Raw genomic sequence first — 59319 nt, 5'->3', positions numbered from 1 at the left:
TTCTTACTGTAAGAAGTGAAAATCAATCCATGTGTTAAACTGATAAAAAGAAAACAACCCAGAAGGTTTAAACATCTGGGTGTGTGTCTGCTTTTATTTATTTATGCATTTAAAGTTGAATTTGGAGTAATCACACTGGAAAAAGAAAAATGGAGGATCAGGACAATAATGTGGCAAAATTTACTGTTTCCTTAATCAGAACAATAATTTTGATCTGAACTGAAAATGTTGAAATGGGTTATTTTCTTTTTTCTCTACAAATCACGCTGTTAAATCTTTAGTTACTTGTCGATCTCTGTTAATGCTAATGGAACTTTTAAAAAATGCAGTTTATTTGTAATTTTGTAGAAAAGGCTCTGCACCTGTGAAAATAAAAAATAGGTATCCAGACGCCCGAGGTCACTGCAGATCAAAGTACCTAAGCCGTGGTTAACTACAATTATATTACAGATGTGCAGGCCCAGCTGTTGTTATACAAATGTGCCAATTTGTTTTAATTACATTAATAAGAAAAAATGGGATGTTTAAAAAGTGAACATTGCAAATTTAATTTTAAATTAGTTGGAAAGACGCTGATGTCTTTGGAAAAAGGTTTGGTAACTAAAACGTTGAGATTTAATATGATGTGATTTGAATATGATATGATTTAAATGTGTTTACTTATGCATGGGCCCATTTTTAGTATCAATCACTCCTGTATGGACAGATCGCATGGTTATTGTGATATTATTGTGATATTATTATGATATTATGTTATTTGTGATCAGTATGAGTTTTAAACATTGATATTTCTTTGTATTTCAGACTAATTTACAAAATATAAAAAACACTTTTAGTATTTTAGAAAAGTAAGATGTTTCTAATTGACTTCAAACTTTTGAGCTGTAGTGTAGCTGTCGTGGAAGTATGAGGACAGGGAAACACAGTTAAAAAGTTATGAGCTGTCTTGCTGCAGAGAAAGTGGAGTGTGTCATCCTTGAAATGCTCCCTAGATCGGCAGCTGGCAGGATCGAATGATGCTCTGCCTCTGTGGTCAAGTACAGACATAGGCCTTAAGCAACCATGAGCCACTGATAAGCGTGATACACTAGGACGTATGCATAAAGTGGACTAGTTAGACACCTATGAGCCACTAATAGGACAAAATGAGCACGCAGCCATAAAGTGGACTTGTTAGGGAGAGTTTCCCATCAGACCTTAAACACTTCAACTCAGTTTTTGATGATAGACACAACTAAAATAATCCGGATCAGATAAAGTCAGACACATGTACACAATACACAGTACTGCTCAAAAGTTTGTGGTCAGATTGAAACATTCTTGTCTCAGTTATGACTTTACATTTGCTTTAACGTAATATTACATAAAGTTTATCAGTAATGTTTTCACAGATGTCTTTTTAATGAATCATTTATGGAAAATCACTCATGATGTGTTAGGAAATGTCTACACAGTTACACATGGGCACTTTTTTAGTATCAATTACTCCTGTATGAACACATCACATGGATATAAACCAGATGCAAATTTGATTTAATGTGATTATAAAGGAAAAATGGGATGATCCATCACAAACCTCGCAAATTTACCGTTGTTAATCTGCAAAATGATTTTGGTTTGTGCTGATGTCTTTGGAAAAAGATTTCTTGATTGACAAGTTTGGATTTAACATGAGAAAACTGACAGCGGGTAACACAATGTACCACTGAAACAACAGGTATAAATGCTGAAAATGGGCCTCTGTAGATATCATGGTCCCCGAGCCCTCTTTTCTCTGCCTGCTTTTTTCTCTCTCTCCTCTGTCCGTGTTGTTGTCCATGTGCTTATCTTTTTCAGGTGATGCCCCTCTGCCTTCCAATCTTCTGTGACAGTGCCTGAGTGTGCCTTCAGACAACCTGCGGCACCTCTGCCCCGTCTCCTGGAGCCCACATCGTTTATCCTGTATTCATAACTATCTGCAAATAAACCTGTTAAACTTTACCACAGTGTCTCATGATCATTCTGTTGTTAACAGTACACCTTTGTAGATATTCCACTAAATCTCATTCGTGATTTATGATAAATGTTACAATTAATTGTTTATAATCGTTCTTTATACTTCTGATTAGTAAAACATAAAAAAGAATTTCACTATTGTCAGGAAATAAGACCTTTCTAATTCTCTATGAACTTTTAAGCTGTGGTCTAGATTGCAATAATAGTGTACCGTTATTGTTTATAGTAAATGATATAAGAGTATCAGGACGGGGAGTGAATAACAGTTATGAGCTGTGTGGCAGCAGAGAGTTGTTTACTTTGATTCTTTGAGCTTCCAAAAGTCTAATGGGAGGCTGAGCCTTCAGCTTTCCTGTCCCTCTCCTGTGTAACCAGACATGTTCTCTTTAACATTAAACTTATGACTTTGCTTTTGATCAATCTTATGGCTACAGCTGGATCAGCCAACCCTGATCCATCCTTTAGTTATGCTTTTATAGGACACAACTGCTAATTAACTTCCCATCATGCACTGAGCACTTCTGCTCCACTTCTGTCTTTTACTCTCAGTGTGTTAATTTATCACTACTGCATGTCAGTAACGTTGGTCCTCTTCCTCCCACCATGTGGTTTGTCCTGTCCTCGTATGCCCTTGATTATTTTTTCTTTTTTTGCCTTTTCTTTCATCCCCAACCATTTGCACCGTCCTTGAGCCTCATGCTGCCGAAGGTTTCTTAAAAAGGGAGTGTTTCCATCCCACCATCCCCATTTGATTGTTGGGGTTTGATGAGCACATTTGAATAATTTTCCATCACTGCATATTTTCAGCGAGTTCACATTATTATCGTGACTGTGCTCGGCTGTCATTGTGATGAAGGTGTGGTAAAAATCCAGCTTGTCGTATTCTGCACGCTTACTTTGAGATATAAAAAATGAAAGTGCATAGATAGATACATACATACAGCAGGATAAAACACAGCACAGGCCACAACGGTGTGATTAAATATACGCAGCATCTCATCACACACCAAAGGACCTCTGCCTCTGCAGGAAGAAGAGGCGGCTCTGCCCCTACTTGCAGAGAATATCGGTGTTCAGGGAGCCTGTGATCCAATAGGACTGCGAGATATTTATAAGAGTGCACATGAATGGAATTAAAATTTTAATGAATGTAATGTATTGCCATTTATATAATTCACCTAATCCCAAAAAGTTGATATAATGACTGAATAAATGACTTGAATAAGTAATGAAATGCTTTTCCCACTTCATGTTTTGCCAGAACTACTGAATCAACTATCTGGGATTTTCTCAACTACATTAATAGAGCATTAATCAAGTCAGTTCACCTAGCATGCATATTTTGGACCGTGGGAGGACGCTGGAGTTAGTAAAGATAAATTCAATGGGAATACATAGAAACTTGACAGCATAACAAACAGTTTCACAGACATTTTCTTGAAAGTGCAGTTATTGTGTGTCTACCAAAAGTCATCGGTGCAACATCACTTTTCGAAGGTGCAATTTCAGTCCAGAGGGAAGAGAAAAACACACACTGTTTACCTGGATTAATGGAGAACAGTTTATTGTTCAGTGACACATTTGAACACCATCATCCTGACTTGTAACTTTAATTCCAACATAATCTCGTGACAAAAGAAAATCTTTCGGTGACAGAAGTACTGGGTGCATTCAACTGCTCAACATTTACCACATGTTATATCCATCACAGCCACAAGGGATGACTAGCACTGTCTTACCAGGTATGTCAGCAAAATAAACCTTTAATTTTACAATGTGATGTGATGAAAAACACAGAGTCAGTGTGGAAAGCCTTTTTAAATGACTATATGATACCCTTCATTTGCTTGTATTGCTCGGATAACAAAAGCCTCGGAGTGCTTGTTCATAAAAGGCAGTTCTCTGCACAGAAGTTTTCATATGTACAGTGTTAAACTGGTTAAAAAGGTTGTCAAAACCACTCTCACCAATGTTCTTTGTCCAATACAAGATCATACTGAGTCAATTCAGCTGCTAACGCCAGCCATCACAGCAGTCAAACTAAAAACAGCATAAATACTGCTTGTAAAAAGTGCACCTCCTCTTATGTAATATATAAACTTGCCACTATTAAGAACTAATTCAAAAGCTTCAATCACTAAAACACTAACAAAAGAAGTCACTAGTAATATATGTTTATTACGCTGACATTTAGCAGCACCTTTCAAGAGGTAACATGACAGCACAGAAGGTACTGTATTATAATACCGTCATATATATATATGCAGGACTGGACACACAGGTACATTTGACTTCAGTACAGTCTTAAAGCCACTGTTACCCTGCCATGCCATGCATAGTGCACAGGAGCCACGCCCAGTGTCTTCACATAGCAACACCATGAGGGCATTGTGAAGTGTGGTCGTCTCATTTGTTAAAGTTCCAGCTACTTGAGCCGCTGTAAGATTAGGTGACCAGTGACGTTATTTAACTATTCCCATGTTAGTTTGCTAGTTTATTTCCACTGTGAATAGTAATGAAACTGTGTGACACGGTATGACTTGTTTCAGTGTCCGTTTTGTTCAAAGTCCACAGGCAGATTACTAAAATTTAGTCACCAAAAGCACGATTTTAACACTGAAGTGACAGTTGAAACATTAGCAAGCTATTTAATAATTTACAGACAGGTGACAAATTAAAGGAAAAGCCAATATTAGTAATTAATGAGGCCATACGATGGGATTCGCATGATATTTGTACTTATCGATCAACTCTGTGACCCTCATGTCTTATAGATGGAGGCACTGTCACCCTGGAATCGCCTTTAAGGATTAAACTGTTCCATTATAGGATAAAGCCGTACTGAAATGCAAAAATCTAGGGTTTATTTGAGCAGTTTTTTGAAGTAGTTGCAGTGATTCATATCTCTAAGAGAACAAGTGAATCAAAACCAAGACATCAAAATAACCTTCCACAGCATAACAGATCTCTTGGATCCCCTCAGGGCCCACTTGCGAGGAACATAGCCGCAGAGAGGCCGTTGCTGATGTCATAGTGCTGAACCGTCGGTTACTAAAATTCAGCTTTGTTGCTTTTTTATTCAAAACTGCTGATTTTTTTAAAAAAAATTCCGAAAGGTGACACGATAGAAACACCACTGCTCTCTTTCCATTAATTTGTCATCTGTCTGTATAAGAATGTATTAAATATATCAAATATTAAATTTTACTCACTCCTGTTCACAATATGTTATGTGGTAAAAAAAAACAAACAACTGAATTTAATTTAGCATTTTCTTTTTTATAGTTGGAGTGAGATGGCACAAATGTAAAAGCAATATTAACTGTATCTTATCCGTTTTAAAACTATTATTGAGGGAATTCCACTCTCATTAAGAGGTTGTGTGCTGAGTAAACTGCTCACTGAAGGGAGAGGCTTCATTAAAGTCATCCAAATACACAAGTTAATGAGGTACACTGTTACAAGCTAGCTTACACATATGCATGAGAAAAACACTTAAAGGAACAGTTAAAGATTGGAGGAAATGAGTTTGTTTGTTATTTTTCCCCAGGGATAAGGACTCATTTAGTTTCATCTACGTGGATCATATCCAGAAACAGGACATGGATGCCTTGGAGGTGAAAACAGCTATCGTAGCTGGATGTAAACTAAAAGAAACACATTCGTAAAGCTCCCAGAATTTCTTATTTAGATTTTAGCTTGATGTATATGAGTCACCTCATCATACAATGAAAATAATCTGCCCTAAAGTTTTTAATATTTCTTGCACCATGCAGCAACAACATAGGTTTTGGTGGCTAACTTGCTGGCTAACAATATACATCTATAAAAGTATAACTTTGAAAACTTTAGGCATAGTTTTAAGCCTGCTAGTAATAGCCACACTAGCTATTTTTATGATGACACTTGGTTGTCAGTCTGACTGGGTGGGGTAACAAACATGTATTTCCCCAAATCCTTCACTAATACATCAAACAGTTACTCTGAACGGCTTATAAATTCAGCCATTGATGCTCATAGTTGTCTGGAGTCACACAGGCACTACTTCCTTCAAAGAGGCCAGGGCTGAATGGATGCGAACATGAAGCCGGTTCTCAAAGTCGTAGCCTGTAAAATCCTCCTAAAACATAATATAGACATGTATTAAAATGGGTTTTTTTTGGAGAAAACTGCAAATGAGTTCATTCTAATTCAAATAACTTATAATTTGTTATTTTACCTTTGCTTGAAGTAGCAGTGATCTACCTTTTCCCACCGTCTGAATAGCAGCACAAAAACCATGGGGTTATAATTAGGCACAATATCCAACATCTCAGACAAATAAAAAAAAATCTAAAAGCTGTGACCAGCAAGCTGACCTCTGGCTTTGCAAGGAGTACACATCCCAGCTCATAGACGGCATACGGCTGAACGTATGAGTTGATCTGTCGTCCGTACTCATCTCTAGCAGCCAGCTGGAATGACTGGAAGGCCACAAAAAAGAGCAAAATGAGTAAATCTGCCAGTGTGGATCCACTGCAAAGCCTCTCAGTGTGTCGCTGCGGATTGATACCTGAACAGCGTCTCTCATATTTCCATGACATTTATGAATGGCACCGAGAAGGAGGTGTTTCAGGCCTCTGCACGAAGTGTCATCTATAGTCTGCAATACTGAACCCCCCCCCCCAAAACAGGAAATGATTACACAGGATAGATGATGACAAAGATAATGCTGATCTGAATTGTATGGGCTACACTCACCCTGATTCATTATCTGCAGTTTAGATGAGGAGCAGTTCTGCAGTGCTTTCCACAGATAAACAACTTCGATTACGCCAAGAATGCATAGCTCTCTGGAGGGCGACATCTTTCTCAGTCTCTCAGCCTGCAGGCAGGAGACAGAAAACATAGAAAAACATTAGAGAGGCTGTCGTACGGTGGAAGAGTCAGATATTTCACCAGAGGTCACCACTTACCACCACAAACACTTACTTGGCACAGAAACTGATTTCTTTTGGTTTTAATAGAAAGTCCTATTGGACACTCCCAGTCATTATTGTACGTAGAACTACACAGGATTGCTACATAAAAAGGCTTTTTTAATGTAACTCTCAAATGATTAAAACAAACTTCAAAGGCTAATGTTACTGCTTTTAATTACAATTTTAATGGTTGATTGTGCTGTTAAAATGTGTCTGTGGGGGAATAGCTGCCAGAAAGAAGAGGAAACAGTTCCATTTCTAAACTGAAGAAAGCTTCAACCCAATGTGAAACCCAAACCTTTAAACTCTGATCAACAAACTAGAGTAAGATTAAATATTTCCTTCTTTTCGTTTAAAAGGATTCATTTTTGTCCTCTGTTGAGTTGATTGTTGAGGCTAACTCTCTCTTGACAGCTTATGTTTTTCCACCTGAGAGCTTCCATGATCCATCCATCCATCCATCCATCCATCCATCCATCCATCCATCCATCTTCATCCGCTTTATCCGGGGCCGGGTCGCGGGGGCAGCAGCCTAAGCAGAGAGGCCCAGACCTCCCTCTCCCCAGCCACCTCCTCCAGCTTATCCGGGGGAACACCAAGGCGTTCCCAGGCCAGCCGAGAGATATAATCTCTCCAGCGTGTCCTGGGTCTGCCCCGGGTCCTCCTCCTGGTGGGACATGCCCGGAACACCAACCCCAGGAGGCGCCCAGGGGGCATCCTTGTCAGGTGCCCAAACCACCTCAGCTGGCTCCTTTCGATGTGGAGGAGCAGCGGCTCTACTCTGAGCCCCTCCCGGATGGCCGAACTTCTCACCCTATCTCTAAGGGAGAGGACCACCACCCTTCGGAGGAAGCTCATTTCCGCCGCTTGTATCCGCGATCTCGCTTCCATGATTTAAACTCAAAATAAAAAACAAAATATTTTTGGAGGTCTAAGACCAGAGAAGTGATTATTTAACTTATATACACTAGGTTTATTTTATGAGCATTAAGTTATTAGTTTATTATAAATAATGCCTTTCTGTCCACATGCAGTACCTTCACAAGCCACCAGGGTGCTGAAAAAATCCATAGAAACGAAATTTTATAAACATGGTTTTAACCCCTGAGTCTGAAAAGTGAAAGCAAGTCGCCTTAGTCTTGCATTCTTTCTACTGTCCAGCAGGTGGTGCTCAGGGTGGCAGAAACACTGTTCCTGCACTGTTTTAAATGAATGAATGCTGAATGACAGTAAAGTAGTCCTTCTATTCTATTGTATTCTATTCTAAGTTGTATTTAAGACTATAGGAAAATGGGTGTTGGCTCTTTTCTCCTTTGACCTCAATAAACACCGTCCTCACAGGCTCACAGTCATTTTGAATAAAACATTTTGAATACACGTCCAGCTTGTAAAATATGATCATTATAGAAATGAGGCTTATCCAGGGCATGCTCGCTGGCTAAGAATAATGTGGCTACTCATTAGTCGTGATGGCTATGTTCATGTTTTGTACCATCCATGAATTAAATCAGGTACTAGATGTAACTTCTGTCCTGTGAAAATGTCACAGTTGACTTCAGCTGTGCAGTGAAGCGTCACTAGCTCTACTCTGTTTAAAAGAAAGAAAAGATAAAAAGGTGTCATCAGAGTGCCCACCCTTTTCACAGCAAACTGCTCAATCTGGTTGTTTTTTCTCTTGAAGAGCTTCTGCACGTCTTTGAAAACTCCACTTGCTCCATCCAGGTCTCCTGAAGCACCCTGACACACTGAAAAAACACACAAAGAGGACCATTTAGGAGCTAAACCAAAAGGAACAGCATCCTAACAGTGTCGCTTGTTAGTGTATGCCAGACCTACCTCCGGTCAAATACGCATAGTAGCACTGTGACCAGCGAGACTCATTCTTCAGTCTTTCGAATGCCCTGTATGCATCCTCAAAGTTCAGCTCTATCATGCTACACCAGCCTGTTTCAAGGAAAAGCAGGCAGAGTGCAATTAATCTATCACTGCAGTCTGCGCCAACAGCCAGTATGTCACGACTAACCTGATGAGGAAACACGTACCAATCTCATAGAGACACACATGCTGGATCTCTCTTTGGTCTGATGCAAGTTCTAATGCATCATGGAAACAGGCCAAAGCACTGTTGATATGGCACTGGGGACAGAGGAGAGAGCACACACACCAACAGGTAACGGTAATCATGTTAGACAGACTACATGCATGCGCTGGGTGATGGATCAGTAGGTGGTTGATTAGATGCTGGTGAGTTAATGAACCGTCTGACATGCATATTAAGTGCATGTGCTGAAAACACAGAGAGGTGAATGATATTTTTCATACTCTACTACAGTGAAGAATGTTTTGTCTACTGTGTATTTCTCATGGAGCGCAACACAAATAAACTATCTGCAGCTAATATGGACTTGCTGACTGATCTGTCGCTGACCATTACCGAAAGGTTACATACCTCTAGCCTTTGGACTCGTCCTTTAAAGAACATGAAAAGAGAGGAGTTGGGGTAAACCACCGACTTTCTCTGCAGAATAGCTTTCGCTTCCAGCAGCCCTGCATGCGTATCCGAGCCCTCCAGAGCAAAGAAAGGCAGCACTACGGTGTGGTACCACAAGAGGGCCAACCTGAGCAACAAAACAGGAGATTGAGCCCAGGGTGGTCAGATAACAGTTCTCACTACTTCAGTCTAAATCTCTGAAATGGAATTAAGCTTATAAACGTCTTGTCAATGTGGCTTAAAATTTGAGATTAAAAATTAATTCCCAAAGCTGACACGCAGCTCTCAAATAAACCTATTAGTGAGACTCTATTATCAGCTGCTTTTTCCAGGGTGAAGATAGGACCCTGATTGGCTAACAAGCTCTATGTTATGTAATCAAAAACCACAAAATAGCTGTTAAATGACCGTTGGTGAGACTGTTTTAAATTTAGAAGAGGGGGAAAAGAAGAACTCGTATGTGACGATCTTTTACTATATGCTATAATTAACAAGTAATTAAGCTTAAACAGAACCATTAAGAACCACTCAGCAATTCCTAATTTGTTTATTATTATTATTATTAATAATAATATTATTATCCTAAAGGTCATTTTCTACCGCAGGAACTTGTGGGCCATTTTAGGGATGCAGGCATCTTTGCATGCTGTTTGAGTAACAGTAACTGCCTCCACTGGACCTCTTCAGGATTGTTTTTTTTAAAAAGGGAAAGGGTACATGCTTAGATGAAGGTACTTCTGAGTGCCGATGAAAAACTGCACTGTTTGCTTGTTGCACAAAACATTTCTAAAAGATGATGAAGAACAGCAGCTGCATTGCTCAAATAGCAGTATTTTTACACTGAAATGTCACCATCAGATATCAACCATCAACCATCTCTGTTCCCTTTATTGTTTTTAATATTTATGTTGTTTAAACTAACAAAATATGTCACCTCAGTTTAGTTTTATGGATCGTCCTTTTCTGCAATGGAATTAGAGGGTCTGAAACAGCAGATTAGGGAGCTGCTCACATATAAAACTTCTGCTCTGAGTTCCTGCTGTAGAAATGAGCCTGATGTAATAAACGGTAAGACCTCCGCTCACTCACGTAGCTAGAGGGGCCTTCATGTCCTTGCTCTCGCTTGCATACATAAGGGAGGAGAGGCCCTGGAGTCGGTCCCCAGGGAAACCCAGCAGGTTGATAATCTTGAGCAGGTGTGGCGGTACCATGGAGATGCACAGGTGGAAGAGGCCGTAACCGAAGCTGACTGAGCCCTTGAGGCGGTCCAGGGCTTCGGCTGTGACACCATTCTCCACGGGTGTATTGTGGTTGGCGTTGTCTGCTGAGAGGGAGTCCTGGTTCCCAGAGGACCTCCGCTGATAGGCGTCCTGCAGCTGGCTGATGTCGCTGTGGCACTTATTGTACATTTTCCAAGCCTTACGGAGAATCCAGCCTCCTTTGATATACGCTGTCAGTGGAAACAGGAAATAAGATATTTTGGAGGACGCTCTGCACCGACATGCTGAGGTGGAAGAACAAACCCAGAAACCCAGAAGACAACTATAAAAAACTCTAAATCTTCTGTTATGGTTTTGAATTTATTGCTAATTTATCTAACTGATTGCAACAACCCATCCATGAAAGTAAGTCTTAGGCCTGACTATAAATTCTTACCATTTACTCAATATTTAACTTTATTAAGTGCCAAATTGTGTCAATTTCAGACCAGAAACAACTATACTTCATTTAGTTTGCTGTAGCAAGATTCTCACTGCTGGAAATACTGGAAATACACTGCTGGTGTATGATCTGTAACAAAAATGCTGAGAATCAGAAGAAGCTGGTAGAGTGTGCAGGAGAACAGGACAAAAGATGACAATTTAATCACTGTGAACTCTCCAGTTACTTGCACTATCTCACACAGTCTCACATGGATATTACACAGACTCCGTGCTACAGATCTTTGAACGTCTAATCTTGACAGAATCAGACATTTGCACTCTCACATCTTTCAGGCGGCAAATTACATAAGAAATGAGGATCACCTGAGAACCATTGAGCTGAATTTCTGTGTTATTATTTCATTAATCGCTTAACACTTTTTAAAACAAAACTCATATGCGTAAGTGGGTGTTTGGTGACAAATCTCCATCACTCTGATCTATGCTATTATACAGATTCGCCAAGGCAGGTGAGTCTGCTGCCTGACCTCCGGTGTAAGACACTTACACTGAAGGTCGTGGACAAGCATGGACCATCTACTGCACTTGCAGGACAGGCTTTACTAACCAAAACAACAAGATTCTTCCTCTGAGGGCACTAACATCCAACCCTGTGTCTGTCACCACTTGCACCTCTCTTAGCTTTTCACTTGAGTTAAATTTAAAGTTCAAGAACATCCCACAGGTTCGTTAAGTTAATGAATCATGCAAAATAATCAGAATTATAATGTCAAGTACAAGTTCAACAATCAAGCAAACCTAGTCATGATAGACCAACAGCAATCTAACCCCCCACTTTCCCACACACTGGTTTACTTCATGAATGATGCAGATTCAGATCATACCGGCTTGTGATGGTTCTTTGTTTATTACCTGAGAGTTCCTGTTTGACAAAAGAGAGCACAGCAAGGTATACTTGGCAGTCGGCGACGATTATCTGTCTCTGCAGGCGGTCCACAACAACAACGCCGGACCGTTGAGAGTCCATCTGTAACACGCACACACAGGCACACGTCTTTAGTTGCCAGCATGCATCTCGTTTCCCCAGCGGTTGGCAGGCATGAGGGACGGGAAGTTTCCTGAATGACCCTCCACTCCTCACCCAGTTTGTTGATTAAATTTCCCAGGAGTACTAATTGAATCTGCGAGTGAGTTTGGCATGATCTCATTGCTGCCTGCATCATTACGCCTAAAGCTGAGGATCCTAACATAGTTATCTGGATTGCAGCCTGTACCGGCCGTGATACAAGAAGATGCCAGCAACAGTGGAATCCATCTAAATCTGTACTAACAGTATCTCTGGATTTCAGTTCAGCCCCAAATGTAATGGAAGCTCTCTTATCAGTTTTGTCTACAGTTTTTTTCAGCGCCCTCCAGAAAGTCCTATAATATACACTTTGAATTCTTCCTTTTTTTTAATAGCGTTGCACTTACACTCTTTTTAATCTTGTTCCTGATTGTCTCTATGACTCCAGCGCTGTCGCTCTCACACAGTTTCTCAGTGGTCCTCAGATCATCACAGGCAGTCTGCATCTTCTCCTCCTCAAATGTCATCATGGCATTCTGCAGTGAAAGGCAGGAAAAAAGTCCTTGTCTGGTGATATTTCATTGCTTCACATTAGTACTATCTTGATATGAATTTGTATTGTTTTGTAAGGCATTTTTATGCATTAGCTAGCTTACAATCTAAGAGTGAAGGAGCATTATGTAATAGCTTTAAAAGCAGGAAAGGACAAAGGGCTCTTTCTACAAAATAATGAATGGAGGAACACGGTGACATCTGTGCAGCTGTGTTTGGGATGGCTGAAAAGATGCAGCCCAGCAGAATACACACACAGGGTGAAATGCTAAATATAAAACAAGAATAATTTCTTACATTGACATAAGAAATTAATTTTGTGGTTTTATACTAGCTTGTAATAATATTATGCATGATGCATTAAATGCCACTGGGCATGTGTGAGTGCCTGCAATGATTGGTCAGATGTCAGCACCCCCAACAGCCTTCAGGGCCATTTAGCATCTGGGGACAGAGGATGACATCATGCTGTGCGAGTGTCGACACGAGTGGGAGTGACACAGCAGTGTCTGTGAGTGTGTGTGTGTGTGACAACCATGCTGTGAAAAATCTCCTTCTGCCATTATTGAAGCATTTCAGTAATGTGCTTCACTGCAAGAGTGATGCTGATCTTGAGAGGAGGAAGCATCCATTATGTTAATGGATTTAAAAGCAAATCAAAGGAGAGGATGTAGTGGTGACAATGAGGTCCTAATACCTGGGTGAACTGCGATGGGATGGCCATTATTTTAACTCTACTCTTGCATCTTTCACACCTCTTTCAGTGCATTGCTATTTTTTCTACCAACTTTTTTGGACTACTGGCTAAGAAAACTCACCAGAAAGCTGACAAAACTGGCCCCAAAGCTCATCAATGGGCTCTGGCCCCTGTGAAGAAACAAAAAACAGAGAACAAGAAAAAAAATCTTTATTATGCTTTTTGTGTATTTTTGGGGTGTCCTGCAAAACCAAGATGAACATTTTTAAAAGGAGCTGCAGACAGTAACTTTTTCTGTTGGCACAAACAGAGCAGAAACAAGTCTCATCTTAAGCTGTCATGACCGCTGCCAAGGACTATCTGTCTGACATGCAAGGAGAAAAATGCAAGTGTCTCAGTGCATACATTTAGCGAGGCCACGTAGGGCTGCAACAAACAAGTATCATTAATCTGTTGTGCCAGAAAAAATATCCTTTATCCTTCACGACTCTTCAGAGCTAAAGCTGAAATCCCAAAATGTTTTATCTCGACCAATAAGTTAAAATACATTTAAACTGATTTACATTTATTACAATGTACTACAAAATCACCAAATACTTTCATGATAGAAAATACAGTAATAAAGTAACTGACATCGTTTAACATTTTCTTTGATTTCTTAACTTGTTATATCTGTCACCTGGTTTCTTAATTTCAACTCTAGTGCTATGACTTCCATTTTAAAGGTGGTGACATAAATCAGACAGATCCTCAAAGATAGTAAAGTTCTTTAAAAAATATTCTTCCGTTTGAGGTATATGTGGATCCATAGGGACATACTGTACTGTGTATATAGTGTTTCAGACTTAAAAAATGTCACTAAATTGTAGACTTCAGCAAGATTGCAGCGATTAATGCGCAAAATAATTACCTGTATCTCCTGAACAGCTCGTCGCTTTCCTTGAAGCCGTTGTTGAGCAGCATGTTAATGCCTTGCAGAGCCATCTCAGCATCATCTATGTGCTCTGCCTTCTCCTCTACCTGCTGCTGCTGCTGGGACTGCTCGGGACCCGCCATTGTTTATACCACAGCTCAGCGGCTGTTGGCTCAAACCAACGCAATAAAGAACAAAAGACGATGTTGTTTCTTCCCTCAGCCAAACCCGCATTGGTTTATTTCCACTGAGATAAGAGAACACGTTGAACAGAGACGCGCCAGCGGCCGGCTAAAGAAAAAAAAAAAAAGATGTGCAGCTTCCGCAGGCTCCAGACGTCTGTGCACCTCAGGGATGGGCACCGATGTCCCAGTCAGGCTCTATCACACTGCACTCCTACAGTTTACAGTTAGCATTGTAGTTGTAAGCTCAGTCAAACGCCGGCACGCGGTTATTTGTTACCAAATCAGCCATCCGTCAGTTTTCCTCCAGATCTTGAGATCCGTGCAGCAACACCCGATGCATTACATAACGCGGCTGCTGTGCTGCTCTGACAGCCCCACGTAATGCGCTCGTCAAACGGCCTGGCGTCATAACGCACAGCGCATCGCCGGGAGGATGAAGGGATGAGGGGAGGCGAGGCTTGCTCAAGCTGAATCCTGTCAGCCTCCATCCCTCACACTCACCCCACGCCCACAGACAGCCAAAGCCAGCAGCAGGCTGCAGTGATGACAGGTGAGGAGGATCACATCTGTCGGATTTGCGCACGAGATTTTTATTTTTTTTAAATACTTGTCAGAATCGGCGCAGATGTGTGCTCAAAACTGATTCGGTTTAAAAAAAAAAGTGTAAATCTACATTTTTAAGTTAAATCCGTTTCATTGTAAAATACGATCAAACAAATAATAGATTATTGTAGCCCTTTTACCTTACAGTATAAAGTGCCTTGAGATGACTCCTGTTGTGGTTTTCGTTATATAAATAAAGTTTAATTGAATTAATTTTAAAAGTGATATTGGTCATCATATCTATTACTATACTATATTCAGACATTCAAATAAGCCCCCTGAAATATGTTAAATGAAATATTTAAATGGAGCTGAAAAAAATCTGTCTCAAACATGAAGTATGAAAATGCCTTTAAAAGAAAAAGTATCAGTATTAGTACATGCAGTATCAGACACCACTCAACATGCTCACAATTTGTCATATGTCCTCTAGAATCAGTATATTTTATGGTCCTACTTGTGAAATTTCATACAAACCGTGCATGACTGGCCCTGCATGTCACGTGGCCAAACAAAGGTCAATAAGCCCGTTCAGTAGAGGGTTGTGCCTCCACATAGGGCAACTGAGCTGCTCAGATTTTATCTAGAGTTCAGAGGAATATTAGTGAGAGTCTAGGGTACTCAACTCAATAACAGTCAATAAAAAAGAAACATGGAACTCGGATCAACAGTCAGTGCTGTGAGGAGTACGAGGGTGCTGGATGGTGACAAAGTACGTCCTGCAGTTGTAGTTATAAAGGATGGGAAGATACATGAAATAGTCTCGAGCTGCAGCTTTTCTGAGGATGTGGCCTGTCAGGTAAGCTGGGTCTCACTTCTCAGAACACTGCTCAGGATAATTCGCCTGTCTGTAAAATTGTAATTCACTGATTTAACACTCCTGAAGATCTTATTTCTCTCAGATGCTTGATTCATTGCATTGTTTAAAAAACTTTTCTGTGGTTGGAAGGTGCTGGATGTGGGTGACAGCGTGGTGATGCCAGGCATTGTAGACTGCCACGTTCACGTGAATGAACCAGGCCGTACCTCCTGGGAGGGTTTCTGGACCGCCACCAGAGCTGCAGCAGCCGGAGGGGTGACGACGATTGTGGACATGCCGCTGTAAGTTGGAGACTTCACCAATTCAGAAATCAGTCCCTGCAGTCTGATCAGACAAGGTCACTGGCAGAGCGTGCAGGGTAAACAGACTGCAAAATAAATGTTGTTTTCCTCAGGCAAACATCAAAATGAATCTGAGAAGCACTGTACGTCAATGGCTTGGTTTAAAATGTCAAGGCTGAAATTTTTATTTGTGAGCAACACTTTATTCTAAGAATTATACTTACAGTGAATGAGTTTAGGGTAACTGGAAAAAGTTTAAAGCTAGAAAACAAAACATAACGATGCAGTCTTGCCTGACGGGTTAAATATAGCACAAATAATGAAAAAAGTAATAGTAACGTAACATGTCTTCTTTATCAGTTTTATGTTTTATTCTATGGCTGAAAAGATTTTTGGCTTTGGCCTGGGACCATTTTAGAAAGATTATTTTTAAACAGTAGACATGAAGCTCTCATCAGGCCTTTGTTATTCACACAGAAACAGCATCCCTCCCACCACAACTCTTGGAAATTTTCACGAGAAGCTGCGGGAGGCAACAGGGAAGTGTTTTGTGGATGTAGCCTTCTGGGGAGGCGTGGTCCCTGGCAATCAGGTAATGTGTGCACAGCTTTAGCATGATGAACTCTACAAACAGGCCAGGTTGTAAAAAAGCAAACACAAAAAATCAAGACTAAAGAAAACGCTCCATGAATGTCTCCTTGCAGCTCCATCTACGTCCAATGATCCAGGCTGGAGTGGCTGGCTTCAAGTGTTTTCTCATCCATAGCGGGGTGGATGAGTTCCCCCATGTAAATGACAGCGATCTACATACAGCCATGAAGCAGCTGCAAGGCACAGGAAGCGTCCTGCTGGTAATTTACAAACCAAAACATCTTACGTAACATTAAGTTCTCTTACTCTGTGTGTGATTTGCCTTTAGTTTGCACACAGAACATTGCCAGATGAAATAAAAAAATAAGCCTTTTTCTCCTGTCTCCTCCAGTTTCATGCAGAGAGGGACGTTTGGGAAGGAAAAGGAGAGACTGGTGGTAACAATCATTACAGTGTTTTATGAAAATACTTAAAAATATAATGTAGTCAGTGTCCAAAATTCATTCATCCTTTATCCTTTTTATTTGTTTTTACACTAATAAACACTGATATTTTCTTACCCAACCCCATGTTAGACCCTTGCCAGTACTCCACCTTCTTGCGGTCCAGGCCAGACGTCATGGAAACCGAAGCTATTCGTGTTGTCACAGAGCTTTGCCTGCAGTACAGGTGAGAAAATCATCATGTTAACGAATAACCATAATATCATAGTTCATATATTTGTATAGGTTCTGTTTGTAGCAGGAAAAAATAGAGTCATTCCATAAGAAAATTAACCAAAGGGAGACACTGATGTTTCTTATAATATCCCTGCTCCAGGGTTCGCTGCCACATAGTTCACTTGTCTTCTGCAAAGCCACTGAAACTGATTGAGGAAGCACGGCAGGCTGGAGCTCCTCTGACTGTGGAGACCACCCACCACTATCTCAGCCTGTGTGCAGAAGACATACCTGCAGGGGCCACGCAATTTAAGTGCTGCCCACCCATCAGAGGATCTGTTAACCGAGTAAACAATCATATGTACAGAAGACACAAAGTTGACTATTTTCAGCAAACAACAACAAAAAGCTACTCTCTGACTGAATTTTTTTTTTCCCCACCAGGAGCAGCTATGGTCTGCGCTGAAAGCTGGACAGATTGACATGGTGGTCTCAGACCACTCCCCCTGCACCACCGACTTGAAGAAACTGGACAGTGGAGACTTCACACAGGCTTGGGGAGGGATTTCTTCTTTACAGTTTGGTACTGACTCGTCCAAACACAAATGCAGAATATTTAATATTCAGTAGCAACTATCAAAAAGGCAGGCAGACCTTAATGTCTGCCACAGTCCCGGGACCTCAGCAGCCTACATCAACCCCTTCTGCATATCATACCGGCAAAGTTGATGCCACCTGCCTGCAGTTACTGCTGCCTCAGCAAGCCTCTCTCCTCCATAATTAATGTCATGTCAGATGCGTGATCTGTTCCGTATCCTGAGGAGGTCTTGCTGCAGCTTTCCAAGTATTTGTTTGGTGCAATGGAAAGACCAAATGCCAAAACTGTATTTGGATGACAGTAATGTGAATTGTTAACAGGCATTCGCATCAATAGTAACTGCAGATGGAGAAACTATTCTACTCAACTACTGCAACATAACGTAGTGTTTCAGACAATACAATTATAATCACAGCACTTTCAGCACTTTTATAGTACCTCGTATAATAGTGAACGCTCTAGTGAGAATCAACCACTTGATATGAATAGAAGAGATGATGTCTCTGTGTGTTAGCCCTCTGACAGACTGGTGACCTGTCCAGGGTGTAATCTGCCTCTCACTGTATGACAGCTGGGTTAGGCTCCAACCCCCCGACCCTGAATGAGATAAGCAGAAGAAAATGGATGGATGGATTACAAATGAATTCTAATCCGTGGAATATTACAGGGATATGCTTCTTTTCTTTTGGGTTGGATTAGCTGCCCCCTGCCCCCACATATCCCCATAATGCTTTTGACAATCACTGACAGTCAGTCAAAGTTCACAGGAAGGTAAACATGAACGAGTTCCAGTTTAAAGCAATCATTTACTGTTCTGCCTCAGTGAGAGAGCGGTCAAAGTGTGACACCAACACGTCTCGTGACAGTGATACGCAGTGTTTCGCCTCATACAATCTTATTATTAAAGGACAAATAGAATTAAGGAGTGGAAAAACTCTGATTTGATTAGTCTCAGTTCAGTTCTCAGTGATCTTCTTTATTACTCTCATCGTTTTCAGGCTTGTCTCTGTTCTGGAGTTCAGCCAGTAAACGAGGTTTTCAGCTCCCTGATGTTGTGAGGCTCCTGAGCCAAAAAACAGCTCAGCTGTGTTGCCTCGACAGCCGGAAGGGCTGCCTTGCCCCCAGTTATGATGCCGACTTGGTCGTGTGGGACCCAGAGAGAGAGTTTGAGGTAAGAAACCATAAACAGTCATCATATCCTGAGGCAGATGTCTTTCATCCTTTGCTGTGTTTCACAGATTCAAGAAGAAAACATACATCATAAAAACAAGGTAAATACAATCACTGAGAAAATTTTAACATAAACACTGTATGATGAGTTGACGAGTGTTGTTTGTATAACAGTTTGCTGTTTGTGACTGTGCAATCAGCTGACTCCTTACCTTGGCCTCAAACTGCAAGGGGCCGTGCGCGCCACCATCCTGAGGGGACGGCTCGTGTACGAAGATGGCAGCTTCTGCGCCGAACCTCTGGGGAAGCATCTCCTCATCCCTCAGAAGACAAATCAGGCCCAACTGTGAAGCACAATGACAAGCTGTCATAATAAACCTCAAATATTCAATTCACCACTGATTCTCACTGAGTGATGGTTAAAAAGTTATTGACCTCATAATAATGGAAAACAAAAACTGGCCTAAGGGTCATTTAAAAAACTAAAACTTCTGCTGAACTTTAGCATTTTAACTGCACAGAAAAATGTAATTACGATGCCGCATATTTACTTCAAAAGAATACTCAAGCAAAAGCTTTCATCTGTGCACTATCTCTAAAATTAGAAACATCCTTTCTCAGAGTGACGCTGAAAAACTAGCTCATGCATTTATTAATTCTATGCTGGACTGCTGTAATTCATTATTATCAGGTTGTCCTAAAAGCTCCCTGAAAAGCCTTCAGATGATCCAAAATGTTGCAGTGAAAGGACTGACAGGGAGTAAAGTGAGAGCATATTTCTCCCATATGGGCTTCCTTTCATTGGCTCCCTGTTAAATCCAGAATCTAATTTAAAATCCTTCTCCTCACATACAAGGTCTTGAATAATGACAAATCTTAAAGGGCCATACTCTCCCAATAGAGCACTTTACTCACAGACTGCTGATTTGATTGTGGTTCCTAGGATATTTAAAAGTAGAAGGCTGTCCACTGTGAGTCTTGTTTTAACAGGAGATTTCATCCTGTTAAAAATGAGTTTCTCCTCATCAACTATTTCCTTATGAGAGAATTGTTGGGTTCTTAATGACCCGAGATGTAATAGATTTAATTAAGGTTCATTAATGCATTTAAAATATCATCTTACAAAGTGAATTTTTTTTAGCAAACAAACTCTGTTAATGTTTTAGGAACACTGCAGTTTAATAGTTAAACCTGAGACTCAGTTGGTGGTCAATGATTAACATCTCGGGACATGCAGGATCACTTGCTTATCTTGAAAAATGAGAACAAATCAAACTACACGAGCTCATTACACAGAGAGACCAACAAGTGTTGACATAAGAAGAGAAAGATAAAAGCAGAACATGTTATGATGGTCTTCTGACCTGTGGTGCTCACTGGTCAGAAAGAGAGGTGTGTTAAGCTGAGGTGTGGTTTCTCTGGTTCCACGGCTCTTTGCGGTTTTGTTTTGCTTGTTACACTGCTGGGAAGATGTCGTCCATCTCTGTACCGCCACCAAAATGCCTGCAGAAACCTCTGACTGTTCCCTATCGTCACATGTTTGGACCGGGACCTTCAAACGTCCCTTCACGGATCTTGGAGGCTGGTGCTAACCCTGTCATTGGACACATGCATCCAGAGATATTCGAGGTAACTTCAGAGGTTTAACACCAATGACTAGGATCTATATTTGGGTTGCATGCTGTCTGTGCTAGACAAAGATTGGGAATGGTTCTAACATCAGATAGATCGCTACTCGTTACACCAAACTTTTTCAATTACAGATAATGAACGACATCAAGAGTGGGATCCAGTATATGTTCCAGACTCAAAACAAAATGACTCTAGCTGTGAGTGGCACCGGCCACAGTGCTATGGAGTGCGCCATCTTCAATGCAGTGGAGCCCGGGGAAAGCGTGCTTGTAGCTGTGAATGGAATCTGGGGGGAGAGAGCAGCTGAGATGGCAGAGAGGATAGGTAAGGCTCATTGTATCATTTGTACCTAACAAATCCTGGAAGATAACCAAATTCAAAAATATAATTTCCTACAACAGATGGGCACTGTTCAAAAAGAGCTTTTGCTGTGGAATACTTTCGCCTTACGCCTTTTCCAAATGTACAGCAAAGTTGATGTGTGCCATCTGCTAATCTCTGAAATCGCCTAAGAAACTGTCTCTCTCACGCAACTGTGCCTCCACCCGGGCCATTGTGTGAGTTCCAGGTTACACAAATTGTGACAGGCACAACATGCATGACACCAAAGCACACTGCAAGTCAAGCTGAACATTTTCACAGACGCCATCATAGCTGTTTAAAACATTAACTTAATGTTGTGCTAGCAGCTGAACCTATAATCTCCTGAGAAAGGTTTTTACTGAGGTCATACAATAAGGGAACCATGAGCCATATATGCAGTCTATGGTGAATACTCATTAGCTGCTCTAGTATTTGCAGCATGTCCACAGTAACGAACATGTCAGGCAGTGCATTATACTGACTTTTAGGAAAATAACGGAGCATTGTGGAACATAATTAAATAATCTCCCATAGGTCTTTCCACAGGATTTGATGATAAAAATACAGAGTATTACTGCTGCTGTCTTTTTAAGGTGGCTTTCATTGGTGTAATTAAAAAAAACAGTTAATTAAGAAAAACGCATGTGTATCAAACCTGCAGGTGCGAGAGTAAACACTATAGTGGCTCCTCCTGGTGGCTGCTTCACTATTGAAGAGATGGAAAAGGTATTGTTTCCTGATGCTCCAGTTATCAGGCTACTTTAATCATTTCTGTCACTGCTGCCACTTGTGTAATCACACTGTTATCTCACCGCAGGCTTTATCCAAACACAGACCTGCGCTGCTCTTTGTGGCACACGGAGAATCTTCTACGGGAGTCTTGCATCCTTTAGATGGCATCGGACAGCTGTGCCATAAGTAAGACACAGCACTTTGCCATCACCACATCTGCAGCTAGACAGATGATATAGGTGTTTTGTGATTTGCTTGCAGGTATAACTGCCTGTTTCTTGTTGACTCTGTGGCATCAATTGGAGGAGCCCCTGTTTACATGGACCAGCAAGGTGCACTGAAAAATCCTGCCAGATGTTTCCAGTCTTTATTTTATGAAATAATATATGTGGATTTTTCTGTCGATGTTTGTACTTTTAGAGATAGATATCCTGTATACAGGCTCCCAAAAGGTTCTGAATGCTCCACCAGGTACAGCACCGATTTCCTTCAGTGAGAGAGCATGGTAAGAACTGCACATTTTTATCATTTTTATTCATTCAGAATAATAGGGTACCATAAGTATTTAAAGGTAAATTTATCCACAGCCAAAAAATCTTCAGCCGAAGGACAAAGCCTGTGTCATTTTACTTGGATTTGAGTTGGCTGGCAAACTACTGGGGATGTGATGGAAAGCCATCAAGAGTGTAAGACTTTCTCTGCAGACTGGACCGTGTTTCAGGCTCACTTTTAACCTATTACTAAGATCATTTGGTATTGCTTTGTCTCTTTTCATAGATATCACCACACAGGTCCTGTCACTGCTTTTTACTCTCTGAGGGAAAGTTTGTCTGTCCTTGTTGAAGAGGTGAGACATGTCTAGCAATTAAAAGGGTTCATGAGCCTGCAGTTTTAACATTTTATGCAATTAACTAATGAAGCACAGAATACAGTAATGGAAACAGAGCGTATCTCCTCTGTGGAAACCTGAGATAAAAGCACTGCAGCTAAAACATTTGGTGTCACTAAGCAAATGTCACATTTTCAATTAAAATCCTGACTTTTATTAAACAGATGAGTTGCAGAGTGAATGCGAAATATAGACCCCTCACTTTTCTTGAATCAAAAAAGAGAGAATAATTAGTCCAGCTGCAGCAGTCAGAACTTTGCAGATGCAGAACTCAGTTTGTTGAGGAAATCTGCAGACACCTCCCACCAGTTGAGCACTTCTTATGGCCCATACAGTTAAGCTCCAGTTAAGCAGCTGGATCCTATGTGGTTCAGTAACTGTCTTGGGAATCCCATAGAGGGGGAAAAATATCTATTATCCTGCTTATCTCAGTCTGAGTTGCAGGACAGGAGTCTAAGCAGGTATGATCAGACAGCCCTCAGCCACCTCCTCAGGTGAGGAGAGGGAAGTGGCTTTTGTAGTTAGATGCCCAAACCACCACAGCTTTCTAGATCCATGGTGGAGGGGTTTACTTGGTTAAGTGATCCCAAGAGTGTTGATGTCAGGGGCAATTTGTCAAAACAGCCACACGGTAGTGTATGAATTCATTAATAGATAATTAATTAATGAGTGAACAAATGTTTGGCTTTTGTGCAGGCTAAAATATTTCAGCCTTGTACTGATGATCATGTTCAGAGAATTAATCCTACCAACTTTAGGATCGTTATATTTCTACAGTCTCCAACAGTTATCAGGCCAAAATTTAATTTATCCACTGCTTTGATTGGAATACCAACAATAATTCAATTTTTTTAAGGGTTTGGAGAATTCATGGGAACGACATCTGAAGGTAGCCGAATATTTCCATGCTGGCCTGGAGAGCATGGGTCTCAAGCTTTTTGTCAAAGAAAAGGTAAGTTTTTAGAATAATCATAATAATCTGTATGGGAATTTACATCAAGCTTGCAGCTCTTTCTTATATAAGATTAAATAATGAGCTGTTTGTTACAGCGTCTGAGGCTACCAACAGTTACTACAATTGTTGCTCCTTATGGATATGACTGGAAAGAGATCACAAGCTTCATAATGAAAACACACAATCTGGAGATTTCTGGGGGGCTCGGACCATCAGTTGGTTTGGTAGGAGAAAATGATGATCGAGTGCCAATATGCATCATCCAAACACATTTGTTCCTGCCTGTGTGTTTTACATTGGATGTTTTTGTCGTTTTCCAGGTGCTCCGCGTGGGACTGATGGGATGTAACAGCAGCAGGGAGAACGTCGATATGGTGCTGGCAGCACTGAAAGATGCTCTGAAACACTGTCACAAGAGCAAAGTGTAATATGTGTCTAATGCTGTAAAGATCATTTTCCCATAAGGATGAAATCTGGTGCTCATGTGGTTGTGCAGTTAAATATTAAAGTTAAATACATACATATATTGCAGTTAAGTACATTTTTAACAATACAGTAACTTGTCATGACAGTCTCTGTTAATGGGAAACAACCTATTCCACCCCCTCCCATCTGCTTTATGGTCTTTTGTTTTTGCTGTGTTCATTCACAGAACAAACCAACGTATCAATAGGCTATAATTTAATAAATATATATATATATATATATATATATATATATATATATATATATATATATATATATATATATATATATATATATATATATATAATTATTTAACTAGGAATTAATGATTAATTTCATTCATCGTGTCAAAGGGAGTGAAACAGATTATTTCCCTCCATACTATCAGAAAAAGAAAGGTGTTGAATATCACCTTTTACAGGACCTGTGGGTATTTAGCTGGAATTAGTTTTAAGTGATCACCTTCATCCTGATGGGAGTGTTCCCTTCCAGGGTGCCACCGGACACAAAGGGACAAAAAAGGGATAGCAAACAATAAAAATATATAGTCTTTATGACCTCCAGCTCTAAAAAACAACTAAACAGTTATGGGACATTTTGTGTCTATTTGCTATCCAGCACCATTATCAAAACACCAAATCTGGGAATATCTTTTAAAACGACATCCAGACTATCAGATACCTGGAGAGTTAACGCCAACTCTTATAGGAGGGGTTGTCATCTTATTTCGCCGTATTATTACCTTATATAAATCAATCTCTAATATGAAGCATCTCAAGGAGATTGCTGTTGTGATTTGTTGAGATTTCAATCTGAGAGCGAACTTCGGGACACTGCACACTCACAGGTGAATCAGCCAGTAAATTGCCCTGTGCTAATAAAACGTGTTTTATTCAGCATAACTGTTGCTTGTGATTAAGTGTATGAAGTTCTAAGTACAGCCAAGGAAGTAGAGAGCAGTTTTCCATAGATATTGGAGCAGTTGTAGGAGTTTTCTTTCCTGCATTTTTGCTTTTCTTGGATATTCTAATTCAAACAGACTGACGGAGTATTTACACGGTGTTGTAGGCAAAATCTAAATGATCTGTGAAGGGGGATGATGGGTAAACAGTAGAGGGCAGCAGTCGGAGAGCTAATGGGCTGGCTGAAACGTGACGAAGTGAAACAGGAAGTGCGTCATTGTGTTTCCTTGTTGACGTTTTGTTTTAGGAAAAGGCGGCAAATGGTGATAGGGCACAGGTCTGTTTCTAGGGCTTGGCTTCAGTTTGTTCGTGGTTTCTGCAACGTTCACCGCAGCACTGACGGACAGTGGTCGGAGATGGCGGGTAAGAGAGGAGCGCTCATCGTGCTGGAGGGGGTGGACAGGGCCGGGAAGACCACGCAGTGCAGCAAGCTGGTTCAAGCTCTGCAGCAGAGCGGCAGGCCGGCTGAGATGATGAGATTCCCCGGTGAGAATGCTTTCCGTTTTTCACCGAAGGAGCTTAAAGTTCTCCTCTGGCTTTAACGTGTCTGACGTGTTGTCCCGGGGCGGTTTTCTTCATGCAGACAGGACCACGACGATCGGACAGCTGATTGGGGCTTACCTGGAGAACAAGAGTGATTTGGAGGACCACACGGTGCACTTGTTGTTCTCTGCAAACCGCTGGGAGATGGTGTAAGACTCTCTACGTTAGTGTGAACATATGTGCCAATGAAAATCTGTGTAAAAAAAAAAATCTCAGGTGTGTTCAGTACCTTTAATGAGGTCGGCTTCCTATTGGCTGCAAATCAGTGTCAGTGGACTGATCCTCGAGCTAACATGTAGGAAGTGACACGTTCCCAAGTTACTCTGATGACAGGCACTACAGGAGGAATGATACAGAGAAAATGGGAAGCAGTCCATGTTTGGACTTTTCAGTGCTTTAGGTTTACTTCATGCAGTCTTAAACAGGGGCGGATCTACAGGGGTGCCACCTCTTGCCACCACAAATTTGCATATGACAGTGTTGTTTATTAAAAGAAGCTAGCATTAACACCTTGAGCCTAGCTACAATTAACACTGAATATAAATTCTTTTTTTCTTTTTTTTCTTTTTTCTTTTTTTTTTTGGCCTGTCCCGTTTGGCTCTTTTGCCATCAGAATTGTTGTCTAAAGGCAAAGAAAGATGCCCAACGGATTTACTTTACCAAACTGACCATCCCAGCCTTGCCGTAATGGTCCATTTGATTCACCTTTTATTGTTTATTTTATTTTCACTTACTGAATACGGGACAGACTTGACTGGGGGAAAGAAGGGGAGAAAGAAAGAGGGAAAGAGAAACAGCTGAGAAGAGGGACGGGGGAGAAGGGCAAAAGACAAAAACCAACAGAACGGGCAGAGAAAAAAAATGCATATATCAATCACCTGGATCACCTGCTGAGAAAGAAAAAAGAAAGCAAGCAGAAGAGAACAAGAGTAATAGAATAAACAACATCACAATGATATATGGGAATATGACAGTAAATACTAAATGTTAAACATTATTGTGCAGCACATAAGATCAACAGAACACAGTGTGCTTTGAGGTAGGAGCCAAAAAGGGTGTAGTTTGTGGGTGTGATCACCCGTGTGTACACCTGTGAGCATGGACGCGCTTGTTTTTTGTTTTTTTAAAAGGTTCCTTCATGTAATAATCTGCTAGAGGGTGTGGGGGGGCCACAGCCCCGTCCTCCAGGGCGTGAAGCAGGTGTGGAGGAGATCAAAACTCCAGACATCCAGAGGCCCCCAGAACACAAGAGACCAAGGAAGACCAACAGAGGGGCAGCTGCGCCACTGTCCCGGAAAGAGCTGAGGAGAGTCCCAGATGAGGGCTCACTCAGCAGCCGCGGAGCAGAAGCCAGGGGGAGTTGCAGTGACGCGCCCGTGAGCTCCGCCGGCAGCCAGCTGCGCCTGAGTGACCGAGCCCCAGGCCGAGAGGCCGGGGGCACCCCACCTCCGAAGTGGCCCGAGCGAGCCCCAGGCTCCAGGCCCCGATAAGCGGCCGCCAAGGAGTGAGCCGGTGTGTACCTGGACGCCCATCCCCGGACACAAAGAACCACCAACGCACCGATGTCTGAGGGGGTCCGCCACTGGCAGGGGAAGTGGTGGTAGGGGGAGATAGGCCTCCAAACCTTGGAGGGCCTGAGATGTCCCCAGAGAGGTGGCGCCTGACACCCAACCTGACATATAGACACAGACATACAGGCACACACAGATACAAACATCCATTCCCACCCTCATGCTCTCATATGCACTTACTCCACACTCAACCAACGTGGAGACAGACATAAAGAGACGTTGTACACACGATCACACTCCCCAAGCGTACTCTACAAACCGGGTCTAGGTGCCCCCGCCCCTGGAGGGGGGAACTGCACCCAGACCCAGGTGGTGTTTCCCTTTTCCCTGCGGTGGGGGGAGGCAGACCGCCCCGACTCCGCAGCAGCAGGAAGGCTCCACACTCCAGACCGCAGTCGGACGGCCAACTCCTCCTCCTAGTCCTAGCCCCCCTGCTCCAGCAGGTCGCAGAGAACGGGGGTGAGAGAAGACTCCGAACCTCCCTCCACCCGCTCATTGTAATGTTGATGCATGTGTGTTCTAAGGTGCATTTAAAACCCAGGAGGGCTTGGAGCTACCTGCCAGAGAGCAGCAGGTAAGCGCATGGTCCCTCCTGCTAGCCCTCAATGTCTACGTGTATTTAAAATTGAGAGGTGGGCAACGATGCCAGGGGTGGGGTGTACACCCTGATGGTACTTTGGACTCCGTGTATCGTGCCCACCCCCAAGATCCTATATGTATGTGTAATGAGAGTGTGAGTAATGTGAATGTCTAAGTTGTGGGATAAAATTGAGGCAGAGGCAGCCAGAAGGGGACAGAGGGGGGGGTAGCCTCCTCTGCACCCTGGTGACATACCCCTACTCCAAGGCCCTGCATGTGTGGGTGGTTGTGGTGGAGCGGGAAGAGGGAGGCAGCTGGAGATGGGGAGGGAAGGAAGGGAGGGGCAGGTGACCCCTCCCTGGGGCCAGCTCCCCCGCTGACCCCAGTAGGCACCCCCATACTCCGCGACCCGCCAGGGAAAGGGGGCCCAGGCCCATCCAGACCGGGCCCAGTGCAGCAGCGCCGCCCGGCCCCACAGAGCCCGGGACAGTCCACCCAACCCCACCACAGAGAGAACTGCACCCACCCCACCATCCACTCATCTTCCAGACTACATAAGACAATAAACACCCAGGCTGAGATCTTCCTCCACCTCTCCTGTATCTCCCCCTCCTGCAGAGGCAGCTCCTGAGGAGAGGAAAGCTCCTGCAAGATGTGACAATCTCCCCCACCAGTTGAAGAGCCCCCCAGGTGGCTCGACGCACCGGCGGCACCCTGCTCCAGGGCTGGGCCCCCATGCACCCACCCGCCCACAACCCCGGCAACACACCAACCAGGACCCAAGCCCCCGAGGCCCGGTCCGGGTCCCAGCCCAGAGACGGAGCGCCCCCAGAACCTCACGCCCATCCCGGACCCACCCAGGGGCAGCCAGGCTACCAGGTCAGTAACCCACGTCCGTCAGCACAGACCCTCCCCTAGCCCCGCTGCACGCAGCCGCGAGGAAACAGTCACCGGAGAGCCAACAGAGCCCCTAACCGGACATGACCGCTACCCCGGGTTGAGCGCCCCAAGGAAGATGCCTCCGGGGAACCCCCCGACACCCTAAGCCTGTCCCTACTGAATATAAATTCTAAAACTGAATATACTGCATATTGTCAGGCCTGCAGGCCTGTGGTGTTTTGTGGCAGACAGACTACTTCACTGGCACAATCAATTTGTGTGGCATCTGATTGTTCTGTAAATGTCTTTGTTTACAAAATTTGTGCATAGGTTTTTAAAATGTACAATTTAATTTGCATTTCAAGTTATGAAAATAATTAACTAAACATGTTTGTGGTTTTTACAGTAAAAAATAAACTTTTGCTGACTCTGATTTCATATTTTTTTGTGATTTCAGATCACATGTATTATTACAGTATAGCAATGAAAAAATAACTGTAAATTCAGACATGTGAGGTTGTGCTGAAAATAATGACACCAAACTAAGCAAGGCAAAAAAAGATCAAGCTGTTATTAAAAAATGGCAGTTATACCCTGGACCCCAGAGGGTTAACCTAATAAAACATGAAATATTAGGTTTAAATGTTTGGTGATAAATGTGTTGATGACAGTGCAGATTTCTGGCATTTTGTTTACATTCAAGCACAAAACAATCAGATTATTTCTGATATAAAAATGACTATGAAACGTAAGTTAGACTTGTGATTGTAAATGAACCGCCCCATGTTCTGTAGCTTTCTGGTTTTTATAGTTATTGGGCTACATTAATTTTTATTATATAGGCTATACACTACATAAAATCAAAATTCACATGTTTTATGTAACTGAAATATATAATTATGTGGGCTAAAGAAAATAGTTAAGTTATAGAATATATTTATATGAAAGGTGTATACTTATTGCAGTTAAATTATTTTAATCATATATAATGCATTTTACAGAATGTAACACCTGCATATGTGTAAAACAAAATGTCTTTGCCTAAACACTAATGGTCTGGCTCAACTGGAGACACCAGGCTAATAAAACCCAACAGTGTGATCAGCAGCTGGACGAGTGTTTTAATGTCAGGTGTAAAACCTAAAGCAGACAAACGGGTGGATGAAGACGGAGCAAAGATTTCTGATCTTGTCTTTCTTTTAAAAAAATGAAGGGACAAATTCTGAGCAAAACTCTAACAAAGCAGAAACCCAGTGATTTGTATTGATGGCTTTGTTTAATTTATTTCAGTAGCATTTTTTTTTTTGTGTAGAAAAACTCAGATGTTAGTTTTTATAGGACACCCCAGAAAGTTCATTGTGAATTTTATGAATCAATAGCTTATTACGTGTGAATTTGTTTTTTTTAAATAATGTACACTTACTAAAAGAAAAGTCATGATTTGCAGATAATTGTAGCAGTTTGATCCTCTTGAGATCAAACTGGGCTGCCTGTGGCACGTGAATTAAAATGGTTTGAGACCCTGTAACACAGGCTTTGAGCCTTATGGCTGAACGGACTCTGTTTATTGATGCACAACTAAATATTTCCTAAATCAATATCACATTTTTAAGGTTTCCTAAAAAGTAAAATCATTCTATGAAAAAAATCAGTTAGTGCTTCCCACCTCAGAATCAGCTGATTTATTTTTTTACAGCGAGCTTAGTACAATTAGATAAGCCATGTTCATTTTTTTTACTTCATGCTATGAATGTTATAAATCACAGGTCCTTAAAAGTGCATAGTGGTGAGTTCAGTTTCACGCTTTTTTTAAATTATTTGCATTGGTTCCTTCTCCAGTTTTTTAAGTGCAAATGGACTGATTGGCAAACACGACAGCAAACACTGCTGGTTGTATCAAATGTGCTGACATTTTTGTTTCATTTCCTTTAAGTCTTTACACAGCCTAACAGATTCTAATCCACAGGCCTTTAATGAAGAAGAAGCTGGAGCAAGGCATCACTCTGGTTGTAGACAGGTATGCTTTCTCTGGAGTTGCTTTCACCAGCGCTAAGCCGGTAAGTGCATTTATTCTGCTTTTCAAACTCCATCCATCAGTTCGGTATTGCAACATGCAGTCGAGCGTGACAGATGGAGGGTTTTTGTCTTCTTCAGGGCTTCCGCCTGGACTGGTGCATGCAGCCTGATGTGGGACTGCCAAAGCCAGACCTCGTAATGTTTCTGCAGCTGAACCCGGCCGAGGCTGCTCTCAGAGGACAGTTTGGGCAAGAGAGATACGAGACGAGCGTCTTCCAAAGAACAGTGCAACAGCGGTTTGAACAGCTGATGAAGGATCAGACAGTAAACTGGCAGGTATGAGGGAAGCCTGAATGGAAGATTTATTCCGACAGGATGTTTAAAACGGGGATGCATCGGGCCGATATCTGTGTGATCAGGTGCCACCTGTCAGCTGCAAAGCACCGCCTAAACTCTATTTCGTGCCTGCGACACCAACAGCTTTTCTTCATGTCTTTATAGTTGCACTGGCTTCCTTTTCCTGATCAGTCTGTGCCATCACATACAGTAATGTATCATGTTACCACCTCCAGGGTTATTTTACTCCACCTGTCTTCATCAGGTCCACTCCACACTGACAGGTGTTGGTGAGAGTATAAAGCTTGACTTGCACTGCAATGACTGAAGTGAATAAATACTGTGAACAATGAGAGTATGCTTTATCTTACTTTATCTTGGGCCTAGTGTTATTTATTGTTCTAGAAATAAGAATTCAGAATGTGAATTCTTGGATAGTTTTCATTTTTACAAAGTTATGAAAGCAGTCCGAGGTTCTCTTATGGGGCTTTCACACAGGACGTATCATGCACCGAGCTGTGCTCACTACTAGAATCAGCGAGCTGCAGAGCAAAGAGCTAAACAGGCAAAGCTTCACCACCGTTAAACTCCACAGCCGCATCTATTTGGATGGAAACCCGTTTCCAAGGAAGTCTTTTCCTCCTGTGGTTCTGATATGAACTTTTCCACTCTGTCTGCTGGATGTCTTCTTTCTACTTTAGTGCAATCCAAGTTTATATTTGCTGAACTGTGGCAGCGGTGTCTGCAAGCACTCCAATGCTGCCTCCTGTGTGAAAGCACCTCCACAGTCTCTTCGTTGCATCTTATTAACGTTAAACTATCTGGAAAAAGACTAAAGTCGCCGATTTGTTCTAATTATCGAAATTTTCTTCCTCAGGTGATCGATGCAGCACAGAATATTGAAAATGTTCACAAAGACATCACAGCCCACAGCCTCAATGCCATCAACAAAGCACAGAACCTGCCGCTCGGAGAGCTCTGGAGTGAAACTCTTCAAAACTAAAGTCCTCTCCTGCACCCCACAAACTTCATCCCACACGTTTACTTGAGTAAAATATTACGTCACACACTTGTACAAGTCAAGAGAGCTATACAAATTGAAATTCAGCTCTTTTTATTTTTGCTTTTTTCATTCTTTTACATAACTATTGTTCTGTCACCTGCCTATATACTGCTTTGATTAAATAAATAATCTTCCAATGGATGAGTGTATATGTTTCAGACTTGGCGAGGATACAACTAAGACAACTTGTCTTCAGATTTGACTAAATTTGGTTTCGTTACAGGCTGTTACAGACGTCAGTTATTAGTGACAAACCGCGTAAGCCGTGGGCATCACCGTGTTTCTACACAACATAAAACTGTTATGGCAATTTTACTAATGGAGTCAGGGAAAGGCACCATATCACTTCAGAAGAAACATTTAAAAGTGTTAAGACTTAAATGGAAACACGTGTATGTGAAGATGTGCATACAGAATTTATCCTGAGCTCCTGCTACAGCTCCCCTCCACACCCCTTCCCTCCCCTCCCTCAGGCAGTCTCAATGATGGAGCATTCGGAGGCTGTGTGCCACACACAGACTACACCACTGGAGCTGGACTGGCTCAAGAGTTATCCAGTTCACGTTCCTTCACTCAGGCTTCCCTTCTGATTCAGAGAAGACACGGTGAATCTTCCGTCCGCCATCGAGAACAGCAAATCATTGTTCGTTATGTTCGTCACAGGGAAAGGATTTCAAATTCCTCGTCCTCTGAATCGAAGAATCGCTCCAACCTGTCTGAGTCTGAGAAATCTGCAAAGGAAAATTTTAAAGAAAATTTTAAATTAATGTTTATTAACTCTGTGAGTTAAGACTCCAGAAACAGTGTTTTATTTATCTTTAGGGGGATTCACACATCTTCCTTGCTGTCATGCATTTTCTTGTTTGGTGAGCTTTACGACCAATCAGTGTAGCATTATTGCCACTGGCCCCCCTCTTAAAGGGGGGTAAAAAAAACAAAAAAACAAACATTTTTTGTTTGGGGGGTTTTTTGTTAACGCCCATCAAAAACTAACTTTTCTTACCAAAACGTCCTCTTGCTTTTTTTTCTCCCAAAAGAAAGAGCTAAAGAGTAGCTACAACACTCCCCTCACAGAGTTGAATTCGTTTTTAGCATATTTAAGAAAATAATTTGCAGTATATTTACCAGGAGTAAGGTTAAGGGTGTCCACGCTGACCATATGAGAGGGCTGGCTGTCTACGAGTTCGAACATAGGCAGGGTCCCTCTGTTGCAGGACAGCTACAAGACAAGGACAATTATTTTTGCGATATTCCAAAAACACAGCGATGCCTTTATTAAGTTGTAATAAACAAAAATTAATGTTACAGACAGAGAGAGACACACCCTTCTTATGCGCATACACCAGTCATCAAACTCATCCTCTGTTCTGCAGAAGAAACCCTGGAAGAGCACAGAAAACACATTTATGTCTAACTATTAATATTCATATCTGCACACAACAGCCTGTGTGTCATCCGATATGTTGTTCTGTTGATTGTTGTATCAGCCGGAGGCACTTCTGAAAGGTCTTTGGCAGCATCTGGACACAGTATGACATTTTTTCCAAGCCCATCGTTATTCCACTAGCTCTTTACATGCCTCCACTACCTTATCAGGCTCTTTCATACTTTCCAACAAATGCTGGACAAACTTGGGATGAGATCTGTTAACATTTGTTAACCTAATGGAAGGTTCAGCTATGGATCTTTTTCTTTAGTAAGTGGGTAATCTGTTTTCCCCTTTATTATCCTCTTTACTGTACGGAGGAAAATACTGTCAGACATATACTGCTCCGTGGCGCAAAAAAAGGTTGGGGACCGCTGGTCTAAGAGACGAAGACTGTTCTAAAAGCTCTGCACTGTCAAACTCTCCCTGGCAGTCCTACCGCTGCGATGGATGGGTCCAGTTCACAGATGTGCATGCGACAGGGTGGGTGCTGGCAGTGGTACGTCTCATCGGGGACCTGACTGTCTTCAGACGGCTCCACTGCAGGCTGTGTGGTGTGTGGGTCTAAATAGATGAGTTCTTCTCCTGGGGACAAAAACACGTGTTCAGACCCAAGCGGGTAACTTAATGAAGGTGTTTAAGAAGAGAAGGAAAAAAAAGAATCACATGATGAACATGAGCTGTTTAGAATGCACAGTTTATTTCACAAACACAGAGACTAGACATACCGACATAACCAATGAAGTAATGGGCACTGTTGGGTTTTCCCCCAATAACACCAAGGGACTGAGGCAGCATGAAGCATTGCTGTGAAAAGAGACAAGAGGGTTTATCTCACCCCAGCTGTGGCTGAATTTGGCTTATATATATATATATATATATATACACCATGCTGGCACTGAATGTCTCCTTAAAATCCCTTTCCCTAAATTAAAATCTATGATAACTTAACGGGAGTTTTATTCAGGTACCGTTCTTGCATTGTTGATCCCATAATGCTGTCAGTCATGAGGGGTTATTAAATTAATAATGAAGCTTTTTATTTCCGTTTCAGCTGAACAGAGATGTGCTTTTTACTCCATGTGTTAGACGCTGGGATTGAGAAGCGGGCAGTGGGAGGCCGTACATAAATTCTACAGCACTGAGATTATTGAATCTGTGGAAGTGGCTTGTAATTCTGGAAGTGGATAGAGATTTAAATTAGCAGAAGCTGCTTTTGAATACTTTTGTATCTTGGCACTGCTGATGAATTATTTATCTTGTTCCCAAACAGGCATCTGCACTACCCACAACCCTTTTAGAGTTTTAGTACGGATAAAAGTCAGGCACACGGAGACTACATCCATTATCTGACTGAAAAGCCGAGGACACTACATGCTCAGACTGTCGTAACTTTTAAATAGTTATTTTCCTGGTCACTAAACATAAAAGAGCATCCAAAGACAGACATCCTGCATGACTTTCTGACTGGTGGTTGGTCACACTTGCTCCAGGCTCCAGTTGCCTAGGTAACCGTCTGTAAATGTGTGTACCAAGCTGTTGCGTGTCAGTCAACTGTATCATTTGCTCTCATTGGTTGTCATTTCCCTTGCCTTGTAGTTTAGAATAGTTTTGCCTGAGCCCACTTTAATTCACCAACAGTTATATCAGCTGTAGTCTGGGCTCAGTGTCATTGATTTCTAAGGTCTCTACGCTGCTACTTCCTTCATGTGTGATTCTCCTTAACAGTATTGGATTTCTGATTTCTAAATGCCTCACATTCTACAGTTCGTCATTATGTCATTTCTTTGTGGTTATCTGTCATTTTTCCCATTTTGCAAATCACATCTGCACTGACAGTGCTCATTTTTCATGATACAGTGGCCATAACTACTCACAGAATTAGTTGTGTCATTATGCTGTACATGCTAGTTTCTCACCTTGAGGGTATCAATGTAGGCATCATTTATATCGCTCAGGCCCAGCCTGAGGGGGATGAGCAGTACCAGAGGTCTCCAGAGCGCCGTCTCCTCCTCAGCCATGGCACACGCTCCCTCCAGGCATCCATTAAGCTCCCCAACTCCCTCCGATTCTCCATAGGCTCCTGCAGCATCCAGCCAGGGCATGCAAAGGCGCTCTACAGAAAAATGATCACAAAAACCAGAAAATTACTCAGATTACTGTCGACCATGCTGCCAGTACATTACAGTGAAGGAAAACTACACCAGATACAAATTAGGTCTGTGTAGAGTTATGCTGCTACTGGTAAATTAAGTAGCAGCATAACTCTGTCTTTGGATGAACTTGGTTTCTTTGCAGAGACTCATATCAATCTGTAGATGTTTACACACAGAAACTGTTAGATTTGGTCAAACAGGAACTGTGTAAACAGTCCACAGTTGCAACACAGCTGCACTCACTGATCTCCTCGATGACCACAGTGTTGTCCATCGCCACGTGTACAACTACTTTGCTCCACGTATCAAACACCGCCAGCTTCCTGAAAGCAAAACAGCACAGTCACACGTTTTAATTTTACCCCAGCGCTCCAAAACACTAGAGAACTGCCCACCCTCTGGACTTCCTGGTCCACTGGGAGGTTTGTGAGCCAGTCTGATGGAGGTGTAAATTTCATGGGGCAAACAGGAAATTTTTCATCAAGTTTCAAAACATGGTGGTTCCGTGTTTCTAACGTTTTTGTGTTTTGGGTTTTGATTAGCGTGAAATACGATTCTGAGACTATATGTGATGTCACAGCACCGTAATTCACTTTAGCAGCAAACTCCTGACAGCAACACTTTTGACAATCCGAATCAGCGCTTTCTTTTACATCCATATGAGTTACCCCTCAGACATAAAAGGGTTATGGGGTATAGACGTCACCCCGCTGGGCAAGTGGCGTGGACACCAAAGTTGTGAATGAGATATCTCCAAAACAAGTCGATGTAGGACTTTGAAAGGCAGGTGCATCTATGAAAAATCTCAAACCAGTACAAATACTGGTGACCTTGAACTCAAGGTCAAGTTCAGACATCAACGGGTAGACCTGGTGACCGGCAGTATGTTTATTTGTTTGGAAAATGTACACCAAAGGGGTACTTCATGTTAGAAATGATTAACCAACCAATCAGCATCCATTGGGAGACTGCTAGTATTTATGTGCAGCTTGCCATTCACCGTAAGAAAACTATGGGGGGGGGGGGGGGGGGGTAAAAAAAAAAATAAAAAATTTACATTTAAATTTAGATGTTTACTGAAAAATGTATTTTTTTCCTAGAACTAATTGTAAGGAACTATTTTAGCTGGTGTTACATATAAAAGTCAACTTAAAGGAATTTGAATTGCAAATAATAAAAATACCACACTGGTATGCTGCACACTAAGTGATATCAGAGTGGGATATTTCATTGGGGGTTTTTACTCAGCTTTTTTTTTCCTGTTCTTACCAGGATTCTTTTCGATTTTCCTGCAGTAGTGATAAATGTCTGAAAAATGAAAATAAATGGCTGACCGATGAGCAGAAAAACTATAGTCCAGAAAATGCTAATGGATTAAAGACCAACAAGTAGCAAGTCAAGAATTACCCCATAAACTTGAGAGCAGCAGAAATGCACTAAAAATGTTTAAGGCCTTAAAGACACAAATAATGTGTGCTTAAGAGAAATGCTGAACACAAAAACTGTTGTTTGCTCACAAAAATGCTGCACAGCACAGCTTTAATCTTTAATTTACAGAGCACAGAGCCAGTAATTCCTTTGTTCCAGCTTTCAAAATGCGGGGATTTCTTGCTCATTTTGGCTTTGTGTGTTTGCGTGAAGTCCACAATGGACCCTTGTGGTACTTTCCTGTACTTACTTTAGAACCTGGGCAACTGTGTTTGGTCCATACCACTGGCCAATAGGCTTTCCCTCTCCAACTCCCATTTGAGCTGCAGCATTTAATAAGAACAGAAGAAGAATTTCCTGTGAAGTCTTTCACTCAAGCCTTGGTGTAACTGGAATGGTTTGAAGCTCACTACTTACCAATTTGATGGATGGAATAATAGCTGTCTTTTTTGTCGATGAAGGCGTTGAGAAGACTGATGTACTCCTCTCTTTGTTTCTGGCCTTTGGCCCATCTCCAATCTGAAAACAAAAAGGTCAGTTATGAAATCTGTCAAAAACAAGCCTCGTTTCAATTCACTGGAGACGGGCTGTTGGTGCCACGCAGAGATAAAGTCCGCCTTACCTCTTCCTAAATGTCTGCACACCAAGGCCTCGCCCAGAATCATCTGGCCACACCGTAACATACATCCCCACCCCGTGTCTGATGTTGGTCCGGTCCCCCCTGTAACAGATTCATGGGTCACCCATAACGCCTTTTGATAGCCAGAGGTCACATTAGAAATGTGTGACAAAAGACCAGAACTGACCAATCGGTGGGAAGTTTTTTCTGTATGTGAACCACAGGCGTGAAGTGACATCTGATAAAATCTCATCTTTCTCTACAATACAGACATCGGCATATTACAACATATCCACATCATAATGACAAAACAGAGTGGCTGACTTTGTGATGTGTTTCGAAGGTAGAGCTGGGCGATACGAGATTTTTTCATATCACGATATGTTTTTTTCATTTCAGGCGATAACGATATCTATCACGATATAAGCCAAATAACTATATTTGTAAGATTTAAATGTGCCGTTGCTCACAAGTAAAATGTGAAATAATCAGCAGCTTGTTTTTATTTAAATATTTATTTCCCATAATAAGTTCAACAGGGTAGATGTACTTAAGGAACATGAGACTTTTTCAGATAAATAAAGGCAAATATTGCAAACTACACAAAAGGCAGCCGCTAAAGCGTTTAAGTTTCAAAATAGAACAAACGAAACAGACTAAATTGTCAATTCCACTTAGAAACAAAATATTAATTCTAAAAATAAATCTTAGTTTGTTTTACAGAAGAACAGACAAAACTGACTAACTTTTGTCAATATCAAATAAACTGAGAACTAAAAGGAAATTCTCAATCTCTCCTTGTTGTATAGCTTAGCTTTTCAAACAGTTTTAACAGTTACTTTAGCCTGACAAAAGCCGAATGACGAATTAGCGCTTCCAGTCAGAGACTGAGGCTACGTCCACGCGTACACGGGTATTTTTGAAAACTGAGATTTTCTGTTTTCGTTTTAAAAAATAATCCCGTCCACACATAAAGGCAGAAATGAAGGAAAACGCTGCTATGAACATGCCAAAGCAGCAGGTGGCGCTAGATTCCTAACCGTGCAGAAATGTTGGCCAATCAGAAGTCTAGAAGCCTCGGTGGGAAAAAGTAAAAGCTGGGGCATAGAAGCAGAACCGAGTCGTATGTGTGGAGGGACAGTAACTGTGTGTATATGTAAGCATTTAAACACTGCAGAGAGTAGAATTAACAGTATTGTAGAAATTCATTTCACCGAAACAATAACGTGGCGCACAGTGTGACGCATGCACCAGTTTATTGTATTTCCAGACTTGCACAATTTACAGTGCACGCTACTCTGTTTTTTGTCAGACTTGAAATAGCCGAAATACCTTCACACTACGGAACTTCTATGGCTCTTCCGTTCGACAATCTCTCCGGCGTTGGAACCATCATCTGTTTTCTCTTCGGTCACGCTCGGTTGATTTTTCTAGTCGGCACACTCATTTCCTCCATTACCCGCTGGCTGCTTCCCAAACAAACACACGTGCGGCTTGGCACTTGTGCTGTACGTAACAAGTCACGCGACGTGACGCTGCGGCTGTGATTGGTTCGGCTCTGCGCTACTTAATTTGTATCCGGTTGTTCAGTCTGACGTCACTAGCCGTGTCTGGGTCTAAACTCCGCTGCAGGTCCATATATCAAACGATCACTATGGGATTACTGAGAGTTGAAAAACTGTCTAAAGTCTTTCATCTTTAATAAAATGATCAGCGTTCTGCTCTACCAGGTGTAACAATTGAGTTTAACATCCAGGCATCCATGAAAACGGAATTTATGACATTTAACGGAGTTAGAAGTTAGCAGGGAGTTAGCTCGCTAGCTTCTATCTAAATACAATATAGCATGTCCTGACTGCGGGGTTTTGGAAACAAATTAAAACGTACAGCTCTGCTATCACTTCCAGCATAAATGAAGACAGAAAACTAAACAGCAGTGACGTTTGTAGGGTTACTGAAGTTGGGCTAGCTGGTATATAATGATGTGCTACGTGACCGCTAGCGACACAGCTATGTTAGCATAATATAAACAAGCTAACTTTTTTCCACTCGATAAAAGTTAACGTGAGTGTTCTCGGTGGTCAGGAACAAATGTAATCGCATGGCAGGATGCTGTAAAAGGACCAAACTTCAGCCAGGAGAACAACTGAGATAATCCATCCACAATACGAGGTTAGTCATTCATATACTGCTGCATGGGCTGGGCTGTAGTTACATCGTAAGGTTTTAAAAACTGAGCTTAAATAAATGATTAGCGGTAATAAAAGCCGAGGGAGGTCAACAGTGGTCGCTGACTGTTTTAGGAGCTTTTTGAGATCAAATAGAAGAAAATACATAACATTAAACATGTTAACAACACAAAAGCCATATTAAACGCAGACTACTTTAGACCCGGAAGTAGGATTCGTCGCGTCATCACTGAACAACCGGATTGGCTGACCTTTTTTTTTTTTTTTTTTTTTTTTTAAAGAGGACAAGAGCGGTGAAGTCTATCGCGATAGTTTAATTTCTCTATCGAGTAAAAGTTATATCGCGATACATATCGTTCTATCGCCCAGCTCTATTCGTAGGTATTGAAATTTTCATGCGAGAAGATTCAAGTCCCACCTGTGAGTGCATTGTATTCTTTGCCCAAGATCCACACAGGCTCCGAGGTCTCGGGAAAATCTTCAAACTCAACAAATCGAAGTGTGTCGTATGTCAAGGTAGCTGCAAAAAAAAAAAAAAAAAGGAGGAGGAGTCTGAGGGAAGATAAAGCTGTTTTCACAACTCAACTCGGGCAGCTTACACGCTGACAGCTGAGGTGGTTTATCTCTTGCTGTGCAGTGCATGTGAGTGAGGACCATATTCAGACTTGTCAATAAATGTCAGGTGATCACCAGCATTATCACAGGCCAATTATTGCAGCTGATAAACATGAACCTATCTCTCAGGGAGTTCAGATGGAGTATCCATTAGTTGCTGGAGTGAACTCTAAACCACATCCAGGAACAAAAATTTGGGGGCTTTTAAGAAACTGATTAAATCAAGTGTTCACATTTGTTGCAGTGTCCTGCCTTTAAGCACTTAATATCCAAACCATTCAATTCAATTTATATAGCACCTAAATCCCAACAACACTTGCCTCAAGGCACGTGAAACTGTAAGGTAAAGACCACACAATAACACAGAAAATCTCAGCAATCAGGCGACCCACTATGATTTAGCACTTGGTGACAGCGGAAAGGAAAATCTCCATTTTTACAGGAAAAAACCTCTTGTTTGTAGTAACTTCTCTAAGTCAACATATAATCTTCTGCAGACTGCCTGCCATGCACAGGATCAGCAATCCAAAGCAATGGACAGTGCACAAGAGAAGTGAAGGGAGTGCATGCAGGACGGAGTGGGTGGAGAAGTGTCTGAAGTGGTTTATGTCAAATGGGTAGCAGAAAGAACAAAAGGGAAGGTTAAGAAGATGGTAGTGAGACCTGCTGAGATGCATGGTTTTGAGACTGTGGCACTGATGAAAAAACAGGCCGGTGATCTGGAGGTGGCAGAGCTGAAGATGTGAAGACGCTAGATTTTCATTGGGCGTGACCAGGATGGATGAGATTAGGAACACATACATCAAAAGGGCAGCGTACATGTCACAGTTGGGAGACAAACTGTAAAAGTAAGGCTGTGAAGGTTTTTGACATGTGCAGTTGAGAGACAACAGATATGTGGGCAAAAGATGTAGAAGGCTGAAAAAAGGAAGAAGACAAAAGATGTGATTTATGGATGTAGTGAGAGAGGACATGGAGATGATTGGTGTGACAGAAGTGGATGGAAGACATAGTGTGAGATGGAGGTAGATTATCTAACATGAGGACTCCTAAAAGAAACAGTCGAAAGAAAGAAAAACACTGCCACAAGACCAGGATAACCTGTATTTGTTTAGAGTCAGGTTAATGTGGTTAACGACTGTCTATTTGCTTCTTACGATTGCTCACTGCTTACATAACACGCACAGCGAAATTCCCTAAAAAAATTATTCTCAATTAAGTTTTTTCCTGTTTAGTTAACCCCAATCTGAACCAGCCTATCTAAGCATAATCTAGCACACCCTCTAAAACAACCAGAAAACTGCCTTTTGAGTCATGAGCAGCTAGTAACCACCAAGAAAATGTATGAAGCTGAATTAAACTCTGGAAGTAGCAGCCTTGCTGGGAGCTAGGAGCAAAGAGCAAGTACCATCTGGATCCTGTAAGCCTCTGGTGCTTCATTTTAAATGTGAAACAAAGTTGGAGACAGCAAGTCAATCAATATTTGAAAGACAGGTATGGAGAGATCACTTTTATATTGAGAGGACTTTATTTTGAAAGGCCATGCCACTTGAGTCAGTGAAAAACACTCATCCATCAGTCTGAAAATGATTCTTCCGTGCCCGTACTTTAAACTCAGAGTCAGATAATTTTACTGATCCAAAAAAAGCAATTCATTTGCAACTTACCTACACAACCTACTTGCAAAATAGCAATAGTGAAGAAGATGGACAAAAAATACATAATAGATTGACAAAGAAATGTGTATAAAAATTAGCAATCATAAAACCAAGTTATTCTAAATGACCACTGCAAAAGTTAAGGGATTTAATAGCTGATACAATGAAGGATTTTAAATATCTCTACTTGTTCTACAGTGGGTTACAAGGTAGTAACGACCTGTTACTTCCTGAACACAAGAGATAAAACTTGGTCATGATGTTTAATAATAAGTGAGCACAAATTTCTCTGCCTAACCCGCGTGATTTTGGAGCAAGTGCTAACAATGCTGCTGAGGGAGTTTCTATCATTAAAAGCTAAAAACATTAAACGAGCAGATACAAGGAACTGTTAAGGGACTTTCAATAACTGAATAACAAAAAAACATAAAATTTAATTTTTGTCCCTAAAGACTTGATGAGGATGGTCAATGTCCAACCACAATAACAGGCTAGATTCAGGCTTCTCACTGCAGCTGGAAACACTGCGCTCAAAGACAAGATAAACTTCAGTAAAACAGTAACAAACATCAATAAATGATCGAGTTCTTATTAAAAACAGCATAAAACTCCCATTAAACCTGTTATCAGACACTAGAAAATATCTTAACATGCCTTAATATTCCCACCGAGCTTTAAAAATACGTGTTGCCCACATAACTAACAAGAGTCAGGCTAACAGCAGCTTGATAACCGATGTGATGGTGACAGCGCATCAGCAGGGATGCTCATCTTGGGCGTAACAAAACGTTAGCTAAAAAGTCCAAAGATGTATAGAGGACAAATTATTTAGAACAACATATGGCATCACAAGAAACGACACCTTAATAAATGTTTTGTGATGACACCACAAGTTGTCAAAGCGGGAATCCCGCAGATTTAGCAACAGTAGCAGCAAGCTAACGATAATTAGCAGTTAGCTTTAGTCATCACTTTAGCAGCTAGCGTCACCGAGGCAGGCTGCCAGCTGGCGACGCTGATCCCAAAGCGGCAGAGCAGAAGTGCCACCGCCAGGTGTTAAAGAGTGATGCTGTAGTCATTATAACTTCTAACGAGATTGCTAAGGGAGTAAAATATCATATTTTCCTGTAAAATCTCGCTTACCTGCATCCATCCCGACGGTCTTCACCCGATCTTGTTTGTTGTTCTCTGCACTCGGACACGCTGGACCAATGGGAAGAGAAACCTGCTGCGGAATCCGGAAACAGCCGGGACGTTTCTGTCAATATCCAATCGAATCTGGCGAGGCGGCTTTAAGACCAATTGGGAGTGCGTGACGTATCCATCCCGTGGAAAGCGGTTTCATGGTGCGTTCACGTACACAAATAAACACCAAAGGTGCGTTCAGGAGAGACCCTTATTTCCCTGCTGTATATAATCAACTGAATGTCAAAACATCTGAAGAGACACGGTCTTTAGAGGTTTATATCGAAACTAATTAAAAAATAAACCCAACTGTTAGAAAATATAGACTTATAAATGATGAAAATTGTAGTAGTGTAGAAGAGTGTAGGTAAATGGGCTGTAAACAGCTTACATCAAGTCAAATGAGGCCAAATTATTTTCTGAAAGGTTTCCCTGTGAATGAAGACCCCAAAATCAGACTTTATTTATTATAAGAGATATTTCACAGTTTAACACAAATAACTGCTTGCAAAGATGCATGCTATTTTGACCCACTGAATGTGGTTCAGCGGTAACAATAGCCTTCAGTGTTTATGCAGTTTCTTTGCAGCCTACACATACAACAGTAAGTTTACATTTGAAAACAATTCAGTAAATGATGTGCAACTAGAGATCAGTCCTGGGATATGAAACAAAAAAGACTGAAACATAAACACTGAAAAAAACCCCACCTGTAAATACAGGTGTTTTCATTTCATGCACATAGACCACTAATTAATACTTTGTAATGAGGAATCATTTATTCAGGGTTTACAAGTGCTCATCCTTTGGAAAACAGCTGAAAATCATCATTAATGGCTCCAGACTTTACAGATTGCTTTAAGAATATTTTATTTATGTCTGCATATTTAAAGTCAAAGACCATTCACAAACATTTATGTATTTAACATGCCATACAAACAGTGAAATTATTCATGGAATAAATTCTACTCACGAAATGAAAGTGCTCAGAAAAAAACATGTTGCAACTCACTGCAGTTTCAGTACAGCAATATAACAAACTCCCTCACAGTGACCACTGAAGATGAATTAAGCTGCTGTACATAGAGACTTGGTGTAAGCATCGAAGCCCATTAAAAAACTAAAATGTTCTAATTTTATATCCTAATAAAAAAGTATTCATAAATAACTTGGGATAAAGCTTAATCTCAGCTTCAACATTTGTAATCTTAATGTTTACTATGGATTCACCAGGTAGAATAAATGTATGGTCTACCCTTTTTATAACAAAGGTACATTTCACCCCAAAACCAAAACTGCATTGATTCCCTCTGGTCTATGGTCTTATTGATCCTTCTAGAGTTTGGATCAATGCCACCTGTTTCATCCAACTGTAGAACCAACAAGCTTATGCCACGGTGAGGATTACTCCTCCTGGAGTATTGATCAGAATGTAATCACACTTAAACACAATGATCACCTAATGGGTTTCCATCCAAATTTGTTTCATCAAGGTCAAGGTCACATTTGCCATTTTACAGATAACAGCACACCATGCATCGTTTTGCAGAAATCATGACAGGGTTACTCATTTAAAAAAATAAATAAAAACTATCTGCAAACCTTGTTGTCAGTAGTTTGATGAGAGACTGACTTTCTTTCTAAAAGGTTACTGTTTTTTGTTTGTTTTTTTACAGTTAACATTTGTTAACTGTATCGCTGGAATTAGCTATGGTAAAATTTTATTTAGTAAAAAGAAAATGGTGAAACAGGGCTGATGATTTAGCGTAAGAGGCATTGCTGCTGAGTTTTCAATGCTTTGAGCATCAAAGGGCCGTTGTCATTTAATTTTTATTATTTTCAAGAGAAAGCAGACATATATAAACCTGTCACCTCCAAAAACAGCAACTCACGCCTGAATAATGTAGACTGACATACAGCATAAGAGGGCCAGAGGAAAATCTGTCAATCTGACATTGGGACGAACTGTCACTTTAAATGCTTTCAGAACAATGTTGAAGAGTGACTGTAGGAATGGAGAGAAAATGTCAAAGCTGCTGCCAATCATGATAAGAACAATAAAGGCCTGAAACAGAGAATGTGCTGTTCTGAGCATTTCAGACTGCAAAGTCAAAAGAAAAACAAATACACAAACCATGTTTTTTCTGATCCCTCGATATCAAGGAATTTTGTACAGTCCTTAGTTGGTCAAAAATATGTTGAATTTTCTCTTTATCTAGCATGAACTATTACAGCCCAGGCGAAAAGTGTAGATTTCCTCTAATACCAAGTTCTCATGAATGGCCACAGGATCTCGCAGATTATCCTGAGTTGACTTCTCTGTGTATAGGGCTAGTAGTTACCATTTGGTACCACTAGGAGCAGCCAAATCCCTGCAAAACAGGCACCAAGACTGGAAGCTGTGCAGTTTGATGAAAAATGAAAAGCTAAACTTGCTCACAGATGCAGTTTTTATACGTTTGCATCCGATGTGTGCCATTATATAACCATTAATAATAAATAGACAAGGGGAAGCCAAAGACGCGAGGAAAGTTCGCTGTCTGTGAAATGGGTGGGTGTTCATCAACGAGGCTCAGTGCAAATAAGTGTAAACATATTCCAAAGCAGTGGGTGCTTTAGTGGTGTTGGTGGTGTGCAGTGCCGGGCAGTGTGCTCACAATCCACTGTGTCTCTTTTTCTTTCACTTCTCGCGGAGGAGGTGTAGCACGACCGTCTTCAGGTAGTGTCCAAAGGCACAGACAGCAGACACCAGCCAGTGCGAACAGAAGTTTGGGTCAGTGCTCACCACGCACTTTGTTACATCCACCTGCAGGGAGACAGAGGAATAAAGATAAGTAAGTTTCACACAAGTGGCAACCTTTGTGGCTGAAAATAAAAACCAACCAAGATATCCAACTTTTCAGGAGAAATCAACATCTTCACCACCTGCTACAGAAAACAGTTTGAGCCAATTTCCCCCCTTTATAACAACTGTACAAAAGATTTATTTATTTTTACATAATTCACCTGTTGTATGGTTATAATCACTTTATCACTAATCCGGCCCACTCAACATGTGACATGTCTCAATTTGAGCTGTTTGTGAAGTTTGTGCTACTGCTTAGGTGAGTCAAATGTAAGTATTTTTTGTGTTACTTAACTCTAACAAGTAGATATTTGTGTCTTCCAGATGCATATTCTGTGAGTCATAAACTGTATATAAAGAATGAATGTAGCAACCATAACATCAACCATTTGTTTTGGCATTTTGAAGCCACCATGTAAATATTTTGAAGCTAGAAGAGACCGTATTTGAATAAAAAACTGTAGTGCTAAGTTATTAGCTAAAGCTAGCTTTTAACAAGCTGCATCCATATACTGTGTGTACGGTAGCCCTGAAAGGTCAAACAGACTGCAACTCAAAAAACTACCAGCAAATAGGAAAATGCTGCAAAACCACACAAAACACAAAGGAAATACAACAGAAAACAACAAAATCTAACAAAACACCATGGAAATGTTTCTGGGGAAACAATAACACTCCCTTTTTCTATTATGTTTTGTTTAACGTTCATTGTGTTTTGTGTGCTTTTACAGCATTGCTGTAGTTTCTGGTCTTTTCTTAAGTTGCAGTGCACTTGACCTCACTGTCTGTATGGGTGCAAAGCAAAGACACAAATACCTGCTTATTAATTTTAAGTAGCAGACTAATAAAATCCAGGGTGTACCCCGCCTTTCGCCCTATGACAGCTGGGATAGGCTCCAGCGCCCCCCGCGACCCTGAAAAGGATAAGCGGAAGCGAATGGATGGATGGATGGATGGACTAATAAAATACTTGTCATATGATGCAGGTTTAGAACCCAGGAGCCAACTCTAAGGGAGGGAGCGCTAAACACAAAACACACCTTTAAGAGAGTTTGATAAGCAGTCCCAAAAATACAAAGTCCATAAGACAACATACTGACAAAACACAAAGGAGAGACAACACACTCACACACTGAGGGATAATATCATGAGGATGAGACAGTTGAAATAAGGCAGAGGAAAGTTAAGAGTTTAAATTAAACACTGTCCATAGAGGGCCAAACTGTTTTGGAGAAGGCTATAAACAGCATTTCTAGTGCTATAAAGCTGGCTTGTTTTTCAGTTGATTGCTAATCAGCTAACTAACTTTAATCAATAACCTGGCACAATACACCTCTAGCTCAAAAAAAATCAAAGCTGTCAGTGGCTGGTAAGCTTTCTTTCAAAGCAGAATTTCACATATCATGATGTCACCATGGCTATGTCCATCGTTTATTTACAGTCTATTGTTTTAACCCTCTGAAGTCTAAGTTGCACTGTCCCGGGCTGTGAGAGTATGTTATTTTTGAAAGCTGTTCTCCCAAGTCTTGGTAATCAGGGGACAAAAATAAATAGAATAGAAGAAAGTAAACCTTCTGACTGACACACATCAAAAGCTATTTTTACTTTTTTTCCCCAAAGAGTCCTTTTGGGGGTTTTTCCAAAACAGATGGTTAGAGTTTCTCTTCGTGAATGATGACTTGGTTCTCACAGGGTTTAACAGACACAAGACGACCTTACAATTTCAACATGTGTCCTTCATTTTCCACTAATCTGACAATCTGCAGATATGCAGCTAGCCCACAAGAATGCCATTTTAAAGCCAGAGCCCACACTTAATTCTGAGCACTGCTTACAATACGAGGCCATCTACTCAGACTTTTACAGACAATGAAATACCACAGAGTGCAGTTTAGTGTCAGCTCTGACACTAAACACTTCTCCTCCTTCAGCTCCTGCCGCTTCTCCCAGTCACACAACGTTATTTAAGTTTTCCACGCACACTGACATCATCTGTCAGAGCAGACGTCTCTGGGTTAGAGTGAAAAACAGGTCGCTCATTTGTACTCAGGAGGTCAGTTATACAATGCATCGCTCTCCATTTCGTCACACTCCACTTCTCTCTGAACAAAACAGGCTCGGGTGCCATGTTTCAGAGCGCACGGGTCTGTGGTTCGCTCTGCTGGAAAGGCATTAATGTGCTCTTTCCAGCAGAGCAGAACGCGGACAGAGGCACGTTGTCAGGCATCGTTCCATTTCACACACTGTTTGTCCAGGACTTTATCAGATAGGCTATTCCTATAAACACAATTCTGCAGAAGAACATCCCCTTTCTAACTGAACCATTTGTTCCAGGTTTTTCCTTTTTTTGTAAACAAAGAATTCTAGTTAATTTAAAACAAAAGGATATTGCGATTCTGATCTGGGTGGCTGTAACACGATATGACACACCAATTACAGGTGGAGCATGCTGTTTTTAAATTAGGCCGACAAGCACTGAGAGGATTAATAACAATGAAATATAGTTAGCTTCACTGATTTGTTTCCTCCCAGCCTCTGCTGCTGTTGTGACGAACTTCATCACAGCTAAATAAAATAAAAATGTTATTTTTGAAATGAATTTAATTTAAAGTAGTAAATACAATCTTTTTGGTTTAACTTCAATTGAGCCAAATTCGTCAAGGGGCAATTTGCTCAAAGCAGATCGTATAAAACAGAAAAAAACAAAAGACACACACACACAGAAAAATCAAGGTTAAAATCAAAAAAGGTTCAAATCAAAAGTCAGACAGACTTTCGGCAAGCTTTAACATTTTCATGCATGAATTATGACAACCTCAATCAGCATTTTTTTCTTAAGTATTTTTATTCATCTTTAGGCATGAAAAGAAAAGAAGAAACTTAAGAGAAAAATCCCGATTGAGGTTGTCATAATTCATGCATGACAGGGTTAAATAACAATTACAATGAAACACGTCATACATCTATAGTAACATTAAACACCCAGTGGGTGGCAGGGTATGGGATGACACATCAGTGTCCAGTGTGGTGGTTTATGTGCACGTATACCATCAAAACTGACACAAATACAAGAAAATAGCCTTTGAATAGCTGTCCACTGTAGTGACCACTATGTGTGAAAGGGTTAAGGGAATTCTGAAGTTTATTTGACCAACAAAAATGTTTTCATTTAAAACTGCTTTATGCCCACAATTAATGTGATCAGTTGAGATTACTCTGCTAGGGCCTTAGGAGTAACTGAACTTATGTATCCACTATAGTTGACCTGGATGCCAAAAAGTTCAAAAAAGGAAGAGCTGTGAGTGAAAACACAAAGCAGTGAGGATGAGCCAGGGAGACCAGCAGCAGCTTGGACTGAATGATAAGAAAATGCTGCTTCAGAGGGAGTATTTAGATTTAAAAAAGTGTTCATGTGCTGTCTTTCTTTAAAATAAACCCTATTTGCTTCAATAAAGTTGTTATCTAATGAAATAAAAATCCCTGTACGCTGAATCACACACGCAGACACACACGTTGCGATTGACAACCACCACGCCCAGCACAGGAGGATGTGCGCTCTCAGTGAAAATGTGAGATCAAGCTGTCAGTAAAAATCCTGAGCTCGGTAAATCTTCAGAAAGCTTCTGAAAACATGCAACCGTTCATTAACATTTGTCGGTGTCTGACAAATAGAAAAGACCTGCAGGTGATGAACTGGAATGTATCACAAAGGCTGTGTGAAAAGAAAAGAAAAATCGCCTCACGTCAACTCAAAGCGCAAAACTGAAAAGCGGGACTCTGAAGTTACATGTCCACACAAAGCTCCAGTTTCAATTTCAACCCTGCTCGAACAGCCTAAAGCAAAGTTTCTGACTGCATGTAAGTAAATCACACATAGCGTGGGAAAAGGGGCAGGTGAGCGCCACACTATTTTTACAGCAACCATAAATCCCTTCTACACGTTCACCGTCTCAGATCAGTACATTTTTACAAAGAATAAAATATTTCTCATCATATGTGGAGGGAGAGTTTCCTAATGTACATACACAGATACCTGAATATGTAACATAGGTTGGTATTGGAAGAAAAAGTCATTACAACGTCAGAGAAAGAATGCAACAATCAGATGATTATAAATGAGCAAGCAACTGGTGACAGTAAGAAGGAAGAACTCCCTTTTATCAGGAAGAGAGCTTCAGTAGAATCGGGATCAGGGAGGGGCAGTCATCTGTTTTGCCCGGGGGAAAAAGAAGACTGAAAAGAGCAGCAAAGAGAAACCACGACACGTAAGCAGGCTGTGGTTGGTTAAAGTTATAGTCATTGTGGGGAACTGCATTAACTTAACAGACTAGACTAGCTGATGGCTTCCTCTCTTCTTTGGTTTTATGAGCTCTTACTGACACTTAACCGAACCCACAGATGCCGGCTGTCATTTTCAGTTACTTGTCTCATAGCTGCCACATAGTCGTACATTTATACAGACTAACACACGCTTACGGAAACATACAAACAAGTAATAATAAGTCGTCCTTACCCAGCCTCCTCTCTTTTTTAACCAGGAAGTCAGGCTCTTGCGGACAAACTCCCCCATGCAGTCGACAATGGTATGGACCATTGCTGGATGACCATGGCGTACACAGTCCACCGCCAAGGCTCCCGCTACAGCGTACAAGGAAACCACCTTTCCCCATGTCACACCTTATGAGAGAAAAAGAAACCACATCTTTACTTAAACCTATGGAAGCATCAATGTCCTGGTGTCTGATGTGTGAGCACATACTGAAAGTCATTATTTCATAAGTGGAGAGACCCTGCTCTCCACTTGAATAACTGCAGTAGGATTTAATTCAGCAAATGTGTCTGTCAGCAGCTTTCTTTAAAGGTGGATGAACAAATTATCCAATCTCAGCAGGAGGCCTGCAACGGGGAAAATCCAAACACCAGACCTGGGACGGCAGGCAGGCAGAATGCCTCGCTAGATTAGTGAGCACATCATTTCTCCAACCAAGCTTGCACGCTCAGTAGAGCTTTCTGCCGCCACACCATTTACAGTCAGTGCTTCGGACTATTTTTGTCGTGTTTATATGTCCAACACATACAAACCGAGCCTCGGCTTCATCCATCTCCTCTAACTGTCGTCTGATCTCTTTGAAGAGGAAATCTGGAAACTTGCAGGATGATACTCTAAAGTTTCTGCATATTTCATACTGCTATCAACATCTGATAGGTCAGGAATGTAGTTTTTTTGAACTGTTCAGAAAGATTTTAAATGTTTGAAAAGGACATGAAGGTATGAAGGTAAAATATAGTGGAAATTAAGCTGTACTCGATACTCGATAGGAAGTCAACCAAAAAAAAACAACATTCAAGCCATACTCGAGTATGATCTCCCTGCTGCTACAAAAACAACACTATGTAAGTTTTAGGTGCTGTGAATGAGAAAATCAGCTGGAGTTAAATAAGGCTTTCACTTGTGGCTACTTTTACAATAAGACACACAACATCAGAAGGGGTGTAAAACATATATTATTATATTATTATCTATGTTTACTTTTATATAATTAATATGTACTTAGTACTACAGGAAATGGAAATTGTAACAGTGTAGTCTGTGTGTGTGTCGACTACATGACTAAATGACTACAGCTACACCGTTGCGCGGGTTGCGTTACGATGCCTGAACATATTGCCGCTGTAGTTTATCTTTGTCGTGCGGAAAGCCAAATGACATTTCTAACTGTGCTCGTGCAGATTACACAAGTTTGTGGTCATAATCTGCTGTTGCTCAGGACTTCCTCTTTGTTCTCTTCTTCTGTCGGCACTGCGGTTTGTCCATGTTTACACTGTATTCACTGATACGCAAGTTTTCAACATGAGACTGAGACGTGAGACCTTTTTTTTTCCCCCTTTTTTGCTCGTGGTATTGAATTCCCTTTGTAAGTTATCATAATCAGTTGTGAACTGTGAGAATTAAGGCAGATGATCTTTAAGTTCGCTACGTTTGAATTACTAAGTAACTCTGAACATTACTGAGGACCAGACTGACTGGATTTTCTCTCGTCTCCAGCCAACTGTTCTTTACCTTTTCATCAGACTGCTTTGTTAAAAATTCCCTGAAGAATTACCCAGCTGGGACTCATGTCTGAACTCCTTGGGTGGGGTCCAAACTGTCTGTAACAATCACTCGCTCCACCATCGTGTTAACCTAATATGGACTGAATGTTTTCCCTCCAGCTCCTTTCATTTGAGGGGGATAATGGCAGCCCTAAAAATGTCTCTCACTAATGGAGAATCCTGTGGTGAGCCTAAATAAGAAGTGTTTACACGACAACGGGCGGCATTATCACTTATACAAAACGTTTTAGCCATTTGTAATTTGTAAAGTAACTCAGTTCTCTAAACTTTCAGTACATCTTTATTTTGTCTGTCTCAGGCTTCCTCCTTCCCAGTGATAACCAAAATACGTTCCCTTTTTTCATTTTGAAGTCCACTTAGTACAGGTTAGACCAGTTAAGAAAGCACCAACGTTAGTTCCTGTGATGCAGATCTGCATGGCTTGATTTTCCAGAGTTTGACCTACCTGTGGAGAAAATGTCTGCAGCGACAGCCAGGAAGGCGTCGGACACCACGCTCTCCGATGCCACTGTGATGTTCAGCTGGCGGGCGACGTTACGGTACACATTGGGACGAAGGTACTCCAACTCATCGCCTGTCCAAAACAAGAGAAAGCAAACTCAGTCAAAGCTCTCACTTTAAAAAAAACTCTCAAAACAAAGCTGTGTGGCTTTTAAAAGTAACTATTACACATTATAAGCCACAGCTATCTCGTCCAGTAGCTAGTCATATGGCTAGTAAAGGCAATTTTGACCACCTTAGATAATGCTGTATAAAAGATATGACTTTTGAGAGATATTACTGAATAAAATACTTTGCATTTTACAAAATACTTTGTATTTAATCTAATTGGAAAAATGTTGTCAATTGTTTTGATTTACTGGGGAAGCACTTTTGCTCAGTTAGACACCCTGGCTTGGTCAAAGAGCAAAGACCGTATATTAAACATGGACAATGTCACTGTGAAGTTGAACCCAATGTAAAGATACCCATTTCCTTAATCATGTCGTTCCTGAAAATGGCTGAAATTGACCTCACTGAATGCAAATCTACTTCTGGCCAAAAAAAAAAAACTAAACTAGTTTAAATTATGCGGCCTAATTGAAAGGAAACAATAATAATGTTCTTTAATTACTCATACAGTGATTTTGATATCACCAATAAACTGCTGGTTAGCCTACATTCTGCTAATGCGGGCTAATTGGTCGGTTAAGACTTCTCAACAGGGCCTGCTTCCATGGAACTGTTTTCAAATAATAATGATGACAAATATATTGGGAGTGTAGCTACATCAAAACAGGAAGTCACGTGTTTATAAGAAGCAGCTGGTTTGACCGGTCGTCAGGAGGCTGGTACTGAAAATGGCCTGCTCACCTGAGGTGTGAAACCATCTTGGTGCATGCAGTAAAGTGTCCCGTATGTCATTCCTTAATACTCACAGAAAGATATTTTACTGCAATTAAGACACTGTAAAAAAATCTAATCTACAGACTCAACCTCTTCTATCAAAGAAATAAGGAAAATTGAAAGAAATTTACAATTAATATAAAATTTATATTAACAGGCAACAACTCAGCGTTGAGCTGAGCTTGGACTATCTCGCAGGCAACCCCCTATTAAGCCAGTCAGTCAGTTTTTGAGTTTTCAGAACTTCTTTGGTGAAGTTGTGAAGCCTCAACTTTAGCATTTTCACCGTCACCATTTATAAGTGACAATCACAACACAGCCATGCCCTAAAGGATATCACGCTTTACTGCCCCTTTGGACTCCAGTGTGGATCATAATTTACCTAATGAGCATCATGTTGTATTTAGTAAGAATTGAAACTAGGGATTGAATTCATAAACACATCAGGAAAGTGTTTGTTGAAGTCACAGGTGCAGAGAGCAGCGGAGACATTTTCTCATAGATTTCTATAGAACCAGACGACTGTTCAAAAGAATCAGGTTTAAAGCACTTCTGTGCTGGTCTCACTTTTCTAACCCAGAAGCTGTTTCTATCTGTTACATACATTCATTTTACCTCTTGGCTGTTCCCATCTTTGTATTTTAAATCAGGGTATGACAGCCACGAACCGGATCTGACTAAGAAACAAAGGTACACTGCCCGGTGATAAAACACGGGTTTATCATCTCTCTGAATCTTAATGGAACCCTTTTAACAGTAAACACTTTAGTGAAACTATTAACTGAGCACTGTAGAAAGACTCAAAGCAGAGGAAAAGAGCTAAACTTTCCAAAGATACCAATAACATCCTGGAGTCTCTGACCCAGCCCAAAAAACTCCGTGACATAAATGTTTTTACACAACATAGTTTTTGTTGAGATTAAACAAACCAGATATGACATATCAGTTAGTGAGCTTTTAAGATGCTGGAATTAAGTGAGTTTGGTCAGAACATGGCTAGACTGGTCCTCCTTGCTTGGAGTTTTTCTGTTATTTTGCCAGATATTAGTCTGCTATCAAAAAAGGTGAACTATTTATGAAAAAAGTCTCATTATTGTCGAAGTGTTTTGTAACTCTAGTCTTAGAAGGGCACAAGTGGTTTTGTTCAGTTTCACTATTCAGCAACAGTGTACCCCCTCCAGGATTTTCAAAGCTGAGCAGCCGAGTTTCAACATGAACTTCCAGTGAATTATCTGGAGGTGGGAAGTTCCGCACGCATGGTAAAGTGAATCCTCCCAGAGGAAGAAAATCCACCACACCAGTTTTTATACTGGGCCAGCATCCAGAAAGGAAAATATTACGCAAACTAAACGGTGACCTTAGCTTTATTATGGGGATTCCTGGGAATCACGTCATGATTCTCTAAATAATAAAGGTGTTCTCCGATAAAGTCGTTTACGTGTTTATTTATTTATAAGTATAAATATAAAATAAAGACATATCTTTATCATAAATCCCAATCTGGCCGTTTAAACGATTAAAATATAGATATATTCAATAGAATATAGAATATTGTGGCATTTGGCTGCACAAAAACGTGAAAGGTGAACTCAGCGCTCCCGGAAACCATATTAGGATTTAGCAGGAATACGATACATTCTTGAATATTAAACACACATTTGAGGGTGATCGCGGGTCTCTGTTTGAATTAAGTGTACTATTGTGCGCAAAAAACGCACGAACGTTTCCCGAAAACTTACCCAGCCACAGCAGGACCGAAGATATCTCTCCCAGTGTCCCACCTGACGCAGCCAGTCCGTGTTCAGGCTTGGACCAGCCGATCCCGGCACGGTTCAGCCTGGAGTGGATGTATTCCCTGCACAGTGCTTTGGCTTGGGACACCAGCTCCTTGTCGGTGGGCGAGCGGTCAAACACTTCAGAGGCAAACACAGAGGAGCGACGCAACATCTCCATGCCCCCGTCACCCTCCTCTGAGTGCGCTCCTCACCCCACCGCCTCCACCGCCTCGCTCAGCGGCCGCTTCTCCCCAGTGGACGCCCCCTCTTCGAACCTTCTCCTTCTGCCCCGTCTCTCTGCTAAGAGAAAGGAAGACTTGTGGAGATTGTCCTGCAGAACAAACACGGGGATTAGTTTGTGAATATCTTTTGATAGCCTAGATAAAGCTCCAGGATCCAAACGCAATCAAAGTCTGTCGAAAACCCAGGATGGACACTTCAAGGAGAAGCTTGGCACTATACCTGAAAAGTTGTGTATGAATCCTTAAAGGTGTGCGGACATCAAACATCATCCAAGCGCACTTACCCGAAGTACTATGTCGAGAAGGTAAAAAAAACCCGACATCCTAAGTGTGCTGCATTTTAATCTCGCGGAGTAGAAAATGTTTTCACTTTTAATGAGTTACTGCCACGCTGAGTGTAAAAAATGCTTTCCACTTACAGTCTGCAGGCAGGCTTTCCTTCTAAGGGAACTTATTGTGGAGTGAAAGGCGGAGATAAGCTGTAGCAACGCAAGCACCGCCCCTCTGCCCCCGACCCACCTCATATAAAAGACACACATACAGGACATGACCCAGTTGTGTCTCAGCTGTTAATCAGCAACTGTTTTTATTAAAGGTGTGTCTACAAGACAAATTGTAATTTAAACTTAAGTAGTTCTGATTTGTTGAAAGCAATGAAGCATTTAATGTAGTTTAAATGAAAACAAAACGTGCGTGGTTAAATCAAGTGTGGGATCATAATGGAACATGAGAGCGGTATTTAATTAACTGAAAGCAGGTTGTGAAGAGATTAGAGGCAGTTCAACAGTAAAATGTTAATAAAAAAGCCCTCTGTCTCAGATTAGAAAATGAAAATGGACATGATGAAAGCAGTATTTCAATTTTATTTTTTTTTGCTGTATTATGTGACGTAATCTTTTACTGCACACGATTTTTCTTTCACAACAAAGCCAAACCCATTTAATAGCCACCATTAAATCGCGTGACTTTCTGACAGCATATTAAAGACAGCATCACACATGCGTGTTAATGACACGCAACAGTGGGATATAAATGCATGAGGAGTTAAAAGAGGTGAGTGGAACACAAATACTCAGGGTTTATGGTCACCTGATCCAAACTTACCTCTATGCTTCATCAAAAAGGAAAGTTTGAAGGCTAGTAGGTGTCTGCCTCCTGAATCCAAAGTGGGGGCTTGTTCCAGTGAAGAGGGGCCTGAAAACCGAAGGCTCTGCCTCAGATTGTACTTTTACAAATATCTACAAGCCACAAGTAAGCCTGCAGTCAAAGGGCAAAGATCTATGTTGGGATAATATGATGCTACATGATCATTCAGGACTTTGTATGTGAAGAGAAGACTTGACATTCAGTTCTGGATTTTAAAGAAACCAGTTTAGAGAAGGCAATATGAGAGAAATGGGATCTCTCTTTCTCAGGCCTTTTAACACTTTTATTGCACTGAAGGCTGAAGGAGTTTGATATTTGATATTAAATATTTATCTGGAAGTTGATAACACTTGTGCCTGTTTGACTTAGTCTGAGAAAGGGCTAGCCTTGCCGTGTCCAAGATAACATTAGCACTCACTAGAGCCATTTTCACATAAAACTATATATCAGATTGTCAGTACAATACTACAAAGTCATTCTAATCTTTAATTGAGTGCACAAAGTGTTGATTTGGTTATTTGTCTAGAGATCTCACAGCCAGAAGTGGCAGGCAGTATCGTCATCGACTGGAGTATTTCCAGTAATGGGACTAAATCTGATTTGTTTCTGGCTACGACAAACAAAGCTTGGTTCACGTCAAGCGTCTTGTCCAGCTCAGCAAGAAAACAGGTTGGCACACATTTCTTACAAAAGTAAATGATTCCTTTAAACCAAATAGGGGCTGGGTGGTGGTGGACTCACAGCTGTTGTTGTACATTTCACAGGAGGAGATAAGCTCAAAGTCACACCGTGTCCGCCTTTTTCATAATGTACTTCAAATGAGGGAGGTCACTTTTTTATGGGAACCCTCTGTGACACAGTCGTCCAGCACAGATAAGAGTTAGCCGTGATAAAGAAAGCAACACGGTGCACCACTTTACTCAGTTTATCAAGGCAGAAATCAAAAGCTGTAATCTTAGAACTCTGTGTTAATGCAGATAAAGCTTGTGAAGTGAAGAAAATGAAAAAAAACTTAGCGACAAAGGTAATCAAACAAGAACTAATTCTAAAGTCTTTGGGCTGTAGAGTTTAACTGTTAAAAGCTGCAGTCATCATTACTGACAGCCACAAAGACCCTTCTGAAGTGGAGGCACATTGTTGTCTGAAAAGTAAAGGAGACACGCCTTCACCACTCCCCAGCAGAAAAATGTTTGAACACATCAGCTTGGCAGACGAGCAGTATCAGCATTTCTGGGGAAGACACCACACCCACTGCTCAGTGCTGTTTGGACAAGCCTGAGGAATGCCCTGCTTTGTTTATGACTGACTGGCATTATTTTCTGCAGATCCTCTGTAATACATGAGACATACAAAAAAAAATTAAAAAAAAAAACAACTCCCCAAACTGCGAGTCTCACCCTGAACAGGGAGAAGGCTGATTTCTCTTATCTTCAAAATGTCCAGCACAAAGTGTGTACATTTTACCGTCGTTGTGGTTCAGGTTATGCAAGCTGTGCAGATCTGATGCTATTTCTCAAGTGAGCAGCAGTCTCGTCAACACTGCTGTACAGTCAGGTGTAAAGTAAAGGCTACACTTTTTTTTAAATAATGCAATAACACATTTATTTAGTGTTCCAGCTCACTATTCCTCTTTGGCATTTTCTTAAATATGTTGTTTAACCTCATCATCCTATCTATACATGAGCAAATGCTTAATTTGATTAATGGGGGGATGTGGCTCGTTCCTTGAAATCCAAACTATGAAATTCTGCACGTTTCAAAGTCGTCTCGCTCAGCCAAGTCTGGCATAAGATCCAGCAGTTAATATGAGAAAATACATGCCGTGTGGGGAACTAGTTTGGCACGCTAGTTTTAATTTTGTGTGTTTATTTTCTGACGGTCTCAAATCAAGACCAAAACATTTTGTTTTGTACATATAAATTATGTCAGTTCTATAAATGATACCTGTATTTTGAAATTACTCAGTGAAACTTGACACATTTTTCTGTTTGGTTACTTGTGGATAATGTGCACTTAACTAGGCAACATGCAAGTGAAACCTCTACTCATTTCTGGACGTTTCAGTCTCTTCTCATCCCAACACTTTAGATGCTTTTTGTCAGGTTTTATGTACAGTTAAATGCCTCCTGTTTTTATATTCAATTTTTACGAGTAGTCATATGTGACCTTAAGGTTTTATCTAATGTTCATTATGTAAAGCAACAGATCTGAGATATTAAAATGTACTTAGACCCTACAAGAAAACCATTATTAGATAAGTTCCACTCTATTTAATAAAGTAATTTCAGAGATAAATGAAGAATT

At 41.1% G+C, this 59319-nt stretch overlaps 6 protein-coding genes across 13 annotated transcripts; 3 read left to right on the top strand and 3 right to left on the bottom strand.

Annotated features, from left to right (window-relative positions):
* Nucleotides 1–3548: 3548 nt before the first annotated feature.
* LOC308393441 (tetratricopeptide repeat protein 39C-like) lies at nt 3549–14486 on the bottom strand. The gene is made up of 14 exons (XM_080877210.1): nt 14337–14486; nt 13548–13596; nt 12585–12713; nt 12024–12138; nt 10537–10897; nt 9406–9574; nt 8999–9092; nt 8793–8900; nt 8592–8701; nt 6736–6859; nt 6548–6645; nt 6354–6458; nt 6215–6253; nt 3549–6115 (listed from the first exon to the last, which is right to left on the bottom strand). Exons 1-14 carry the CDS (start codon nt 14480–14482, stop codon nt 6026–6028), a joined length of 1737 nt encoding a protein of 578 aa, XP_080733336.1. The 5' UTR covers nt 14483–14486; the 3' UTR covers nt 3549–6025.
* A 1291-nt stretch (nt 14487–15777) lies between these two features.
* LOC308393442 (allantoinase, mitochondrial) lies at nt 15778–19655 on the top strand. Of its 3 annotated transcripts, none has more exons than XM_080877211.1 (11): nt 15778–15926; nt 16077–16228; nt 16706–16820; nt 16933–17079; nt 17211–17256; nt 17395–17488; nt 17639–17825; nt 17923–18061; nt 19075–19247; nt 19315–19347; nt 19447–19655. In XM_080877211.1, the coding sequence occupies exons 1-11, from the start codon at nt 15780–15782 to the stop codon at nt 19594–19596; spliced, it is 1383 nt and encodes a 460-aa protein (XP_080733337.1). In that variant the 5' UTR covers nt 15778–15779; the 3' UTR covers nt 19597–19655. The 3 variants fall into 3 exon arrangements, with proteins under 3 accessions (XP_080733337.1, XP_080733339.1, XP_080733338.1); XM_080877213.1 differs by having other exon boundaries at nt 19421–19516; XM_080877212.1 differs by having other exon boundaries at nt 19075–19347; nt 19421–19533.
* Nucleotides 19656–20485: 830 nt separating this feature from the next.
* On the top strand, nt 20486–24406 carry agxta (alanine--glyoxylate and serine--pyruvate aminotransferase a). Its single transcript, XM_080878294.1, has 11 exons — nt 20486–20875; nt 21010–21202; nt 21903–21967; nt 22059–22159; nt 22235–22305; nt 22394–22478; nt 22561–22659; nt 22751–22820; nt 23719–23814; nt 23913–24041; nt 24138–24406. Exons 1-11 carry the CDS (start codon nt 20717–20719, stop codon nt 24243–24245), a joined length of 1176 nt encoding a protein of 391 aa, XP_080734420.1. The 5' UTR covers nt 20486–20716; the 3' UTR covers nt 24246–24406.
* Nucleotides 24407–25234: 828 nt separating this feature from the next.
* Nucleotides 25235–32370, top strand: dtymk (deoxythymidylate kinase (thymidylate kinase)). The gene is made up of 5 exons (XM_080878419.1): nt 25235–25730; nt 25828–25936; nt 30783–30873; nt 30971–31168; nt 32046–32370. Exons 1-5 carry the CDS (start codon nt 25418–25420, stop codon nt 32169–32171), a joined length of 837 nt encoding a protein of 278 aa, XP_080734545.1. The 5' UTR covers nt 25235–25417; the 3' UTR covers nt 32172–32370.
* A 137-nt stretch (nt 32371–32507) lies between these two features.
* atg4b (autophagy related 4B, cysteine peptidase) lies at nt 32508–43556 on the bottom strand. Its single transcript, XM_080878418.1, has 13 exons — nt 43466–43556; nt 40468–40569; nt 38048–38119; nt 37864–37962; nt 37659–37760; nt 37492–37564; nt 36057–36136; nt 35577–35773; nt 34386–34464; nt 34097–34242; nt 33556–33612; nt 33357–33450; nt 32508–32962 (listed from the first exon to the last, which is right to left on the bottom strand). Exons 1-13 carry the CDS (start codon nt 43473–43475, stop codon nt 32889–32891), a joined length of 1185 nt encoding a protein of 394 aa, XP_080734544.1. The 5' UTR covers nt 43476–43556; the 3' UTR covers nt 32508–32888.
* An 804-nt stretch (nt 43557–44360) lies between these two features.
* Nucleotides 44361–56333, bottom strand: boka (BCL2 family apoptosis regulator BOK a). Of its 6 annotated transcripts, none has more exons than XM_080878252.1 (5): nt 56090–56333; nt 55592–55958; nt 52912–53040; nt 50866–51029; nt 44361–46313 (listed from the first exon to the last, which is right to left on the bottom strand). In XM_080878252.1, the coding sequence occupies exons 2-5, from the start codon at nt 55803–55805 to the stop codon at nt 46188–46190; spliced, it is 633 nt and encodes a 210-aa protein (XP_080734378.1). In that variant the 5' UTR covers nt 55806–55958; nt 56090–56333; the 3' UTR covers nt 44361–46187. The 6 variants fall into 6 exon arrangements, with proteins under 6 accessions (XP_080734378.1, XP_080734379.1, XP_080734381.1 ...); XM_080878253.1 differs by having other exon boundaries at nt 55592–55927; XM_080878255.1 differs by having other exon boundaries at nt 55592–55924.
* Nucleotides 56334–59319: the final 2986 nt, after the last annotated feature.

The sequence above is a fragment of the Rhamphochromis sp. 'chilingali' genome (genome assembly GCF_963969265.1).
Source record: "Rhamphochromis sp. 'chilingali' genome assembly, chromosome: 3".
In the NCBI taxonomy this organism is placed as follows: Eukaryota; Metazoa; Chordata; class Actinopteri; order Cichliformes; family Cichlidae; genus Rhamphochromis; species Rhamphochromis sp. 'chilingali'.
This window is presented reverse-complemented; position numbering and strand designations above follow the sequence as displayed.

Coding starts and splice junctions, on each gene's coding strand:
- LOC308393441 (XM_080877210.1), bottom strand. CDS start 14,482: ATGGCGGGTCCCGAGCAGTCCCAGCAGCAGCAGCAGGTAGAGGAGAAG. Junction 12,139..12,584: donor GGAACAAGATTAAAAAGAGT/GTAAGTGCAACG, acceptor TGCGTGTTACAG/ATGGACTCTCAACGGTCCGG. Junction 6,860..8,591: donor AGCAGTTTGCTGTGAAAAGG/GTGGGCACTCTG, acceptor TCCTGCCTGCAG/GCTGAGAGACTGAGAAAGAT.
- LOC308393442 (XM_080877211.1), top strand. CDS start 15,780: ATGGAACTCGGATCAACAGTCAGTGCTGTGAGGAGTACGAGGGTGCTG. Junction 17,080..17,210: donor GCACAGGAAGCGTCCTGCTG/GTAATTTACAAA, acceptor TGTCTCCTCCAG/TTTCATGCAGAGAGGGACGT. Junction 18,062..19,074: donor GATTTCTTCTTTACAGTTTG/GTACTGACTCGT, acceptor CATCGTTTTCAG/GCTTGTCTCTGTTCTGGAGT.
- agxta (XM_080878294.1), top strand. CDS start 20,717: ATGTCGTCCATCTCTGTACCGCCACCAAAATGCCTGCAGAAACCTCTG. Junction 22,160..22,234: donor ATCGGACAGCTGTGCCATAA/GTAAGACACAGC, acceptor ATTTGCTTGCAG/GTATAACTGCCTGTTTCTTG. Junction 22,306..22,393: donor TGTTTACATGGACCAGCAAG/GTGCACTGAAAA, acceptor TTGTACTTTTAG/AGATAGATATCCTGTATACA.
- dtymk (XM_080878419.1), top strand. CDS start 25,418: ATGGGCTGGCTGAAACGTGACGAAGTGAAACAGGAAGTGCGTCATTGT. Junction 25,731..25,827: donor TGAGATGATGAGATTCCCCG/GTGAGAATGCTT, acceptor TTCTTCATGCAG/ACAGGACCACGACGATCGGA. Junction 25,937..30,782: donor GCAAACCGCTGGGAGATGGT/GTAAGACTCTCT, acceptor TCTAATCCACAG/GCCTTTAATGAAGAAGAAGC.
- atg4b (XM_080878418.1), bottom strand. Junction 37,565..37,658: donor TTATTCCATCCATCAAATTG/GTAAGTAGTGAG, acceptor TAAATGCTGCAG/CTCAAATGGGAGTTGGAGAG. Junction 34,243..34,385: donor TTACTTCATTGGTTATGTCG/GTATGTCTAGTC, acceptor TTTTGTCCCCAG/GAGAAGAACTCATCTATTTA.
- boka (XM_080878252.1), bottom strand. CDS start 55,805: ATGGAGATGTTGCGTCGCTCCTCTGTGTTTGCCTCTGAAGTGTTTGAC. Junction 53,041..55,591: donor TTCGGTCCTGCTGTGGCTGG/GTAAGTTTTCGG, acceptor TGTTTTGGACAG/GCGATGAGTTGGAGTACCTT. Junction 46,314..50,865: donor TAAAAAAGAGAGGAGGCTGG/GTAAGGACGACT, acceptor GTCTCCCTGCAG/GTGGATGTAACAAAGTGCGT.